Here is a 72,089-nt window from a genome sequence, read left to right as displayed (position 1 = left end):
AATTTAATAAACAAAACAAATAAACAATAATCTCAGTGATATACAGTGATATATATATCATACAAACGTTTATCTCTCGTAGATCCTAAATGTAGTAACCTGTAAAATTAGCTGCTGTTGTTTTTTCAATGATCTTTGAGAGTTTATACTTTTTAAAGTTCTTATTAATTTGTTTTTGAAAATAAACTATATAAAAAAGGATTTACCGATATTTTTGCCTTTTTAAGGGGAGGGGGGATTATTTGAGAGACTTATTACAATACTCAAGAAACTGTTTTGGTAGAGCCAACTTTGTCGTCAATAAAATATTTTAAAAAAGCTTTCATAAGTAAGATTTTTAAAAATATGAATACATATATATATTGACCTCATTTTTGAGGATGGAAAAATTGTCTAAAAAATATAAATAAATTTTATTTATTTTTCAGTAGAAAAATTCAAGAGAAGATGGTTTAATATACACAGTATCTGCAGGAATACCTGACAATATTAAAGGCAATGGAGCAGCAACGATAAACCCAGATAACAAGACAAATCGAGAATAGGGCAAAACACGAATCCCCTGACCTCAAGACCATAAAACTACAACATTAAAAATTTCCATCTTCTATGTTTGAATTGAATACTATACATATATGCACATGTGAAATAAAACTCAAGATATTCAGAATAAAAATTGTGACTCTAGTCTTTTTTCGGTTTATTTACTGGAAAGACCAAAGGGAGAATCAGGTAACAATTAAGTGTGTGTGTGTGTGTGGGGGGGGGGGGGGGGGGGGGGGGGGGAGGGGGGCAAATATCCCCTGCTGACTGTGACATTCTGGTAATAATATGCAGGAATATTAGCATATTGTCGCATAAAAAATTGAAAATATAACGATTGAAAACCTGATTTAAAAGCTATCCTGTTTGTCATACAATTTAGTTATTAGTTTGTCATTATCGTCTATAACAAATTAAATAAATGAATAAAAAAAGGTGACAGACTCTTTATTGCAATTTTTTTTTAATGCAAATATTATTTGATATTTTTTTGCAATTCACAATACAAAGATAATAGCTTAGGGAGCAATTTACGTGAAATTTAAATGAAAGCATACTAATTATGTAACATCTGTTTCATACATATTTGGATATTTTAATTAAAAAAAAGACGTCGGTAGTAACCTAACAACCACGTTTTATGATAAACGTGATGACTTTTTTTCAATCTTCAGCTTCGTTTGATATGCAGCAATATACCCTAATCACTTGCAAATGAGGTTTAAAAAAGAATAATTTAATTTCAGTTGTAACACGTCATTTGATTGGTTAAACGGTTTTATCCATTTTGTATAACATAACTTGCCTACGTCACAATGAGTTACGTCAAAAACGTATTACTCCGCTTGACGTTAACTTTTAAAATATGCGATATTTGAAGCCTTTTTTCGAAGGAAAAAACGGAAAAATTGTCTCATTGTGTACATTGAAATTATATTATAAGGAATGAAGCTTATTTCAACTTATGTTATACGATATAACATAACTTGGGGCAGTTTACGCTTTTTTATAAACCGCTTCGCGTTGAAATAAGCTTCATTCCTATATATAAAAAAGAAATATATATCCGCGGGCTACGCAGCCAACTTTAACTCGCGAATATTAATCGTCGCGAAGCATTTATATTTCACAATTCCCTTTTGAAAATGGTACAGCATGACAGTTGTTCAAAACAAAAAGATGCAAAAATGTTGACAAACGACGACGGATAAAAGATGACACCTTAAAATACAATAAAAGGTGCAACTGTGATTTAATTTAATTTTATTTTGAAATTCATACAAAATCACGGTATAGCACAGTCGGTATAGTGCTCGTTGCGGGATGGGAAGGTCATGAATTCGAACCTCGGCAGCGACTCACCTAAGTCGTAACCGTTTCTTCTCCATGCGCTTGGCACTTTGAATGTTGCAGGTCATTCGAATGAGACCTTAAAAACCTAGGTCCTGTGTCTTAGTGGCAGGCGTTGGCACGATAATGAGCCCTTCATTGCTCAATGGCCCTGTGTGTCGGGTAAGGGTAAAAAAAATTGAAGCCTTTTATGGGTTATAAAAACATATGCAAAAATGTGAACATATAATATATATCATAACACTATGAAACGCTATTATCTACCCTATGTAACTTTTTAAAATAAATTTTAATACAGAATGATCTCCGCACAGTATCTATACACTGTGAATTGTGAATAATACTGTTGGGCCCTCACCTAATAAGCAGCTGGAAGGACCTTTCAAATTATGAATGAGGCTAAGCATCTATATGGGGACACGCCCCAGTCACGTAGCATCGTTTTTGAAAGTGGGGGGCTAGCCAGAGAAAAAAAAAATTTGACTTACCTGAAAAAAGATGACAAGCAAAAAGAAAAAAAAAGGGAAATTGAATTTCCGTAACTCCAAAATCCTATTTCGTGGAGGGGTGTGTGTTTCAGAACTATTTTTTGCATTCAATACTACATTTCACTGATATCAATTACATGTAGTATATAGTGGGTGGGGGGGGGGGGGCAACCAGCCTTTCAATAAACATTTTACATAGTTAAAGTAATATTGGGGAAAAAAGTGCCCCCCCCCGTTGCTACGTGCCTGCGTCCTTCCTTTCCAGAAAAAGGTTACCTATTACATGTATTAACTGATGGATCTCTAGATTCCTAGAATGGAAACGCCTAATTATTGTACATCTGATAATTGCTCTATTTGTTTAACACCTAGGACAGGAAATGTAGTATTTACTTGATGACATCATTGGACTTTGTGTGCGTGTTATATACATAATAACTTTATCACATACCAATTATGTGCTCCTGGGGGATGGGATATCCGACCCTTGAGTGTTATATCACCGACGCGTGGTCGATGGCTGCGCTCGCCATAAAATACTCTCTTGATATTTAGCAGTGATATATAACATTGGGGGTAAAGGTTGTGTTAGTTTTGGGCATTGATATACTTTCAATTGAATTTAATTAGAAGTTAAAAATGTTGGTTTGAATTAATACGGTTACTATTTACCACAGAAGTTGCCAGTTCGATACAGTATTTTGATTATCTCCAGCGGATCCTTATGTCGTTGATTTGAATCCTACATCGGGACGTGGAGCAGTATGTGTTGGCAGGAAAAAGCTCAATGAGCATTTTTGACTTTCATAAAATCACATTTAAAAAAAAAATCTTAAAGGTTGTCTATTATTTTGTATTTTGTAGATCAGTATTTAGGTTGAAATTCCCCACCCCAACCCATCCTCAAAATAGCTTGATATCAAAAGATAACTTCACTTTCACAGATTAACGTGATGACTTTAAAAGTTTTCAATCATCAACTCCCCCTACTTATGTAGCAATACATCCCTATCGCATGCATACGGGTTTTCATTCTCTGAGTTCATTCGATAGGCAAGATCATGTTGTTCGTATGAACATTTTTTTTAAAACGAGTCAATTCATTAACAAATAAGTTGATAAAACGAAAACATCAATAGTTTTCTTTAAAGTCATTATTTCGTAAGTTCTATGGTCAATACGATAACCTCATAAGCAAATGCATTCTATCAAATATAGTCAAATGCTGACAGATGTTTTTCATACTAATTGTTAGGCCATTATTTACACATTTCAAATAGTAAAAGTAATATTGGGGGAAAAGTGGGGGACCAGCCCTCCCCCCCCCCGTTGCTACATGCCTGCGTCCTTCCTTTCCAGAAAAAGGTTACCTATTAAATGATGGATCCCTAGATTCCTAGAAAGGAAATGTCTAATTATTGTACATCTGATAATTGCTCTATTTGTTTAACACCTAGGACAGGAAATGTAGTATTCACTTGATGACACCATTGGAATTTGTGTGGGTGTTATATACATAATAACTTTATCACATACCAATTATGTGCTCCTGCGGGATGGGATATCCGACCCTTGAGTGTTATATCACTGGCGCGTGGCCGATGGCTGCGCTCGCCATAAAATACTCTATTTGATATTTAGCAATGATATATATATGACATTGTAGTTAAAGGTTGTGTTAGTTTTGGGCAATAATATACTTTCAATTGAATTTATTTCAAGTTTTCTGCGCCAAATTTTAAATTCTTTCTTCTTAGAAGTTAAAAATGTTGGTTTGAATTACTAGTAACGGTTACTATTTACCACAGAAGTTGCCAGCTCGGTACAGTATTTTGATTATCTCCAGTGGATCCTTAAGTCGTTGATTTGAATCCTACATCGGGACGTGGAACAGTACATGTATATGTTGGCCAGGAAAAAAGCTCAATGAGCATTTTTTACTTTCATCAAATCACATCTAAAAAAAAGAATAAATCTTAAAGGTTGTCTATTATTTTGTATTTTCTAGATCAGTATTTAGGTTGAAATTCCCCACCCCAACCCATCCTCAAAATAGCTTAATATCAAAAGATAACTTCACTTTCAAAGATTTACGTGATGATTTTAACTTTTCAATCGTCAACTCCCCCTTCTTATGCAGCAATACATCCCTATCGCCTGCATACGGGTTTTAATCATTCTCTGTAACCACTTAAACTTCGTTGCCATGCATGGTCACCGATTTTGATGAAACTTCACCCATTCTATAGTGCTTGACACCAGAAACATATATGAAATAAAATTTTTTTGCTATGTGACTTGGTTGCCATGGTAACGGCCGTAAAAGTTTTTTAAAAATTGAGATTTTCAGCTTCTTTAAATCTTTACTGAGCCTTAATAAAAACAAGGAAAAGCAAAAAAACCATTTTCACGAAAACATGACACCTTGTTGCCACTTGTACTGTAAAGAAACTGTTTGGAATATATCTCTAAGTAAGTGGTAACCAAGGGTACATTTGGAATACATTTAAAATGCCGAATTGTGCTGAAAGACGCTCAAGTTGATGAAACGAAAACATCAATAGTTTCCTTTTAAAGTCAATATTTCGTAAGTTCTATGGTCGATACGATAACCTCATAAACAAATGCATTCTATCAAATATAGTCAAATGCTGACAGATGTTTTTCATACTAATAGTTAGGCCATTATTGACACAATGAATCGTCGACGGATTTTTCTGTTATTTCCCCGATCATGAAAAGGAGCACGCAGTTGGTATGACAGGTCGGCAGAGGATGCTCACTCCTCCAAGGCACCTGATCCCACTTCTGATGTTTCAGCAGTCCGTATTTGTTCTGTTCCTGATTCATTGTTTAAATGGATTTTTGACCTTGAGTTCTCTTCCTTTGGATTTTGCATGTCATCTAGATCACCTGAACCCTTTTTTGGCCTGAAAGGAGCAAATTTCATTACAACAATTATCAATATATACAATGTATATATATATATGGGTTAAAACTGTTCTTTTTGATTCCATATTTACAATAATAATTATTAACATCGAGTGTAAATGGAGTCAGAACTTCGTAATTAAACATCTTTACTAATTGCTGCTAATACTCTAAAAATAATTCAATATGCCGTTTCACTTTTGTGATTTGAAGAAACAATTCTGTCGCATTTAGTTACAAAGTAGACAAGATAGTCTTCTGGTAATGTCCTCTCGTGATATTGATTCGTGTACACTAATTTGTGTAATTGTTAGCCGTTCATGAGTGTTTAATTTAATTTATTTGCACATGTATAAAATACACATGGACTTTGTCACAATAATGAGCTCAAGCTTTCCCCCATGTTCCTGTTCATGACAAGGAGCACACTGTGGTGGTTGCCGATAGAGAGGGGACGATTGGATTGTACTCCTCTATGGCACCTGATCCCATCTCTGAAGCCATTAGAGTTCCGTGTTTGCTCTGCTTCACATTTGTCTTGTTTCAATTTGACTTTAGTTCATTGACTGTTTGTTATCACCATATTATCAATGTAATAAGAACGACTAAATTAAATTATTTCTCAAATTAAAAACAAAATAATAAGGTAAAAGTAATGTTTTTTCCTTCAAGATATTTCAATCATCTATGTTTTTAAAGGTTTTCACAATTTTTTTTTTTTTGACTATTAATATTAATTTAAATTATAACCAATGATGTTTTAGAAGACTGCTTTTTAATTGGTGTAATGAAAAATACTGTTACATGTATGTAAAAATTCAATCTATTGCAAGTAAGCCATTCAGTAAATTCCACAGTAAAATTAAACTTCTTTAAAAAAAAAATAGTGTATTCGGATAAGAATTATAAATTCTGAATAAAGCCTCCGTTTAATAATAATAATATAATTTTTACAGTTTAATTTTGAAAAAAAGTATTTGAAATTACTGTATTTAGCAAAAATATGCAGATAAAAATTGCAATTGAATTGAATTTAGTCTCATCACGATATAATATTAATAATGATTATATAACAGATTAAAAAAATTGAATTAAAGTCCTTTAAATATAAACATTTTACATTGAATTGCTCTCTCTCTATATAAAAAGACTTTGACATTATGATGATAATTGAATACACGAGTTTCTCTTTACCTTGTGAACTTTTTTTGGGTGTGATGTATGTGTATCTCTTGATCTTTGTCGTGTAATAATGACAGGTACGTCTTAAGTTTGTTTATTACCTGAACATATTATTTAATACCTTAAATTAAAGTGACGCATTTAGAAAGAGAGTGTAAAAACATTCCTGATTTGCATGAAAAGCTCGTCATTCGAAATGATCTCATTATTGTTAGGAATATCAATTAACAAAAACATAAACAGCAACGTGCTCGCAATCCTTTAGATTTGCCTAACATGCATCTGTTAAAGTATTGTTTCTGTTCTGGAACTTTCTTCAGTTGCTTTTAATTACATTGTTTAACAAGTTTGAATTTAATCAATTAACTTTGTTTTTTACTCATCCTCAAAACAGAACACGCAAATGCAAATTACTGTAGATTCCTTATTTTTCGCGAGTACTTATTATCACGAAATGGCTCTTTAACGTCAAATCGCGAGAATAATAATTCGCGAATGGGGCGGTTGATCAACAGAATTTACATGGATTTAAACACCATTAAAAAAGCAAATAATATTAATTCGCGACTTATGTTTCTCGCGAAATTACACGGAAATTAATTCCTTGCGTATATTTAGGAATCTACAGTAAGCATATGAATTGCAAAAATGATCGGAAACCCAAATGAAAATATGTGGAGATAACAAAGAGTAGGTATGCTCAAACATTACAAATTAGGAGCAGAGCAAACACTGACCTTTAAAACATCAGAGCTGGGATCAGGTGTCATGGGGAAGTGAGCATACCTTGCCAATCGGTCACACTGGCCGTGTGCTCCTTGTCATGATCAGGAAATAACGGGAAAATCCTTCAACAATGCGGTGTGTAATGGCCTAAAATTAGAATGGAAAACGTCAGGTAGCATTTAACTTAAGGTATACCTTTACTCAGATGACTAAAACTTCCACTGATAAGAACAAAAAACCACCTATTGCACATTGTACACATATAATTCTTGTGTTAAATTTCAAATTCAAAAAACTAGGTCAACGACCTACTTTTCATGCTAGTGACCCCTGAGTATTTCTCGGGAAATACCTCAATTTTTCACTCTATGACCAATTTTTTCTTCACTCATAAAATATTACAAGCAACAAAACTCTTTGAATAATGAAATATTATAGCAATGGAACAGTGTTGCTTCATATAAAGAAATGATTAACGTTTTGGCCATAAACTTGATAATTATTAAAGTTCGAATTTCCTCTGTCATATTTATATTTTCCCCCATTTTTAATTGAATATTTAAAAGATCTGACTGATAAGAACTCTAAATTATTTATAGCCTCATATTACCTTTGTTGCCGTAATTCTCATGGTATTAACATTATATGGGGTCAATGATCAAATTATTGAGATATGTTGCCTTGAATGGTTTTTGTTCACATTTTTGAATTTCTTTATTAAAAAGCATTCAAATTATTTGAATAACTTATGAGCTTTAAGACATATAAAATTTGCAAAATGATGTCTAAAAATACAGGTAACCTTTAAATGGTGATAAATATTGCAAGAAATAAAAGATTTTGACAAAAATGAAAAATTAAAAATTTAGTTCGAATTTCCTCTGCATTACCATACACTGACTTTTGTTCCTGTATATTTTCTTCAAATAATAAAATATGAAATTTTAAATTGATATTGAGTTTAAACTTTGTAATTTTATCCATTTAGAACAATTTTTGATTTTAACATATTATACTTTATAAAATTTCCTTTATGTTTTCTGAAATCTGAGTAAACGTCATCCTTAATTGTATTTGCTGACAAGGTCATTGTATCGACCATATAACTAACGAAAATGAAGACTTTAAACGAGACTGCTGATATTCTTGTTTCATCAACTTGTTTGTCAATATTTTTTTCATATGTAGAGCATGTCCTAGTGCATTGAATCGGCTGAAAGATAGACTCCCCCGTATGCAGGTGATAAGGGTATATTGCTGCATAAGTTGAAAAGTTAATCACATTTATTATCATAAAGCTTTGTTGTTAGATTACCATTAACGTCTTTTTAAAGTAAAAGATCCAATAAAAGACTGACGTATCAGACTTTGTAGTGTCTTTTATTTCAAGCTCACCAGGATATATCGTGTCGACGAAAGAATGGAAATAACAATTGTTAAATAATATTTGGATTTTATTTGTACATGTAATGAAATAAAAAATGCAATTAACTTTATTTTTTTTTTCAAAATGCATATAATTTCTAACAATGCTAAATTGATGTTACCAGGGGGAATTTTATAATAATGCTTTTGGGGTAAAAAAAAAAACCTCACACATAATTCTTTTACAAATTAATACCTTATTTGCAAAAAATATCCAACGTGAAAAAAAAACCCAGAAAGCTTGATTTTTTTTAAAATTGATGCATAGATCTACAATGATTAAGAATACGCGAGGTGACATTTTAGAATATTTGTAATTGATGGATAAGCACTAAATATTCATATTTCATAATTAATTATTAAAAAAAAACACTTCAGAAAGTTTACTGCTCAGTATTCCATAATGAAAATAAAAAGTTAACCTGTTGCGATATGTTTTACGATCAATCACTTCACATCTGATTCTTTTGGCATTCCATCAAGGAACTAAAAAATGTTTCAGCGCCTTTGTTAATCAAAACTAAACAGGAATCTGCAAAAATGGTTCATAGACAAGGAAGTTAAAAGTCAAAGATTCAAGCTGATTTTATTCGTCGATTTCTTAATTTATTATTCATGATGTCAAATCTTGCTCTTATGAAACCTGCCTTTTAGAAATAAATAGACCTTCTTAAAGGCATAATTATTTTCTAGGGTTATGTAATTAGTGGTGATGATTTTAAACAAGTCATATATTGGATTGCAAAGTCCTAATGTGTATATATACAGCTCGAAACCTTTAATCTATCGTGCCTCTGTGAACTAATTAAGTTCATTAATAATATTAATGAAATACACATAATAAATTACAGCTAAACAAAGGCTTGACCATATATTAGTCAAATTTTGCAAACTTCGTCAATATATTTTTTTATCAATATTAATTTTTTTTTGGTGGGGGGGGGGGGGGGTGGGTTTGAGCCCCATGCCCACTTGTGTCAACTTTTAAGCATTTTCTTTTATCCCAGTCTCTTCATTTCACCAGAAATCTTAACTTAAATATTTCAGGTTGAGATTAGATTGGGATTATATTCTGATCGAGTGTGTTAGTGTAAAAATGTATTGCGTTTTATTTTGTTTGCTTGATTGTGTGATTCACCGCGAGAATATTCCTTCAAATAGCAACGCCACGAAAATTTTGTTCTGGAGAGCTGCATATTTAGACTCGGTACTCAAAGCCATGAGCAGTGGGGATCGTTTTCGTGCCTACATATAATGCGACCGAGACCTCGATTAATATGGTCTCTCATCCGAGGGACCAGTCTCCAAGTCCCACAGTGGGATTCGAACCCGCAACGTAAGGACCAACTCCTTATTCCTTATTCCGCAACTTTAGAGCAAACGTAAAACTGCGCAGCACTGCATTTAATTGAAAAAAAATCCTGACTTTTAAGTGATACTAAAAATTTTCAGTACGTTCCATGTTTACTGGCTGTGCTAGTATATTTGCAGAAATTAGTCGTATTTTATTTACCAGTATGCCATTTTTCAAAAGCATCGATCGCGAGATTTCCTCAAACGAAATGTATAGCTAACACACTTCTGTTATCCTGCAACAGTCCTGATTAAAACCCAAAAAAGAAACATTTTGGGTCAAATAAAAAAGACCAGATTATACTAAAGCATGTCAACAACTTAAATATTAAAAGAAATTGGAAGTACTATATCTTGTTGTAAAGTTTTAATTTACTAGGGGGAGGTAAATGCAAAATTTACAACATTAAATTTTACCTCCCCTAGTTAATTCAAAATTTACATGATAGTAAAAGCTTTTGTGAGAACGGTGTTTATTGAAAAATTAATCTTACCACTGTATAGTTTATTACATGCCAAAATGCATTTATGCTTCTATTCATTCATAAAGGAAAAAATAAGAATTATTAGGCATGCGTAAAATAAAATCGAAAAATTCAACACATATTTTTGCATGCGCCTTTGTTTAGCATATAGTCTTTTTTTCAAAAATGCATCTGTCTTGTTTAAAAATAAAAATATGTTATGAAGTTTTGGAGCTTGAATACTTCCTCTGTTTCAGCGTCAGCCCCTTCATCAGCTGAATACTAGTTTACTACTTTAAAACCAACTTTTATTCGCGTGTGAGAAATTTTCGCGATATAACTTCGCGAGAGTCTCGTCATCCCGAAAATTTCTTGCCACGAACCAGTCCTTAAAGTCTATGTGTATATTAACAACAGAACAAAAAACGCTAACTGATCGCGAAAATTAATCGTTTCCAACTAGTTTACCCCCGTTAGGTCGCGAAATAAAGTCGTCGCGAATGAAAGTTGGTTTACAGAATTTTATAAATTGTTTGTAATGAAAAATTTACTGCTGTTTATCTGCAACTTTATACAAATAATATCTTAATTTTAGTAAGATTCGGTGTTTAAAGACATTTGTATAGAAAAATAATTTCAATTTTTTAAAAAAATTTTGTTTTTACTTTCATCATGCGGGTTACGTATAGTGCTTAAATATGTTTCCATAGGTGATAGACCTGAAACTTAGTCTCTCCATATAATGATATTTTGCTTTGATATTAACTTTAGAGAAAATGGTCTCTAGCTTGAAAACGCTCTTTTCTGCTGATATTCGTTCTACCTTACACGTTTAAGAAATCAGAATGATATCTTTTTCTCTAATACCTCCATCGGTGTAGAACCTAGCTTTGACATTTATCAGTACATGTATATCCTGGATTTCTAGATTAAAAAAAATTGTAGGTATAGTCTGTTACATCGCGAAGTGTGATAAAAACGCAAAATGTAATAAACTGGAAATATTAAATTTTGATTTTTTTTAACACATGATGTGTTTTTATCATGTTGTAAATTTTTACTTTACACGGGGGAGGGGGGGGATGCAAAATTTACAACATTTTCAAATTTTTACATTTCGGGTTCTACATTATGTGGTCTCTTCTGAGCATCAAATGCTGGCCTCATACATGCATGTAAGAAAATAAAAATGAGAGATGCCATCTTCAAAACATGCGGTCTTTTTCTGCGATCTGTTTATCAGTAAAGAAAAAAAAAACGCAATGACATTCAAATTTTTAGGTCACCTGAGTAACTCAGGTGACCTATTGCTATCTGTTTTCGTCCGTCGTCGTCCGTCGTTCCGTCGTGTGTTATGCCCCAGTCACACATTCACGGATTAAATGCCGGATTAGCTACGGAAGCGATCCGGTATCATTCGTGGCGATATGTATTGACCCGTGGCTTTTCCCTCTGTTATCGTATCCAAACGTAGCAATACTTGTATAGCTGCGACAATTTTTGAACATGTTCAAAATTCCACTACGGATGAAACCACCGTAGTACTTCCTTAGTAAAACTTACTAAACCGTTTTAGAACGTAGAAGTCCGTTTTAACTCCGTATAAATCCGTAGTAATTCGTATGTATCAATTTGTCAAGGATTGTTTCGATTTGATACGGAGAGCTACTTGATTATACGGTTCTAGTACGTATTTACTACGGATAAGAAGAGTTTGCTAAGATATTTTTACGGTGCGACACGGACCAATTACGTTTTATTACGAATAACAAAGGAATCTAAAGATTTATTACGTTTTTATACGTTTTATAGCGACACTGTACGGAGTACGAAGGCACAAGGCAAAATTCTAGGATATGAGGCGTTGCCATGCTTATCATTTTAATGTCAGTCATTCAGCTGAATTTATAAACCCCATAAAAACTGTGTGTCTGACCATCAGAAGCAAAATTTTTATCAAACATGAATAATCAACAACTGATGCTTGCTTTGGAAATGCTAGAACTAGACATTGACATTTCACAAAATTCCAGGGCAATGATTCAGGCCATCCAAGACTAGAGACGTGATCGAAGGCAGCGGATATGGTGGACGAGAGATTGGCTCCTCCGAAGACCTATCCATTGCCAGTATGAAGCCTTAATGTCCGAGATGTATGCAGAAGATCTATCTGCATTTAGGAATTTTGTACGAGTGGACCCTCTTATGTTTCAAGAAGTGTTACACATGGTTTCTCCAAAGATTAACAAGCGCAACACTTGGTACAGGAAATCTATTGACCCTGGTTTGAGACTAGCAATTACTCTGAGCTAGGTACCTAGCTACGGGGGACAGCTACCACACACTGATGTATGGTTTCATAGTTGCCCACAATACAATCTGTGGTATTGTAAGAGAGGTATGCGATGCCATAGTGTCTGTTTATTCAGAAGACGTTCTCTTGACACCCACGGAACCTGAACAGTGGAAAGCTATACATGTAGCAAAACAGTTTGAGGCTAAGTGGAAGTTCCCCCACACGCTAGGTGCTCTCGACGGAAAACATGTACCCATTAGGTGTCCAAAAAATGGAGGATCGTTGTATTATAACTATAAAGGTTACCACTCTATTGTATTGATGGCTCTAGTTGACGCTGACTACAAGTTCCGATGGGTTAATATTGGCGCTCAAGGTGGATTTTCGGACGCCCAGATTTGGAACCGGAGTGATCTTAAACAAGCGATTGAAAGAGGATTAATGGGACTGCCAACAGCGACCCCTTTTCCCGGTGATGATAAACCCATTGACTACTATATTATCGCAGACGATGCTTTTGGTATGAAGACCTGGCTAATGAAACCTTTCTCTAGACGAGGTCTTGTTTATGACGAGAGGATTTTCAACTATCGGTTATCTAGAAGTAGAAGAGTTGTTGAAAATGCGTTTGGTATTCTTGCAAATCGATTCAGATGCTTACTATCAGTCATGAATCAGGAGCCCGAAACTGTGCACGTCATAGCTTCAGCCTGCGTGTGCTTTCATAACATCATGAGAATGAGATACCCTGGGGACCAGAACCTTCTACTTGACAAGGAAGACGAAAGGCACCAGGTAATTCCTGGGGCATGGAGAGATGGTGTTAACTAGGATGATTTACAGATTACCAGGGGTGGAAATATGGACACATTTGACGCTAAACAGAAGAGGCTTTATATAAAACATTACCTTAATTCCCCAGTCGGGTTTGTTCCATGGCAGGACAAGATGATAAAATGACTGTTCTAAAGTATTGTTAAAAAGTCAGAAATAATCAATGGATTATTACAATTTTCTTATCATTAAAACATAATTTGGTCATTGCTTGCTTATTAATTTGAGTGTAGAAATAGTAAATATTTGTCAATAGCACGCTTTGCATTCTCAAAGTTGAAGTTATTAAAACAAATTAAAAATGGACTTTGAGATTTGAATGCCCCTTTTACTCTTTCGTTCTTACAACAATGTACCGGATAAAAAATATTTTAGACACATCAATGACGCTCTAGCTAAAAATTGATAGGTGAAAGTAAATAAGAACATGAAGTGTATAGGAAACTACAAAACCAAGACCAATCTACATGTATTTACTCATATGCCAAATCTCAAATCTTTTACAAATTAACATGTACGGACAATTTTACTAGAACGACCCAGGTTTCATATTTTTGATTATTACATCATGTATTTGTGTATACAGCCTCATACAATTTGGAGTAATTTTCTGAAAAATTTAGCGGAAACAGGCAAATAACTAAACTAAAAGACATAACAAACAATAAAAAAAGAAAACCCCCCCCAAAAAAAGAGAAAAACGTTTAGCCGCATCTAATAAAAAAAATCCCTTCGCTTAATCAATCATAAAGGCACATCTACTTTATATGAGAAAGGTTGTGTGAACATTTCATGAAAATTCATCGAGTGGTTTAGGGGGAGTTGCGGGTGAAAGATACGGACAAGACAGATCCAGGTGTTAAACAGGGGTATAAAGGGGCTGAAGCCGGGTCTTTTTACTGGCTACTCCAGTATCAGAAGATGTGTTGTTTTCCGGAGCAACGCTTGCTTGCGTTATACAAGTTTCATCCACTGCCTGGTTTTTACTTTTTGCAAATACTCATTTACAAGATCTTTTTTTGGGTGGCATCTTTATTCGATAGAGTTTGGAAAAGAACTAAACTGGTGCACGGATTCCACGGACTGTGTAATAATCGTGATTGTCCGAGAAGCCCCGTAGTGAAGCGTGGCGTCGCGTAAAAGACCGATTTTATCCGTATTAATCCTGACCTACACCGTAGCAAACTGTATTCATCCGTAGCGCAGTCGACTTGACACTTGTCACTCCGTATTAAAGCTGAACACGACTCGTAAATAGGCATACGCCATTTTCGATAGCATTATCTACGATACATCAATACTAGGGTATACTCGTCGCATTCGTTACACCTGACTGCTTTATTGTCACGGGTATCGGCGTGGAATGGCGACCCGTGTTCGTGCTGGTTATCTTGCATTGCCTTTGTTTATATTTTATTGCAGTTACGTTTATCTATTTTGTTTGTATACTACATTGACTTATACTACTATAATTGTAAACTTATTTGGCATCTTATTTTCCTGCATTAGACGAAGTATTACGTTATTATTGTCATACCGAGTTCTGTATAGCATACGCCCGTCTTCGCCGGTGTCTACTGATTACACTGAACAGTGACTAAGTTCTGCCCTATTTATAGGGGTCTGCAGAGTAGCGAGACTCGGGAACTAAAATGGCCGACAGATTCCTTTTACGAATCGTGTTCAGCTTTAAGGTCAGACGATACGTTCCTCAAATATATGTTTTGTATCTATTGGTGTTATATAAAAATTATTCATATTTGTCATTCTCTTCTGATTTCTACATTGTTTTTAAAATGTTTTTAAATATAAGTACACCAAAAATTGTGTTATAGGCCATTTAGGATATTACTCATAAGGGTTATATAAGAAATATGACCCTATGGTATCTTGGCCAAATGCCTGGTAAGGTACCCTAATTTTTTGTGAGGAAACTTGTTTAAGTACCTATACTTGGCAAGCGGTATATCTAGTCTTCCCGACTCCCGACGCCCGACTCCCGACGGTCCCGGATTTGGGATTTTTAGCGATTTCTTTTTTACCTGTGCTCAGATTTTATTCAAACTTTTCAGGCACATTTTCTGGGTTTATATGAATTCATTAGTGCATAAAAACTTTAGGTAACCTGTCTTTTTATTACTGAACCAGATGTTTCACCTGCCAAAAAGCGGTAAATCTAGTACTCTGTTATAAATGTTAAAACCAAAAACGGACACCGATGTTTTCGTAGAATCGCGATTAAAAACAACAAAATGAATAATAATTTTTTCAACAAATAAGCGGAAAACCTCATTTACATACCAGATAATTTGTACGCCTAAAAACACCTATATAATTTCTTTTTTTCCGTGTATAAATCGTTCATTGCCACATTATGTTCACAGGTACGACATTGACATATACATGCGTCGGGGCCCCCCCCCTTTATTAATTAATTTATTTTTATTTGACTTTACTTTTTGTTAACTGATTTTAAGTTAACTCTAAATTCTACTTATCGTATGAAAACCTACACAATGACAAAAACGTTATCAGATTACCAGTAATATTTTAAGGACCATGGTTTGTCCCCGGTTACATGTTATGTTAACAAGTCATGGTTAATACTAATAGCTTTGATTTAGAAGCAGTTAACAATACATAATTACTTTTTTTTTAATTTGACAGAATATCTCTCCACTTTCATTGTATCAGCCAGGTGATTAGAAAATTAATTATTTTACCCAAGCTAACACTGCTTTAATAAAGCTTTTATAATAAGTGATTATCTTCTTCATTAACAGGTTTAAAGGGAATTAACAGGTTTAAGAGTCATTTTGATGTTGGAATCTATAAAATTAAATTGTTCATACTTTTCTAACACCTTCAATTTCACTGAAACACTTACTCTATCTTTTTAAAAGAAGAAATATCTTCCCAAATAATATCAATAGTATGATCTACGAAACCTCACGTCTCCGCTCATCGCTATGTATCGATAATTAATAAGCATAAGTCTTAATTAAAAAAAATAAAATATGTGAGTTTCAGTGCGCACAAAAATAAAATATGTGAGTTTCAGTGCGTACAAATTATCTGGTATGTAAATGAGGTTTTCCAGTTACTTGTTAAAAAAATATATTCTTCATTTTGTTGTTTTAATCGCGATTCTACGAAAACATCAGTGTCCGTTTTTGGTTTTAACATTTATAACAGAGTACTAGATTTACCGCTTTTTGGCAGGTGATACTGCTGATTCAGTAATAAAAAGACAAATTTCCTAAAGTTTTTATGCACTAATGAATTCATATAAACCCAGAAAATGTGCCTGAAAAGTTTGAATAAAATCTGTGCACAGGTAAAAAAGAAATCGCTTAAAATCCCAAAGCCGGGACCGTCGGGAGTCGGGCGTCGGGAGTCGGGAAGACTAGATATACCGCTTGCCCCTATACTTCAATGACTAATTCTTAGGAAAAATTATATATTTTTGAGGAACGTGTCGTCTGACCTTAAGTCGTATTGTTTCCGTATTAAAACCGTACTTTACCGAAGCAAACCGTTTCAAACAGGCACTAAATTTATCTTTTTTCTACCCTATTCATGTAAGTACGTAACAATCCGTATTCATTCCGTAGTGCATCCGTACTAACTCCGTATCAATTAACGATAATAAGATTTTCCGGTGTCAACCGTGGACAATATTCCGTAGTAGAACCGTGGAGTTGATCCGTGAATGTGTGACTGGGGCATTAACATTTGAACATTTTAAGCTTCTTCTCTGAAATCACTGAACCAATTTCAACCAAATTTGGTATACAGCATCTATTGGTAAGGGGAACACAAATTGTGAATTTCATGGTCCCTGCCCCCCTGGGGCCTGGGGGGTGGGGCCAAAACCACCAAAATTATTGCAATCTTTAAAAATGTTCTCCTTTACTCCTGGACATCAAGCAGGCAAACTGTTGGCATGAATGTATTGAGCATTGAGTCCTCTACCAAAATTGTGAAATTCATGGCCCCAGGGTCAGGGGTTCTAGTGCTAGGGCGGGGCTATATAGATTATTTAGTGAAAATGCATTATTTCTTTAAAAATCTTCTTCTCTGTTCCTGGGTATTAAATAAACTAAGTTAGTACATAGTTATGATGAGCAAGAGTAGCTCTACTAAAATTGTGAATTTTATGGTCCCAGGGTCAGGGGTTCTGGTGTTTGGGCGGGGCTCTATTGATTATATAGTGAAAATGCATTTATTCTTTGAAAATCTTCTTCTCCGCTTCTGGGTATTAAATCAACTAACTAAGTACATAGTTATGATGAGCAAGACTACCTCTTCCAAAATTTTGAATTTTATGGTCCCAGGATCAGGGGTTCCAGTGCTAGGGAGAGGCTATATAGATTATATAGTGAAAATACATTAATTTGAAAATCTTTTCCTTTGCTCCTGGGTTTTATGCCAATGATCGTATATATATATTTATGATGAAGAAAGGTGCATCTAGCAAAATGATTATTTTTTATGCCCCCCCCCCCCATCCCTGGGGCGGGGGGGGGGGGGTTACATAGTCTGAAAATAAATTAATGCTTTGAAATCTGCTCTTTGGTATTGTAACGTGCAACGCGACCGAGCTTGATGTGTGATATGTCTTGTATCACCGAGGCGTTACAATCAGGTTCGTTAACCTGTTAACTCAGATTTTTGTTGACCAAATTTAAGATATATACAAATACAATACAATAGTACAATGGGTTTCTTCTTGATTGGACAACCACTAACTGTGGTCAACGGGTGTCTCCCGCAAATGAATCACTACGGTCCTGCCACTTCACAAGTACTGCTGCATCTTGGCACTTCCCCCACTTCTATTCGTGGGATGCCACCTCTCTCTACAACCAAGTGTCTGCCTTATTCAGGTCTTACGTGCTTTGGTGTACTGTGAAACACTTAGCCGTATATCCCCTGCATCCGTCTGCCTTATTCAAGTCTTGTGACACGATAGCGGTGTTTTTCTTTGAAGTTTACTGTTCTGTATTAGCAATACAGAACGGGACTGTGGTGGGCGGAGCTACTTTCCCTTCTGTATTAGCTTTGTATACAGTATTGTATTTGCCAACTATTCTGTATCTAAAATACAGCACGGTCTAAAAATAAATCTGATTCAATTTAGCAAAAGCACGTACAAATAGTAAATGCCGATGTTTTCCTATTATAAATTTTGGGAAAATAGCCGGTATTTTCCTGAGAATATATAATGTCAAAATTTCTCAACCATTTTTTAAAAAACATTCCACACAGAATCTACACGTAATTTCGATCAAAACTAAACGGAAAATTCTCAATAACGGAAAACATCCTCTGTACGTAATTTAGATCCAAACAAAACGGAAAATTCACGGAAAACATCCACTCTCCCCGTGCAAAATCATTCAGGTCCATTTTTCCCCGTTTTTAATTTTTTTAAATCCTTCTCGCTGACGACAGCCACACGTCTCTTTCACTTCGTTTTCAATGTCGCAATTCAATTTGAAAATAAAAATCCGTGACATCAAAGTCGAAAAATTTTCTGTAAATCCTGTTTTCGTAAATCCAGTTAAACCGGAATTTTGATATCCCTGAAATATATTATGATAAATCTCCATCTACAATAGATCACAACAATGACAATGACGGTTAAATCCTCCAATTTATCCATTAAGACTGACTATCACTCGATTACGTCTACCCCGTTAAACTGTCAAAACAAATCTGACCGAATTTTACGTTTTCCGTGGAAATATATATACTGCGGATGCGTACTCCCCGTCGGGGCCTCATCTACAGAACTCCAGCGGAAGTTTGGATGCTGCAAAGTAATAAAGTGGGCGGAGCTATTTTTGATTGATCGTGTCACAAATCATTTAGAGAACTCGACAGGTTCTGTATCGTAGATACAAATTTGGGGGTGGAGACTCGTGCTAAAGCACTCGTCCACCCCCAAATTTGTATCTACGATACAGAACCAGTCGAGTTCTCTAAATAATACTTACGACCGTATGCAAGAGAAGAAACAAACTAATGTTTATCCACTCCGTCACCAGAGAGGTCCCCTGAGTTCCTGTAACACAGCATGTATTACCTCAGTGTGTCCCCAATACAAAGGCAGTTACAAACTACTTAAATGATTGTAAAATTAATATTTTTTAGTGTTTAATTCTTTATGTAAAAACGTAGGTCTAACGTTTATACGAAACTAACCAAAAACCATTTCCGTTTCACTACCCTCCCCTCAAGATTATATGCGTCCCGAATATGATTAACTATTCACAAATTATTTACAAATGTACAAAATTTGCAATGCCTGAGAATTTGTGACATCTCCCTAGGCATCGATGAATGCATCTTTGCTGAGAGTTTCTAGCACCTCACCAGGTGCTGATGCCTAGGCCAAATTGGTTAGTCGTCTAATGGCCTGGCCTAACTCTGGTATTGACTCAGATGCTCTTTGCCTTCGCTCTTTTAGCTGAACACGGTACAGATCTGTTTGGTTAGGAGGCAGAACCTCCTCAAGGGATCTGACCAGTGTCTTATTGTGCTGACCAGTATCGCTTGGCAAGTCACCTAACACTGACTGTGCTTGGCCACGTAGGGATACACTTAAATAAAGACCTTTCTTTTCTTCTGCCCAGCCATTTACAACAGCACAGGCCTCAAAATGTGATTTGTAGTCAAGCCAGGAACTTGTTCCGTCATACGTGGCTGGCTTAATTATATGGCCTGTCTTCGCATTGTCTGTCCCTATTGACAGCCTATGTGGTTTTGGTGTGTCGAACAGATGGCCCGTCACTACGTCGTCAACCCCAGCAATTGGTGTGTAGCTTGGTTTGCCTTCGTCTGAAAATCTAACTTTAGGCCGTGCGCCGTACTCGTCGAATGACACATCTCCTGACATACCGGTATTATCAGTACTGTGTGTTGCATATCCAGACTCTCGGCTTGCCGCATTTGTCTGACCACCGTCACTGGTTGGCGTTCTCATCCTTTGTATGAGCTTCTCCATTCGCTCTATAGTTTCTGACACTTTCTTAGACGAATCCATGGTCAACAAAATCCCGACGCTTGCCACCAAATAATGTAACGTGCAACGCGGCCGAGCTTGTTGTTGGTGGCGATATGTCTTGTATCACCGAGGCGTTACACTAGGTTCGTTAACCTGTTAACTCAGGTTTTTGTTGACCAAATACGATTATAATCAAATATATACAAATACAATGGGTTTCTTCTTGATTGGACAACCACTAACTGTGGTCAACGGGTGTCTCCCGCAAATGAATCACTACGGTCCTGCCACTTCACAAGTACTGCTGCTTCTTGGCACTTCCCCCACTTCTATTCGTGGTATGCCACCTCTCTCTACAACCAAGTGCCTGCCTTATCCAGGTCTTACGTGCTTTGGTGTACTGTGAAACACTTAGCCGTATATCCCCTGCATCCGTCTGTCTTATTCAGGTCTTACGACCATATTCAAACAAATGTTTATCCACTCAGTCACCAAAGACGTCCCCTGAGTTCCTGTAACATAGCATGTATTATCTCAGTGTGTCCCCTATACAAAGGCAGTTTCAAACTACTTAAATGATTGTAAAATTAATATTTTTTAGTGTTTAAGACTTTATGTAAAAACGTAGGTCTAACGTTTATACGAAACTAACCAAAAACCATTTCCGTTTCAGTATATGATAAAATTTGCAAAATTTTGAAATATATGGCCCCAGGGTCCGTGGTTCCTTTGGGGTGAGGTGCAAAACTGGTTATAAAGTGGAAGTGCATTTTCTCTTTGTTACTCTGATCAACCTCTGGGTATTAATTAATAGAGTAAGCATGCTAAATTTATAATTATGATAAGCAATGGTGCCTCTTTCAAAATTATGAATTGTAAATGTCATGGCCTCTTGTTTTAAACACGAACCAAAGTTATTTGTTTGAAAGTTGTTACACGATACTCAGGTGACCTATAAGGCCCGTGGGCCTCTTGTTTTAATTAATATTTATCTTTCATCACATAATATATATTTGTATACATGTATCTGGGTGAGACATTAAATAATACAAATATAGGGTTTACCTTGGTGTATTCCTTAAGAGGATTTTGATCTATCCTACATGTACTTTTTCTTCGTTTAGTATTAACATTTCATAACTCTGCAAATTCCAGAGGGGGGGCTCAGGACCCCCATCCCCACCCTTACCCCTCTAGATCCGCGCATGCATTTTGAAAACTCTACACAAAGTTGTCTTCCGCACCAACGTAGCAGGAAGGACAACTCTAGACAGCACTATTTTTGCCAATATTGAATTGTCTATTCTTTCTCTTCGCCGTGAAATTAATGGTATTTTAGTTATTGATTTTTTTTCTACTGATACCCTTTTCATACCCGAAAATACACACATACACTCCTTTGTTACAGTTTGTAGATATTACTACAACAGCAAACACAAATAATTGTTTACTCATCGGGCTCGATATTTCCAATATTCCAAATTTAGATTTTACCCGGGAAGGCAGTCTCTATCATCATGATATGAAATTTGAGAAAAAACAGGATGAAAATGGGAAGCAGAAGAAATCTAAGCGCTGCAGCACTAGTTGGCCGTGTTCAAAAACCCAAACTAGTCATAAATTCCGAAAGAGAAGAGGGTTCAATCGTGAGAATCAAGCTCGATAACTTTTTGTAAGTGTTATGGTAGCGCCATTCCTAGGAAGCTTTGCAGACGTTCTATTTTGGTTCGGATTTTGTGTATATAGTGTTTATGAGAACAGAAAAGTTATACAAAATTGTGTCAATATTTTTCCAGCAATGTGCACATTGAACTTTTTGTCAATTCGTTAGTGCAATGTAGAACAGTAAAATGTTTTTGTGAAATCGAAAATGGTGCATACACAGAGATTTATCAGTGTTGTGGGACTCATGTGGGACTTATTTTCTCTGTGGGACTTGTTCTAGTATCATCACTATGTAGAACTATTATAATTTTTTAAAAGGGTGTACATGTCAGTCGGATTAAATTGATCAGGTCCATGTTCAAATACTATTTAATATAATATGTTGATTCTACCTACGTAGCTATTAATAGCTACGTAGGTGACATTCGGTGCGTATGACTCTACCCAAAGTAGCTATTTTTACCTACTCTGTGCTTTACTTGCATTTTGTGGCCAAAAACGCATAAATTCATTAAATCAAGGCAAGTTTATTTTTCTTTTAACATGGTGAGCTCCAGATTTCATGATACAATCACACTAATGATGGATATGACAAAAATTTGGCCAAAAAATGATTACTTCGTATATTATCATTTTTGCATAGAAACTAATGTAAAATTGCCAATTCTCTTTAGATATAGTAATCATTTTTTGACCAAAATTTTGTTATATTCATCATCACACTGTATAAAAAAATATGGTATTCACCATGTTGCGCAGTTCCTGCGTTTGGCCACAAAATGCAAGTAAAGAAGAAAGTAGGTAAAAATATCTACTTTGGGTAGGTTTAAATACCTACTTAGCTATTAATAGCTACATAGGTAAAAATAGTCTTTAGACTGGACCTGTTGATTGCACAATGTTCATGTTTAATATATTATTGTATTTAATGATTTATTAATTTAGTAAATGACTGATTTTGGACGTTTAATGGCTGCAAACATGGTATGAGATTGATAAAAGGTTTTTTTTTCAAGTTGATCAAGTGTTGAAGAAACTGCATCTTGGATTGAAATCTTGTCATATCTTTAATTGGTGGTTTCAGTCAGTCTTTTAATGTTTTATTTTTAGCAGATTTTTGAACATGTTAACCAGGGATCAACATTTATGTATAACTGTTAACTTTAGAGGGAACAAGAACAGTAGACTATATTGTCTGAAAGTTGACTAGAGCTACCTCCACTAGAATTGATCTGTGGATCATTGAATGAGCTAATTGATTTGTACACAAATCACAAAAAACGAAAACAGTCAAATAATGAAATTATTTAAATTGCAAATAATTAAAACTGTAGTGAAACAAGTAGGCTAGAGTTTCTCTTGGACTCCAAAAAATTATATTTAAAAGGGGCCAAAATTATTGTTGGTTTTTCAAAGTTGGCTTAATTAAAGTTCTAAAACACTGGAATGTCAGTGGAATTGTCTTTGAGTTAACCATATAAAATTCATGCTTTAAAATATTTAGACTCAATTTTTAACATGTTTAAAAACTGAATAAAATTTCTTTTATAATATCTTTCTATATATAATTCATGCAGTTATCATTGTTTTGCAGGACTTATGATTCTGTAGAATTTCTGACAGGCCCTTCTTTAAATGTAATTATTGGACCGAATGGTACAGGAAAGAGCTCCATTGTCTGTGCCATATGCCTGGGATTGGGGGGTAAGACTGGACTACTGGGACGAGCTCAGCAGTATGGAGACTACATCAAGTATGGATGTCAGAAAGCAAAGATTGAATTAGAACTGTAAGTTACATTCGTAGATCAGTAAGTGAACATATCAATAATATTATGATCACAGCAGGGATGTATCGTGTAGATAATGCTCCTCCACCTAATGATATAAAATTGTGTACATTTAAAAAATAAAACCCCAAGTGTAAAAACAAAAATCAAAGTACATGTAGAATCATCAAGGTACAAAAACATTCATGAAAAAAAAAATGTTCGTTTGTTTGTAAAATTGTTCCCTATCCCAAAGATATTTGCTTTTACTTAGTGATCAAGCAATCTCTCTACCAAAATAAAAAAAATAATCTCTTCAAATCCCTGGTAAAAATTGCATTGATTGCAAGAGTAAATGTGCAATAAACACATGATAAGAATGCAAGTTGTGCCTAAAAAGTTTGTTATTTGTTTAATTATCATGTTTATGTTACAGGTATAACAGCAATGGAGAAAATTGGATCATCTTGAGAGAAATCCAGAAAAACAACACCTCTTCCTGGTCTGTCAATGGTCGCACGGCAACTATGAAATCGGTACATTCTGATTCATTATATTCAATATCCAGAATTTTATTTATCTTTTTTGCTTAAAGTAACTTCCTCATAGGCATGAGTGGGTCCTCAATACTAAATTAGTTTTTGTATTGAAATTTGGAAAACTTCTTTTAAGAGCAGCAGGACCAAATTTAGACAAATTAGTATGGAAACTTCCCTGTTTGTTGAAGTCTTGTGTATATGTATCCAAGTCATACTCTAGAGGGCTTAGAAGATGGTATCGAAAAGGTCAATGTTTTACATGGAAGTCTATAGAAAAAAGGTTTATCATAGCAGCAAAAGCAGTATTTCATTCTGTGGAAGTCCCTCCCCCCCAATGAAATTTATGTGAGTTCGTGATTGAATCATGTTAGGGATTGTGGAAGTCCCCAACATGATATACTGAAACGCAAAAGAAACGCAACAAGCAGTAATCTACTAATGTTTAAATTTTTTATCTAATGATTTTCAAAAAAGAATACAGTAAGGCTAAATTCACTTCTCAGAATATCAGAGATTTGTTAAAAGTGTTAAATGTTTATCTTTTAACTTTACCAAGTAACATATGACTGTTAAAACACCCCCCTCCCAGCAATTCAATTACAACATGCAAGACTGCCGTAAACAGCAATTGCAGCTTAATTTCTACGATACAATAGGTTCATCAATAGCGAGATCTAAGGGAAGGAATTATTCTTTGCCATTTTTAAATGCCTGTTTTTCAGATGATTAGGTCGAATTTTCTCTAACTTAGCGCATTGCAGTAACCCTTGGACTTCCGGTCCAAGGACTTTCATTTATGCATACGATATGTAAGATCGCGTTGAGGAGTAATGTAGTGTATTTTTGCATCATCAACTCTCCATCACCTTTACCTTTACTTTGAGATTTTCCAGCTAGAGCAATGGAAATGCATACTTAAGCCATTTTCAAGAAGCCTTAGCATCGTTACGGGAAACGAGAAGAGATTTTATTTTTTGAAATATTGCTGCATTACTTAAGATGAACAGTACAAACCCTTAAAACTCCATAATATTGCCAAATGTTTTGTTAAACATGCAATTTTTGATTTCTGTTAAGCAGACTCAAACTTGACTTCCGGTTATGGTATGAAAATCGTTCAACCGTTAAATTACCAATATTTACCAAATTGAAGATATCCATAATTTTGAGATACAAAATTCTTTACTTTACATAATCATTTCCCACTAATGTAGGGTGTTGCCTTTATTTTGTGTTTCAGTATATATAGGAAACCATCTGTTAAATCTTTCTCTCAAGATAAGGCGGGCCAATTTGACTAGAGTGAGTAAGTCTGTCCATGGGCCAGGCCAGGCTCTGGTTTGTTTTATGTATGAATATTTGTTTTATAAATTTTATTTCTTTGTTTATAAATGTAAGTGTGATGTGTTTTAAAGGTGGATGAACTAGTGGCCAGACTGAATATTCAGGTGGGAAATCTCTGCCAGTTCCTGCCTCAAGAAAAGGTGGCAGACTTTGCCAAAATGACACCAGAAGATCTCCTAGAAAACACAGAAAAAGCTGTAAGTTAAATTGATTGCTTCATCACTAAATGACTAAAAAGTCAGACATGATGAAGAGTCATAGACACAGTTTTGATGTTTATAGCCATGAAAAGTTTGGGCAGCACCCATTATTTTTACATGTTGTGAGAGTGTCTTGGACTGATTAAGTGTGAAATCACTGCCGTAAAATCCCATGTATAGAGCACAATGTTTTAAAAGACGCACCCCCAACTTTGGGGGTAAAAATCCTGAAAAAAACGCTGGTCCTATGTAAAAAGCACATCCCAAAAATGCAGAATTTGGATGTGACATTACTTTTTCTAGTACAGTAACTTAAAATAAAATAATGAAAAATTTACGAATCTCAAACGAAAGTAGAACGTCAGTTTTTTCACTTTACGTATTCAAGTGTGCATGTGTGAACATTTTAATTTAATCTTTGTAATAGTTATCTAAGAAGAGGTAATAATACTTCATTATTTTCTTTTTAATTAATTCCAAGCCAAGCGTGTTATCAATTTATGCTTACCAGTAGAATGCATATATACCAAGCGTGTGTCAGTATGTACGTAAACAAAACTGGGTCATACCCAAGCGATATTAATGTGGAAAATTTGGCTTTTAGTAATTTAACAGTTCTTGGTATCCATTGATATTTTTCTTGAATGTAATTGACTGTTTTTACAAATACATTTATATGTGCTTACACTGGCTAGTGTTTTAATAACGCAGGTGTTGAAGTGATAATTGTTATATAAACAATGGTCCTGGCCTACGTGACAACATAGACTGAAGTTAAATATTGCAATGACGCGGCAATAGGCAATAGAATCCCTAACAATTTGTAACTGGAATTACATATCTAAAATTAAAAAAAATAAAATAAGTTATAGAATTGAGAATAATTCAGAAAACATGAAAAAGATTATAGCTGTTGACTCATTTATAGGTATTAATTAAATACATCTATGTCTTAAGCGACATGCATTTCGTTGATGATATAAGCGACGGTAGTTCAAAATGGCGGAATATGCAATGGAAATAAAATATAAACAAAGATCGTTTTTCATCAGAATTTTATTTTTGAAACGGTATTCTTTCTTTCAACACTAAGGGTATATGTTTATTTCTACAACAGGTAGGGCTTACGTATATAACTCTCTGAAATTAGATTAACTTTGACGTAATTGGTTACAAAGGATAATCAGTTTAAATGGATCAGGAAAATGGTTCTCGGCACTGCGAATGTGACCTGAAAAAAGGGGGTTGAATTTTGTTCCTATGTATTGAGCATTTTTTTTGTTGAGCGCATCCCTACTTTTGAACAATTTTCTGAACGAAAAAAGTGCGTCCAATACAAGGGATTTTACGGTGATTTTCTTGTTGGAATAATTTTTGTTGTTTTCATGCAAAAAGAGACAAGGTTATCTTCTCCACGTAATGTTTAAATTTCAAATATGTGAACACTTAACAATTCTTCAAATCTAAGATGGATTCCACTGAATGGTTCCATTCGGGTTGATCAAAATACATGTATTTTATTGCTTAGTAATTTTCTATAGGTTGGGATACCAGAGATGTATGAAAATCATCAGCGCCTAAAACAGTCGAGGATAGAAGCTCGCTCACACACACAAAACTTCAACAGTCTGAAAGAAAGATTGGCAGACCTGCAGCAAAGGAATGCACGCTTAGAGCAGGATGTCAAAAACTTTGAAGAACGCGAAAAACATCTGGAAAAAATAAGAATTATGAAAATGAAGAGGCCTTGGCTTGTAAGATACACATACCCTTTTGTTGTACAAATACAAAATATGAAATGGTATTTTTCGGTTAATGCAAGTAGATGAATATTTGTTGTGGCCGGAAAATATTTTCATAACCATTAAAGGAAAATTGATCAATGAATTTACTTCCCAATGCAAGAAAGAAATATGCACTAACAATGAACTTCTTTGAGAAGCCAATATAGGAAATGAATTTGCCTAAAATGGGATGTCAATGTATTTCAGGAATATGAGATGCACAGACAAGAGCATGATAGGCTGAAGATGCACCGAGATAAAAAAGTCGAGGAGTTAAAGGCGGCCAAATCCAAGCTCCACCCGCTGGACAGGAAGATAGACGCCCTGAGGAAAAAGAAGGAAGAAATGGATGCCCAGATGAAATCCAAGGTGCATAAAATGATCTTATGAATGTTACTATGTATGAGAGGTTGTATCAAAAGTCTTAAAAAAAAAAAAAATAGGGTTGTGACTATTCAGGGTTCAATTGATTTAGTTCGGTTTCTGTTCAGAATGATGCGGTTCATTTGTATATTTCATAGAAATTAACATATATATTTCCTAATGTCTGATATATTTTATTTTGCATACAGGTAAACTTCGGTATCTAGACATCAGATATGTCGACAACCTGGGATATGTCGACGTCCGTCCGCGGTCCAGGTGTCATATAATATATTGAACCCTGCGATATTTTGAACCCGGGTTCAAAATATCGCTGCAAAATATTGAACCCCCCTATAGAATATTGAACCTGGGGTTCAAATTATTATGGCCATAAAACACTGAGTCCCCCTGCCCTTTTAATTTAAGAGGTAGGGGGGTTCAAAATATTATGGCCATAAAATATTGATTCCCTGCCCTTTTAATTTTACAGGTAGGGGGGTTCAAAATATTATGGCCATAAAATATTGAGTCCTTCTGCCCATTTAATTTTACAGGGAGGGGGTTCAAAATATGGCTATAAAATATCGAGTCCCCAACTCCTTTAAATTTTAGAGGGAGGGGGGTTTAAAATATTTGGCCATAAAATATTGAACCCCCCTGTCCTTTTAATTTATAAGGGAGGGGATTCAAAATATTATGGCCATAAAATATTGAGTCCCCTGTCCTTTAAATTTAAGAGGGAGGGGGTTCAAAATATTATGGCCATAAAATATTGAACCCCCCTGTCCTTTAATTTAAGAGGGAGGGGGGTTCAAAATATTATGGCCATAAAATATCAAGTCCCCTTTCTATTTGATTTTACAGGGAGGGGAGTTCATAATATTATGGACATAAAATATTGAGTCCCCCTGCCCTTTTTAATTTTAGAGGGAGGGGGGTTCAAAATATTATGGCCATAATATTTTGAAACCCCCTCCCCGTAAATTATATAAGCAGGGGGGCTCAATATTTTATGGCCATAATATTTTTGAACCCCCCTCCCTGTAAAATTGAATAAGCAGGGGGACTCAATATTTTATGGCCATATATTTTGAACCCCTCTCCCTGTAAAATTAAATGGACAGGGGGCTCAATATTTTATGGCCATAATATTTTGAACCCCCCTCCCTGTAAAATTAGATGGGCGGGGGACTCAATATTTTATGGCCATAATATTTTGAACCCCCCCCCCCCCCCCCCCCGTAATATGAAATGGGCAGGGGTCTCAATATTTTATGGCCATAATATTTTGAACCCCCTCCCTCATAAATTAAATGGACAGGGGGACTCGATATTTTATGGCCATAATATTTTGAACCCCCCTCCCTGTAAAATTAAATGGGCAGGGGGACTCAATATTTTATGGCCATAATATTTTGAACCCCCCTCCCTTTAAAATTAAATGGGCAGGGGGACTCAATATTTTATGGCCATAATATTTTGAACCCCTCTCCTTGTAAATAATAATCGACAGGGGATTCGATATTTTATGGCCATAATATTTTGAACCCCCTCCCTAATAAATTAAATGGACAGGGGGACTCGATATTTTATGGCCATAATATTTTGAACCCCCCTCCCTGTAAAATTAAATGGGCAGGGGGACTCAATATTTTATGGCCATAATATTTTGAACCCCTCTCCCTGTAAAATTAAATGGTCAGGGGGACTCGGTATATTATGGCCATAATATTTTGAACCCCTACCTCTTAGATGAAAAAGGTAGGGGTTCAATATTTTATAAGGGGGTTCAATATATCGCAGCGAAAAAGTGAACCTGGGTTCAAAATATTATGCGATATTTTGAACCCGGGTTCAATATATCGCGGTATCAAAATATTACAGCATTATTTGCTATATAAATGATTTGCAAAAACTCTGATATGTCGACCTCGGTAATGTTGACTACCCTGCTTATCTCAACGTTTTTCACAGTCCCAAGAGCGAAATTTACCTGGTATATGTCGACATCGGGGCAATTTTTTGCTCTACTTAACCTAATTGTTTGTCAGCTGGTCGCTTGTCACGCAGGGACGACTCCGTGTATCTCGACGTGGTCAGAAATTCACACCTTTCACACCCATGTTTTGACTACATACTGCTCTGTAGAAATGTGTTTGTAGAGGAATTCCAAGCCCCCTCGGCGTCTCTAATACGTTAATTGTTTAATGTTTAGCTTGGGTAATATCATTGATAAATCTTTTCGATTCTGCGTAAATGTAAAACCGTTCATTTACATGTATGTCGAAATCTATAGCTAACAAAACTTAAAGATTTTATTTAAAAAATGTAACTGAATAACAATGAACAATATGCACTTTGAATTCAATTTAACTCGTCGATGTCTAGATAATGAAGTTTACCTGTAGTTGGTTAATGATTTTCCAAATCTGTTAAACGTGCATGCAAAATGCAATATTTCTGATTTTTTTTTTCAGACAGATGTGTTGAGAAAGTATGCAAATGATGCCCATGGCAATAGCAAGGAAATCGAAAAGTACACTGATCAGGTAACCAATATATCAATTTATAGTCCCGATTTTTTTTCATATACATGTTTACATAACTATTAGCAGATTTAAGCTTGATTTCATGAACTTTCAGTCTCGTAAAATCCTTGATCTTGTCGTCAGAATGCAATCCTGTATCCCATTTTTAGCTCACCTGAGCCAAAGGCTCAAGTGAGCTTTTCTCATCAAAATTTGTCCGTTGTCTGTCGTTGTCGTCGTAGTCGTTGTCGTTGTTGTTGTTGTAAACTTTTCACATTTTCATCTTCTTCTCAAGAACCATTGGGCCAATTTCAACCAAACTTACTACAAAGTATTCTTGGGTAAAGGGGATTCAAGTTTGTTCAAATAGGGCCATGCCCTTTTCCAAGGGGAGATAATTATGAATTAGAGAAAAATTAATGGCATTTTAAACAAATCTTCTTCTCAAGAACCACTGGGCCAGGAAAGATGAAACTCATGTGGATTCATCCTCAGGCAGGTAGATTCAAATTTGTACAAATCATGACCCCCTGGGGTAGGGTGGGGCCAAAATGGCCGATCAAAGTTTTACATAGGAATATATAGGAAAAATCTTTAAAAATCTTCTTCTCAAGAACCACTTGGCCAGGAAAGATGAAACTCATGTGGAATCATCCTCAGGTAGTGTAAATTCAAGTTTGTTCAAATCATGACCCCTGGGGGTAGGGTGGGGCCAAAATGGCCGATCAAAGTTTTACATAGGAATATATAGGAAAAATCTTTTGAAAATCTTCTTCTCAAGAACCACTGGGCCAGGAAAGATGAAACTCATGTGGAATCATCCTCAGGTAGTGTAGATTCAAGTTTGTTCAAATCATGACCCCCGGGGGTAGGGTGGGGCCAAAATGGCCAAAGTTTTACAAAGGAATATATAGAAAAAATCTTCTTGTCAAGAACCATTGAGACAAGAAAGATGAAACTCATGTGGAATCATCTTCAGGTAGTTTAGATTCAAGTTTGTTCAAATCATGACCCCAGGGGGTAGGGTGGGGCCAAATAGCCGTTAAAAGTTTTAAATAGGAATATATAGGGAAACCTTTTAAAATCTTCTTTTCAAGTACTTCAAAGCTTAGTGATATTTTTAGGGAATCATCCTCAGGTATTGTAGATTCTAGTTTGTTCAAATCATGACCCTCTGGGGGGTTAAAATTCAAGCCTCCCCCCTCCCCACCCTCAGTTATCTTTCAGTTCTGATCTGATATGTGCTTTTTTCTAGCCAATTGCTCAGGTGAGCGATGTGGCCCCTTGGCCTCTTGTCTATTGTAATTTACCCATGATGCTGTAAAAGCAGGCATATTTGTGTGGGATTAAATTTTGTTTATTTCATTTGAAACCATTTTCAACGAAATTAAATCCCACACAAAATATCTATATGACTATGAACTGAATAGGGTTATTTTCAAAACAACGAAATTGAATGCCTACGAAACTGATTTTGATGAAAAATCAACAAAATTTCATGCCCACAAAAATTTGTGCTTCTACAGTATATCAACATGGCTGTACACAAATCTTGACCCCAATAAGGACCATTTTAATTTCCTTCTGATAGAGACCAACAACACTTGGACTGACTGTTATGTTTGTACTAGTGTAGCTGCATGAGGACTGCAAGGTGATAATTAACGTGAATCAACTAATTATCACCAGCGCTTAAAATAAAAAGTACTAACTAATGGCCCTTCAAGGATAATATAGAGAGTTTATTAAAGTTGATATTAAAAGATGGGACACTGACTTTGGTAGTGATGTAAATGGCTAAGCCTTTAGTGATTGAATATACTTGTAGATAATTGAAATATATATTTGTTTTATATTGTATTCATATTCTTTATATAATCCATACAAATGGCTGCAATGTTATTGTTGACAACTTACAAGAACGATTCCGCATGATTAACGCACGATTAATGCACGATTAAACCTGTTAGACGAACGATCCTTCACGCACACGATTCTACACGTTACAAGATCTTATACGATTGCTAACGGCTAATGCAAACACACAATTCTTCACTCAAAATAGTTGAAAATATCTAGGAATCGATATTTTCAAAACGAAAAATGGTTTAATACTGATTTAAGATTTCAAAGAATTATTAATATTATTTCATAGAATTTGAAATATAAAAAAACAAAAAAAAATGGAAATGAATATTTCTGTAACTACATACATGTAAGACTTACATGTAATATTTTAGATTATAAATAATTATTTAGGCAATTCTCCGATCTAAAAAAAGAAACGGATTTTTTTCGTACTATCAGAAGATAGATATATAGGTTGACCATTAAATTTGATTGAATTGGATTTCATAATATGCAGAAAGGGCAAATGACAGCATGGAATGACTTAGATTACAAGTTATATCCATATGTTTCCATTGATTCATTGTTTGTGAATGTCGAAAATTAATCTTCTCAATTATTTAACATTTTTTTATTTGTAGAAATTTAAAAATTAATTTCAAGTAAGCTCCAGAATTAAACACTGATAAACAAAACATTGAAAATCATGCCATGTGTACGCATATTCGCTGACTAAATACTTATGTAAGCATTGAGAAATGTTTACAGGGGTGTGCAATTAGAAAAATCAATAACTAGCCCACGGGCTAATGGCAGCTATAAAGTTACTAGCCCCAAGTGAAAAGTTACTAGCCAATATAGGAGCAAAAATTAAAATAAAAAACTATACGTTGAAAAGAAATCAATTTTTGAAAAAGTCAGGGTACTGAGGTCATTCTTTTTAAAATCAAAGTTTAATTCTCACTATGAAATTAAATCATGTATAAATTATAATGAAAGAAGATTAAAATGAATTTAGATAAATTATCTTCCCTTTTTTCTGAACATTGCACTAGCTCAACTAGAATGAAATTTAATTCATTTTGTTTTCATCTTAAATCATTAAATACACTATAAATATATTTTAAGTGAGTCATAAAATACTTATCTTTCTGTTGATTGAGTGATCGTAAATAATTTAATGAGATATCTGCATGTATTTAGCATAAACGAAAAAATAGAGGAAATTCGGAATAGGAAAAAACGATCGTTTTGGAAGTAAATAAGTCAGGTAGTGCTGCAAAACAGATAAGATTATGGAGATTTATTGAGAGTAGGAGCATGTTTTCAGAAAAATTTTCACTGGTTGGGAATTTGATAGCAAAAACGAGTGAAAATACAGGTTGTGCTTTTCATGTATTGCGTGCATGTGTATAGTTATAATTTTTACTAGCCCTACGGGCTACCTCCATGCAGAAAATCACTAGTCCGACCCCAAAAAGTGGTAGCCCCGGGCGTTGGGCGATGCTAATTGCACACCCCTGATGTTTATTTATTTGTAAAAATATTTATTTTTGATGTATTGATTTTAAAATAATATCTTGATCACAGCAGTCTGAAAATCATAGAAAAACAAAAAGTAACATCTAAGTACAATTTATCACAATATAGGTCGCGCTGTATTTGACGAGAACATAACATTGTATGACTTACTATATTGCTTGTTTACAAGCAGTAATTAGTTCGTTCCGCAATCAATTATGGAAATTGCGCTTCATTCATTTTATCTGGATTTAAATAAAAAAAAAAACAAGCGAAATGCTTGATTAACAAATAACATTCCGATAAAAACTTACAAAACGAAATTTACACGTTCCTATACGCATGATCCCGCACGATTAAAACCGCAAACGATTGAGTCTGATACACGCACGATCTCGCACGTTACACGGACGATCACGCACAATACATGAATGATTCTACACGATTGGTTTGTCAACAATAACGTTGCAGCCACTGTACATGTATTCCTTATATAATCCATACAAATGAAAAGATTAATAAATCTGCAAATTCACTAGAAATCTTCCATATTAAGTAGATTCTTGTTTATGGCGAGTGACCTGTAATTACAGCCATTGAAAACCACAGTGTTGGAAAAAAAAATTTTGTTTCCCTTGATTCACTTTATCGATAATTAGAAGGAAGATGACTGGATAAGTTTCTGAGCTTAAGAAATATTTTTTCTTCCAGTTTCAAGAGGTTCAAGATCTTCTCAAACAAAAAGAAAGTGAAGAAGAGAGTAGAAAAAGAAGGTAAATTGGATTTGCTTAATGGGAAAAAAAGTTGAAGTCTATCATTTAGGTCATTTATAAGAAGTTTCAGCTAAAACACAAGTGTTTAGTGAAACATAGATGCCCCATATGGCAGCTCATGACTAAAGTTAAAGGTTTTCAAAAGTAGGTCAAACTCAGAATTGTGCACCTACTTCCTGTTCATTTAATTTTGTCTTTATAATTATCATAGAAAATGAACTTTGACCTATTTTCCATGACATTGTAGAATCGTGGACCTTAGGAGACAAGTGGAGGCTTTAGAAGAGGAGCTTCAGACATCTGTAGAAACTGCAAATATTCAGGTGGGTCAAAAAGTAACAGAAGGTGGTCCACAAATTATAGTCAGTGCTTAATTTAAAAAAAAAAAAGAATCTCTTTTTACTTGCTCTTGTTTTAAATTCTTAGCCATTAAAGGTGAATTTCAGATTATTAAGTAAGTTTAATTTCTGCATGTACCTTGTTTCCTGTGGTATGCAATAAAATTAATTATATTTCATGGGATCAAATTTTCATGATTGAGGGAAAAAATATTTGTTTGAGAGGAGTTGAATTCAAATATGGAAATGTGTAACAAAAATTAAGCTCACAAACATAATGATAGACTATGATGCTTTCTGTAATGCAATTATAAAATGAAGCTTCAGAACTAGCTTTTTGGAAAATGATTTGGACAGACACACCACAAAGTCAAAAATCTTGCTTGAAGATGGGAGAACTGTTGTTTTTTTTTTGCATCTTCTTCAGTTTTCTAAACTCCCTTGTCTATTGTAATGCAAATGGGGAAAATTTTATTTGGTACACACATAGTCATTAAGCAAGTTTACGAAAATATGTGTATAAGAACAAACAAAGGGGAAATTAAAGTACAGTTTGGAAGAAACATCGGGGATGAAGTACAGTTTGGAAATGCATGTGAAAAGTGCAGTTCAAATTATTGTGTTTACATGAAGTATTGTATAATGTGGAAATTTTGGCAGAACACAAAGGATGACTGCACTTAAAGAAACTTAGATATTGCGACATAATTAATTTAAAAAACGGGCATATTTCTTTTAATGGTAGAAATGGCCAATGTCTTAACTGAAACTTTGTGTAATTACGTTAATTAAGAGTTCGTATTAACGAAGTTCGAAGTCGTTTTTATTGGGAGGGGTCATCGCATATTCTGGAATCTCCATAGGATAATGAGTACGCCCACCTTTTTACAGGCTTAATACATAGTCAGCGCATGTTTGTCTATTGTTCTCCTTTTTGACCACGTTGTTAACTGTTGAATATTATAATTAACCACGTGATTTCTATATCCAGGTAACTCTGTGAATACTAAAATTCCATCACGTGACGTGTAAGGAAACACGCATTCTGCTGGGCGATTGTGATTGTCCATATCTGTTTCAACTTATCCCTATCGAGCCACGGGTTATTTTTTTTTCTCTTAGATATCTTTAAGATTTTTCTTATATTTATCTCAAAGCGTTTCATTTTACTATATTTACATGTATATATTTTCGAGTGTATTATATGTCTCTACATGTTCGTAGTAGACTACAAGAAAAAAGAGATTTATTTATTATGTTTTGAACCATCGCTTATCATGAACATCCAAAGTAAGATCCAGTAAATAAAAATGAAATCATACCATCCCCATCACGCTAATTCATGGGGAGAAGAAATTAAGAAAAACATAAGTAAATGTGACGTTTTTCTTTCATTTTTTTTTATAAAAAGGGAAAAATAAAGCAAGTCTTAATGTTGTTAAGGGGTCTCGATCCCAGACCTCAATATTATTGATTCTGTGCATTACCGACTGAGCTAGTCGGCACTTATATTCGAACACGCGAATTGTTGACATCAGCCATTGCTATTGATTATCAATGGCTATTTCTACCGGTCGATGTTATTTGTTATTAGTTATATACTTTATTTGAAAACTTACAAAAATAATAGTGACAAACATATGCAGAGAGAGAGTGAGAGAGAGAGAATGCACCAAATATAAATATAGTAACTATTCTAATTTTAGACCACTCTTCACAATATTAGCTCCACCTCTTATGCATATTTATAAATCTTATCTCCAGTCAAGGGCAGATAAGTCTAATTTCCCTATATTTGCAGAGAGGTGGGGTAAGAAAACAACAAATTATTTTATTGCAAAGCAGTTTATAACCTTTATGACATTGCCTTTCATTTGGAAATAGACCAAACTCTATAACAAATGATTTAAGGCAAAAATGAAAACAAAAATAGATGTGACAACAGAGATTAAAAAAGACCCCAAAACCGGCGTTAAGTGCAGTCATCCTTTAATGATTTCTCCAGGTTAAAAATTGGTATTTAAATTTTAGCGAGATGTAATCTAAGCGATTTTAAAATGTTCTTTAATGAAGCTATTACAACTAAAACACAATTAATTTTAAGCGATATTCAATTTTAGTGATCTCAACACCCTCGCTAATAATGCCAAAATTAAATCCTTGCTAAAAATTTTGTTTAAACTACAATGTACTAAAAAAATTCTTCCCTATTAAATTGGATTGTTTTGCAGGTCCAGTTGGAGGAGGTGACCAATGAGATGAGGAGAACAAACCAGAGAATGACCGTGCTTACACAGGACGGAGACAGAGTACGGCGAGAAATCGAGGGCCTCAAAAGACAAGTGGACGGTAATTTTTATCTTTAGGTCACCCCAGTCAATTGGTCAACATAATTGAATGTGTTTCTAGTACTACTTAATGTTTATTTATATTCTGTGTAATTACAAACAAGTAGAGCTACCTCTTATCAGGAATTTCTAGCTTTGCAAAGGTATTTTATTTTGCACTAAAGTTGGATATCCATATTTCTGATTATTTCATCTTTCTATTTTATTTATGACAAACAAGATAATTAACTTTTTAATCGTCAACTTCCCTTACCTATGCAGCAATGTACCTTCATCACCTGCATATGGGGTTTATATCTTTCAGTTGATTCGATACGCAAGAGTATCCTCTATGTATGAACAATTTTTAAAACAAGGTAAGTTATTGACAAACAAGTTGCTGAAACAAGAGTATCAACAGCCTCATTTAAAGTCATCATTTCGTAAGTTATATGGTCGATACAATGACTTGTCGGCAAATATAAGTTATCATGAAGTCAGATGCTGACTGTTGTTTTCATACCAATTGTTAGGCCATTATATTCGTACACACTGAATTGTCGACAGATTTTTCCATTATTATTCATGACAAAGAGCACACGGTGGGTGTGACTAATCGGAAGGGGATGCTCACTCATTTATGGCACTTGATCCCACCTCTGATGTTTTGGAGGTCCTTGTTTGTTCTACTCAGATTTTGTTTTGTTAATGGACTTTTGAGCTTTAAAACTGTTCGTTATCTTCATATATTTCATTAAAAAAGGCAACAAAAGATATTAAGTAATTCTTTAATAATTTTAAAAATTTGTCTTTATTTATATACAGGTTTCCAACAAGAACTCAAGGAAATTCAGAATATTGAAAACCGTAAGCTTGAAATGTTGAGGAACAGGCACAAACCAACTTACGATGCTGTCATGTGGTACAAGGACAATCGGGACAAATTCCAGGGGCAAGTCCATCTGCCTCTGTTACTCTCGGTAAGTACTGTAGGTCAATAGGTAACAGGTACACATCATTAAGAAGTACTCTAGCTGAATGGTACATGTACTGGGTTTATATAAATGGAATTGATCCAGAAGTGTGTGTAACTTTTTGGATGAAAGACCGAAAGATGCTTTCTAAACAGTCTGGTGAAGAACAGCAAAAGTTACTCAGGTTGGCGTTGCGGCCCATGGGCCTCCTGTTGTAAGCAGTTGTGAGAAAAAGGTTAATATATGGCGCTCAGTTGCCTGTCAAGGTTCAGATGGATCAGACTTGACATTTAATAAATTTTAATGAAAAAATCTCTGGCATTTAATGGACAGGTGATAATCATTTCTAGATGAATTTTGAAATGTCATTTGAAAAAGTCAATAATTATCGTTATTAAAGACGTACAACACACTGGGGGAGATAACTCTTGCGATTTCAATTGAACGTTTGACGTGACGTCAAATTTAACGTCCAAAATAAAGCGTCAAAACGACGAGTAAAACGATCCCGATGTATATCAATTATGAAAGAAAATTGGGATATGGGGCTTGGCTGTGATTGTGTGTACCATACTTGTATTTTTTAATTAACCCGATTAAACTCCGTAAAAAGCAAGACATAAAATACCATCCCTTAATGTTTATTTCATTTCATTTCATATACAATAAATTGTATTTTTGATCAAAGCGCAGCATTTTTTTTTATTCTGAAAATTTTATTTTACATTGCCGAAATTCTCATTACGTACAATTGGCTATATAACATTCCGATTAATGGTCTTCATTACAGTTTGTGCATTTACGATATAAATATTGTTTTTCTTCTTTAATTAAATAAAACAACAATAAATAAACAAAATAACTTTTTACAATGTAAAATCGATGTTGTTCTCAGACCCTTACTGATCAAAGAGGAACAACTCTGAAAATGTAGGAGATGTTTATTTTCCTCCCTTTATTCACGGTTTTCCACAGAATCAGATACATTTACAGCAAGACCTGATAAATCCGAGAATTGAATACTATAGACCTCATATACACAATGTAAGTATAGAATTGAAAAAAATTGTTCACTTGTACTGAAATTATCTGCATTTATGAATATCCTATTGCAGCAAATCGCTTGACTTTCTGTCAACAATGTCGGTTCGCATTTCCTCGAATCAAAACAAATCGTAGCCTATAAGATTTTAAAAAATAGAAAGTGCGATTTGATATAAATTGAAATAGAGGAAGAGTTTAATGTTTAATATTTTGAAGTTAATGTGGACGAATACGGAATTTTCATTTTAACTTTAGAAGCGACGACATCGAAAGAAATGCGTACAATAGCATGAGGGGTGTACATCTATGCAAATGTCGTATCCCCACGGCCACATACTGTCTCGTTTGAAATAATGACATGAAAGAAACTACAGTTATTCCATTTATATCACAGGAGAGTTGAACATACACATTTTTTAATGAATAAAATTAAAGAAATAAAATTAAAAATCAACATATTCAAGTTCAACAAAACTTGAATTCGTATTCAGGTTTCATGTGATATGGAATGCATAACGCATACATATATGGACTAAACACTAAAATCCTTCAGTAATTTTTTCCTGATACATATAAAAAGAGTAGTCAATAGCCGCATTCATGAATTTAAAAACTAATGCATACCTCCGGGATTCAAATGATGAAATACCAGTATATATTTGCACTGTAAACGACGTTTCGTCAAACGCTAATGGTCTGCGACGCAAAAAAAGGAAGGGGTGGGGGTGATAGGGGTATTCAAAAATTGCCTAAAAATCTACATTTAAATACGCTTTACATATGAGAACTTTTAAATTTGTAAGTTAATATATTTTTGAAGCAAAAGCAATATTCCAATTTAATTTTTTTAATGCGTATTTGTAGATTCATATAACAAAGTGATCGACCCCCGTCTGAAAGACGCGCGGGAACGTGATATTTTGAGAAAGGGGGAGGGGGTAATTTTCCGCTATTAAATCAAAACTGGTCGTACAAAAATTATATAAAAAATCATGAAGATTATTTTTACTACCAGCTACCTAAAGAAAGTTTTTTGCCAAAATTAAACGACAGGTTTTTTCACAAAAAAAATTTGAATTTGAAAAATACGTAATTTTTAAGGCTTAGATAATTCATAGTTTTTCATTTTAAGGTCTTTAAAAATTATTTTGATGATATGTATATCAAAAAGATGACTATGTTTTTGTGTTAAATTGTTAAAGGAATAAGCCAATGAAATTTGACATTTACATCTAACCTGGCTTTTTTGAAAATCAAGGTTTAAGTAGTTCATTGATTAAAAATTTTCTCTCCTTGTAAACAACTAAAGGGGGGTAACTTTTGGAAGTTCCTGTCCAAAAACCACTCGAACGATTTTGTCCAAAATGTGCATACATGCAGTAGATATAGTCATGTACTAAATATACAAAAATAACGAAAATTAAACGACAGGAATTTTTGGGGGTAGGTGTGTTGTACATCCTTAATCAGGATTTGATGTGTCTTTATTTATATTTCAGGTAAATCCAACGTCTCCCGCAGTAGCCAAGTTCATCGAGATGCACATCAGTGCCAATGACATGAGGGCGTTTATCTTCGAGAACACGGAGGACTACAACGTGTTTATGAGGGAAGTCCGAGACAAGCAGAACCTGAGGGTGAACGCCTTGAAAGTGCCTCCCCAGCAACTGGCAGCCTTCAACGCCAGACACAATATCTCTCGTTATAGGTAAACCCCCCCCCCAAAAAAAAAATTAAAAGGTCCTGCACAGCTTGTTCGTTCTCAATAGAAATTTTTAACACTCAGTAAATCTTTCATAACTTGGACATGGAGAGTCCATTGAAAAAAGTTTGAGATACTGATCAAACATAAAACCCAAGCAAATGAGAAAAATCTGACTCGCCCGCTTGTTTATGGACATCCACACTTTGGAATTCCCAGATACAAAAGTCCAAGTGTACTCTGTTTAGAGAGCATTCAGAGGTTTAAATAATATTATTATGTTCCACTTTCATTCCTCTGTATCGCATTTTGTTCATTTCCCACTTGGCATTTAAAGTAATTTTCATAAATGTTAATCAGAGGTTAAAGTCATTTTAATTCATTAGTTAACATTATTTTTATTTAAAAATATCATGAAACTAGATAAGGTGAATAATGTGTCCTAGAAAGTGATTTAAAAAATTGAAACCCTCAGAAGGTTTTCTGTACGAATTTAACATAAATTATTCCTGTGTTTAAGTCCATATTGTAGAGTTAATCTATTTAACACCCTACCATTATCTCCTCAGAAAATGAAATTTATGACCTCATAATACCAGGAGTCATTAGGATTTTCACTGCAATGACTTCAAATTACAGTGTATCTGTTATCCTAGTATCAATATTTTTTCATTCTAATAAGATGAACATTTTAAAGGTTAAAAGATAGAGATAAGTATCAAGAATATTTTGATATTTAATCAATTTATGCAAGTTACAAAATATAAAATCCTTCTACAAAAACTCAGAAATGTCTTATGATGTGGAAACCATATGATGCTAAGTAATTTGTGACCTGTGTCTTGCAAAAGCATAATTACATGTCTGTACATGTAGAGAGGACAAAAATTATATACCCCTGTGATCTTTTGATCGGGGGGCATAAAAATGATTGACAGACAAACAGCTAGAGTATATACACATTACACAGATTCAAACAAATGTTCCTTACATTTTGAGACAGAAGAAGACCAAAATTTAAAAGTAATACTCAGAATGGAAATTTATAGGAAAAGTTACTAACTCAAAACAAAGCAATCTTTCTTTGACCAAAGCAAGAGAGAAAAAAAGTATGAAGTTAACATTGGGAAAAGGGATCAGGAAGCTGCTTAATTTGTGATTAACAGGAGAAAATTATTCACAACAATGTGGTATTGATGGGAAATATAGGGACTGTTTGAACTTCCTGATACTATCATGTGATAATTAGTACGTTAAAACAGATGATAAATTGATGATTATTAATGATCTTTGTCTGATTTATAATCATTCCCGATTAAATTTTTGTTTATTAATTGAAGCAGTAATTACTCTTTTACATTCTAAGGTATGATCATTCATTCATTGATGGTGAATTACAGCTTAGACTCTATTGGTTTTCAAAGATTGAATATTAGAATAAAAAGTAATTACATACTCTATTAAAAACTTAATCATGAACACATAAAACTGCACAATTACATAACTTTTCCAAGATTTCTTGAGATGGAACTTTTATTTTAGGGATGGTAATGATGTTTTGCTTAAGGTCAAGATCTAGTATTATAACTTTAGACTAATTTTTTGGTGCTAGATCCATTATGACGTCATAATCAATTTCAACTTTCTTTTTCCCGTACTTATGTAGAAAATAGGATATTTTCATGACATTCAATTTGAAATCATATGAAAAGTAAACCGGATACCTATATTAAATTTGATATTGATTTAAAGAAGAGGCCACGAACATACTAATTACCATTTTCTGAGAGACTGTAGGCAGTCTGGATACATTTCCTTTGTCGAATAAGAAAAAAACTCCCATATTCATGATTGTTTTTTTTAATTTTTCATTGAAAATGACAGTTTGAAATACATTTTTTCATCTTGTTTACCAACAAATTATACCCCGAAACACCTTATTTGACCAAGCTAAAGTTGTAAAGCATCAATAAAGGAATTTACATGTATTTCACAAGTTTGATAAATCTGTAGGCACGTTTCATTTACTAGATCTTGACCTTAAGAGTAATACCTCCTCTAAGAAAACTGGAAGAGGGCTATTTTTCTTCAGGATTATTGAAATAAAAAATTATTTACATTTATAGATTTCTGTTATGAAAGATAATAAATTGTTTTCTCCTGACACATGTGACACATGGGTTTTTTTGATGCAAAAATTTGTTCATTGTCATTTGTCTTCATCATTGTCATTCTTGTCGTAGTTCTTTGTAAAGGACAAGATAGGGTAAGACCCCTTTTTGGCCCCTGATTTTGGGTGTCTTTTAGAATGATGCAACAGTTTAAAATCTGTTGTCATCCGTGGCAAAATGAGTACCGTAAATCTGGAAATTTTTACGTCGATTTTATTTTGCGAATTCGGGTCAAAATGATGTTGATTAATTTTTACGTTTCAAAATTTTGCGAATTACCACTGCTTTGTTTACATTTTCTTATTGGTGATTTATTTTTAAGAAAAATATTTTTGCGAATGCAATGAACTCGCAAATTTGCTAAAAATTTATCTACAGCAAAAATTTCCAGATTTACGGTATTGGTTCTAAGTTTTGAAATACACAGAATTCACAGCGAGGTCAGAGAATACATATAAATCAATTTTTTTTTAATGCAAATTTTCATCAGTTTTACAGCACAGTTTGTTTCAGAAAGCATAGAGCACAAGCTTGCTTATCTACCAAATTTATATATTTTATACACTTATCAGATGCAGTTTATGTGTGAAAATCTCAGATAGGCAAGCTTATGCTCTATGTTTTTGAAAGAAACAAGTATCTCAAATATTACGAAATTCCACCAGAATTGAGGAATTCTGGAAAATATCCTTAACTTCTGCACCATCTTGTGACCTCCATGTAAGCTTTGAATCAAAACAAGTGCTGGTTTGAAAGAAAGCATCAGTGTATGACTAAGTTCTTAACTACAAACTATTACACATTCACCAGTGTTCTGATTTTTACATCAAATAAAAGGCCAGTTTTGGCTGTTACCCTATCTTGTCCTTTTTCACCTTTTTGACTTCAAAAACCACTGGGCCAACTTCAACCAAACTTGGCAATTTGATTAAATGAATGGCCATGCCTTCTTCCAAGGGTGAGATAATTATGCTTTCTCAATTCTTTACACTCAGGGGTAGGATTTTCTTTTTCTTGAATGAGTTGATTCTACAAAAATTACATCAGAGTTGTCCATCTTATGACATAAGAATCAAGTGTACATGTTGTAGTTTTGAACTACTGAATTACTGTGACGTGTGTACACTTGAAAAAGTACTGGCAGTTTGATGTTCATGACAAAGTTGTTAAGAGATTATTGTAGTTTGAAACCAAGATCTCATGTGCGTTTAGCAGTTGGACACCTTCTCTTGTTTAATTTACATAGCTTGTAATAATTAGAAAGATTTTGTCATTCCTAATTTCCTTTGACAGTCAGTTTGGCTTTGTGAACTACCTGACGGATTACATCGTGTGTGCAGATGGAGTAAGACGCTATCTCTGTGCTCAGTATCACATCCACAACATCCCGGTCGGAACCCGACGCACCAAAGATCTGGTGCAGGACATCAAAAGAAAATGTCCGGAGCTGAGGACCTTCTACACTGACGAGTACCAGGTCTGTAGGCTGCATTTGTTCATAATACAAGAACATTTGAAGCATGTGTAATTGTTCCCACTGAATAGAATTCCCTTGTTCTGTTTTGAATTCTCCCAAAAATATTTCTATTTATGAAAGGTATACATGTACATGTACTGATATAAATTACCGTATAGCAGGTTTTCTTGGCAGGTGTAAAATTTGGCGTTTTGCCTCCTCATAGGTATGACAATAATTTTGGTGTAATTAAAATGCCAAAATTAGCACCCCGCAAAAATAACCTGCTATATGGTACTTTGTCTCACTGCATGATTTTGGTTGAGTTGAAGAGCTATGTTGATTACTTGTTAAAAATATGTTTATTTTTATGTTCGCAGTACACTTGTCGAGTATCCAAGTATGACAAGTCTGTGTCTTCCAGAAGCACCAAAATCAGGTAGGCCCTTTGTCATTGCTGATCTGTACAGTGTACTCTCATTAGAGGCCTGTTCAACAGACCGAGCACTCGCAAATGTTTTTTATTGGAGGCATAAGGAATTTTGGCGAGCGCTCACAAACGATCGTTCTGTTAAAAGTTTGCTCTGTTAAACAGGCCTCAGGTCTACTCTCATTAGGTCAAGTACACTCATTGCTGTTAAAATAATGACCTGTAAGTACATCACCAGAAATCGTACAGGGAAATAAAGTTAGTTTTTACTCACATGTATATATTTGTCAAATGAATTAAAGAAATCTATATTTGGTTGACAATTTTGATCCTCACATTACAAAATAATTATACCCCCCGCAAACGAAGTTTAGGGGGGGTATATTGGAATCACCATGTCCGTCTGTCCGTCTGTCTAGCTGTCCGTCTGTCTGTCTGTCTGTAGACGAGATTTTGTCCGGACCATTACTCAGAAACTATTGGAAGGATTTGTCTGAAAATTTGTACACATATTATTCACCATATGAAGTTATGCACCTGAAATTTTCATCGTGATTCGATTATTATTTTGAATTTTACAGGTGTTTTTTCATTTTTATTTTGTGGTTTTGTCCGGACCGTTTCTCAGAAACTATTGCAAGGATTAATCTGAAAATTTGTACACTTATTATTCACCAGATGAAGGTGTGCACCTGGAATTTTCAAATCTTTTTGTTAATTTTTTTGCATTTTACAGGTTTTATTTTTTATTTTAATTGACTTGTTCATTTTGGGCTCATGTATAGGGTTTGAGATATAGAATCTAGAATATCTGTTCAAAAATACTACAGATTAAAACTACTCATAAAAACTTTAAAAAAAGAAACATCATCAAGTGTTAAAAACAGTTTTTACATTGCACAGAAGATAATGTAATTTCATTTGTCTCTTGGGAATAATGACTGGACATGCATCCAGTTAAAGATAAATTAATGAGTTTGGTGTTGGAAGTTGTTAAGGCATAGCTCTTATCAAGCGTGTGTGTTATCTAATCTCCAGGGAATAAGGCACAAGAATTAAAGATCTCTCTTCTCTTATTCTCTTAATTGTAATTTATTGTCTGTCAAAGCACTTCATTACTGGATGACCAGCTCTTTATTTTCAAAATGCATTTCAAATTGATATATCAAGATTAATTTGATTTTGTATTATGTTTTTTTTAAACAATCAGTTTGCAGAGTGACATAACACATAATTGCAATATATTTTTTTAATGCAGAAATAAAAAAAAAATGAAATGAAAAAATAAAAAAAATGTTACAGTGGAATTACAATGTATTAGTATTGATGTTTCATTTGGTTGCACCTTTGTTTCATTCATAAAGAAACATGATGAGCAATTATATTTCACTGCAAATTTTTGTAAGTAAATTGTGAACACCTCTAGATCCATAAAGTATTTTTGAATTGGCACCTTCTCTGAAAAACCCAGCGGGGGGTATTTGTCCCTATTGGACAGTTCTAGTTTTTAATGAAGTATGGTGTTTCAAAAGTATGAAAAATATTGTTACTAATTTAACATTTAAACACATTAAAGGCCAAAAAACTTTTATCTTTCTTTAATTAATGACACTGTATGCATAGTAATTGGACTATGATTTGACTTGAACAGGGACCCCCAGTGGATGTCTGCTTCAGTGGACGCCTCCAGAATCCAGGAACTCAACAACGAGATCAGGGTAAGTGTCAAAAAGAACTCAACAATGAGATCAGGGTAAGTGTCAAAAAGAACTCAACAATGAGATCAGGGTAAGTGTCAAAAAGAACTCAAAAATGAGATCAGGGTAAGTGTCATAAAGTAGAAACTCAACAATGAGATCAGGGTAAGTGTCAAAAACTAAAAACTCAACAATGACAGGGCTCTCACACCACTTTTTGGGACTGGGGCCGGGGCCGTTGAAATTGGGAAAATTATCGTCATTTTGGGAAAAGTTGGATAACACAAATTCATTTAAAAAAATCCTCAAATTTTGCTTTTCTAGCATTTTATCATCAATGCTAACTCTGGTTTGAATATACAGTTAAACAGAACAAACATGGGTATGTAGGCTATTTATGAAAGTACATTAGCTTTGTCATTACTATCTTTGAGTGTTGATATTGCGGTTATATGTCTTACTGCGTGACAGACGCTAGTCACATAGTCCCGAATTTCCTCGATCACATGGGCAACTTTGCTTACCAATAAAGCGCGAGACTGAACATGCCAAGCGTGGGTATGTTTCTAGGTGTAGCTTACTAATGTTTAAATGAAATGTCTATTTCTGAAACCAAAATGCTGGTTTTTGTCGAAACTACATAACAAGATACTCTGCACTCATCTATTAGTTGTATACATTTTTGTAAAAACAATAACCTGGTTCCCCGAACCAGTTTACGAATGCATTTGGCGCGAACTAATAAGATAATAGTACAGTGCAAATGTGTTTTTTGCGATTAGGTTTGATGGACTTTTATTTTTTAATTAATATTTTACTCTGGATGGAAATTGGGAAATTTACACCTTTCTTTTGGGAAAAAAGGTACCTTTTTTGCATTGGGAACGGGGCCGTTGAACGGCCCCAATTTTAGAGAATCGAGAGCCCTGAATGAGATCAGGGTAAGTGTCATAAAGTAGAAACTCAGCAATGAGATCAGGGTAAGTGTCAAAATGAACTCATCAACGAGATCAGGGTAAGTGTCAAAAACTAAAAACTCAACAATGAGATCAGGGTAAGTGTCATAAAGTAGAAACTCAACAATGAGATCAGGGTAAGTGTCATAAAGTAGAAACTCAACAAAAAAAAATGAGATCAGGGTAAGTTTCAAAAAGAACTCAACAATGAGATCAGGGTAAGTGTCAAAAGAACTCAACAATAAGATCAGGGTAAGTGTCAAAAAGAACTCAACAATGAGATCAGGGTAAGTGTCAAAAGAACTCAACAATAAGATCAGGGTAAGTGTCAAAAAGAACACAACAATAAGATCAGGGTAAGTGTCAAAAAGAACTCAACAATGAGATCATGGTAAGTGTCAAAACAAGATTATAGGTATAGTCAAACTACAAAATCTCGAAGCCGATATGGCTGATAAAAAAACTTTGAGATATCCTTGGATTCCAGATATCAAGAGTAAAATACTACAGGAATATGTAGTTGGGACTTCCTAATCACTTCAACGTATCCATGGTATTCGAGATATTGTAGTTCAAGATATCAAAGTTCAACTGTATATCAAAGTAAGACTTTGGCAGTGAGATTACTGTATTTAAATTCTAACAAAGTAATGAGGCTATTCATATGAGAAATGGATGAGATTCTGTAGATGCCAAAACAACGGGTTTCCTGCTTTTCCAATCCTTTATTAATGCTCTCAACTACAGTTAAAATTTGATACTGTATAGGGGGAAAATAACTCGCGGTGTTAATATTCGCTATATTCACGGTGATAATAAATCCGTGAATTCAAGAAACAGTGAATAATTTTTCAATATCTTCATCCATGTTTTATTTGGAAATTTGAGAAGAAACTACGATAGGTTTAAATACATGTACAACAGAACATGGTCATTTCAGTAATTACGAGTAGTACTTGTCATTCAATTATTTTAATTGGCACGCTTTACATTAATTCAAGTCAACAGATAATAACCTGTATTTGTTAAAAGACTTTTTTAAATAACTAACGCTAATTTTTCATCAATCAATACACGCAAGACATGAGTTTTGATTATCCGTGCGTAACTTATGTTACCACGCACGGTGTGTGCATTACCTGCATTATCATGCATATTATAGTTTTTATCGACATTTTGATTTGAAAAAGTCATTCAAATAACTATCGAACTTACTGAAGATGTGAAAGGATATTATTTCATCGACCTACATTTACACATTTATTACCGTCCAGTGGTATTTCGCCGCGATATTTTGAAGATCTTGGGGTGTACATGCACTCATCGTAATAGAAAGTTATTTGACGTTTATAGTCAAGGACTTTTGATAATTGCACCTGTTTTAATTAATCGTCAATTATTTATTAAATCTAACTATTTTATATTAACCAACTCTGTTGTTTGTGAAATAAAGACATAACAATGATGAATGTCGTTTATATATAGCTATGGATTAAACGTATATAGACCATGATAGACAAGGGAGGTAACTTCTATAACATAAGAATTCCGCGAATTCAAGAAACCGCGATCATGTCCGATGAGAGAAAACCGTGAAAATTACAACCCGTGAAATTAATCCCCTATACAGTATCTAAAAAATCTGACATCTTGAAAACCATGGATATGTAGAAGTGACTTGTAAGTCCCAAACATATAATTTAAAAAATATTTTACCTCTAATATCTGAAATCCTTGGATATCTCAGAAATTTTTTTCTTAGTCCTTTCTACTTTAATTTGAGATAATGAGATTTGACTGTATTTGGTGCCTTGCACCAGATTTGTGAATTGAGAAGCAGCCGCTATAATGATGAAATAATCATCACCAATCATAAAATAAAACGAGATTTTAATTATGCATATTAATCATTTCTTTAATTAAGATCTTGTATTGCAGAGTTGTCAAGAACAGAGGAGAGAGAAGGAGGCTGCCTACACAAGGTTACAGCAGGAATCACAGGAGCTGGACACCAAGATGAATAAACTCCGAGAACAGAAGGTGGGATATAAAGCAGGGTTAATTAGCAGTGGCTGATTAGGTTTTAGAGCCTTATTTTAAAGAAGTTAATTAGCTTCTTTTTCTGAAATTTTTGTTTTAAACTTACATGTACAGTATACATATAAAAAATATTTCCTTTCCAGAAAAATCTATCCCTGTTAAAGGACAAGAAGAAAAGGCTACAATCTCAGATTGACTCCAAGAAACAAAGGTGAAGAGAATAAAACATTGACTCATATCTAATGAACAGGCTCATATCTAATGTACAGGTATTTCAAAGAATCTTTCAGTTGGAATGTCATATCATTTATAAAGAGTTTTGCTGTAAAAGTTAGGTCACCAGAGTATCAGAAATGTTATTATAAACCAACATTTTGATAAAAAATGAAGACAAATTAAATTTTGGGTCAATCAATCACCCTGACCAGTAGGAAGATATGAATGAACAGGTCATTTTAATTGGAGAACTACTTCACTGGCTATCATTATACCTGTACCAAGCTTATCCAGTCTTCACAATTAGCACAGATTTAGGAATATTTTTTAGATAACAAACACAGCTTCTTTTTCTCTATGGCTCTATTCCAACATACTGTAAACGGCTGTGTATTCTCTTTAGCACCTTTTGTGGAAAGAAGCTTCCGCTAATTCAAGTACAACACTAATTGTCTAGCACATATACTCATAAATAAGAATATATGAAAATCTATGCTAGCTAGACTAAGTGTGAAAATCAATTTCTGCCAAAATTGAACGCACCAAATATAATGCATTTATACATGTAGTAAGTTGCTTTAATGTCTTGTGATTGCGTAGCTTGTCTATCTGCTGCACAGTCTGCTGCAGCTTTCAATGTGTTTGGATCTGGATGATATTTTTGACACTGTGCTTTGAAAATCCAGAGACCAATCATCCATCTTGCTAAAAAAAATTTTTTAGTTGGTACTTTAATGGTTTGGTCTGAATTGAGAAAGGCAAAATTTTTCGCTCTGTAACAACCTTATATTAGTAGTTTTTGAAAGCAAGAATATAGTTTTGGGCATGCCACAAATTAACTCTGATTTCAAATGTATAACATTTGAATGAAATTCAAATAAGATCACATGACTGAATCACCAAGGTTAGTGTGCAAGGTACGAGCCTTCAGAGGAACACCGATTGTCATGTTTTTTTATCTTCTTAAACCTCTTGCAATTTCCTGTTACAGTAGTGAATGATCAGGGTACATTAAGACTACCTCTATGCTCTTAAAGTAATGCATTAAAGCAGAGAACTTACACCCCTCCTCCTCATTTCATGAACAAAAATTATCTTTACATAACTTTATGAATAAATATAATAGTTATTAATTAAAACCACATATTGAATTTCCCATCATTTTGTATTATAATTAACTTTCTGTAGAATACAAAATGAGGAGGCTGAGGCAATAGACTTGGATGCTGAGAAAGAGGCCACAGACAGGAAAAAGAAGGAGTTGAACGTTAAAATGTGTGTCTGTCTGCAGAAAATGAAGGATAACACAAAGGTAGGTTGTGCCTCCATCCCCAGGTGTGGCAGACAGATGCATTAAGGACCACTATAACCATAAAAAATTAAAGAAACACTATTAACTGTAAGTTGTCTGTCCAGTTGAGGCAGACAGGTGCATAGGGATCAATTTGTCTGAAGAAATTGGACATCCTTAATTTGTGTTGTGTCATTGGTTAAGGCAGACTGACACTTAGGGATCACATTGTCTCAAGAAATTGAAGGAATAACTACTCCACTAAGTTGTGTTAAGCTTGTGTCACTGGTTGAGGCAGACAGACTGTTAGGGACCACTTTGTCTCTGCCCCACAGCCTGGCAGGGAAGAGTCCCACATTCACTGTCCCACATGTATAATGTAAATAGAGGCCCAGAAGCTTGTTCTTTGGAGCCCTCTTGTGTTTCGTTCACGAGAGGTGATGCTCTTCCTTTCTTCTATTATATATTGTTAGTAGCTTTTACTTCTCATACAAAGCTTAAATATAAAGATTTAATATACCTATTTCAACTTTTGAAAGATCAAAGTAAATTTTTGTTTGGTTCTACTTTCCATGCATAGTAACAGGTAGCCTTCTCTTAGGCATTATCGCTTGTGTTATATGAAGTGGTTTTAGCATTTGCTCTAGAGTCACAGAGTAAGAATTAGATCTTTATGTTGCGGGCCACAATCCCACTGCTGTACATGGAGATCTTTGAATGAAACCAAGTTCTGGTGAAGTGGTAGATGTTGACACAGCAAAGATCCCTCATTCCTCAAAGGCCCTTAAAGCTACGGACAAGTCTAAATGTACAGCCCTATATAATAAAAAGTTGGTCTCAATATGAATGAAAAATTCTCTATACTGGTACATTCAACAAAGAAACAAAGTAACACAGACTTGTACTGTTTTCCAGACAAACTGCTTATGTAAAGAAGTGTAAATTGAATGTTGTTACCAGTCTTTGTAATCATCAGTAGTTTATTATGAGCTTGAAATAGATATATACAAACTGTATTTTGTTATCATTAGTGACAGTCAGCTGAGTATTTATTATACCCCCCTGCAAACAAAGTTTGCAGAATTTATTGGAATCACTTTGTTTATCTATTTGTTCATGCAGTGAAGTCTTGGATATTACTTTGTATTGTTAAGCGAATGTGTATGAGCTAACACTACTGGACGAAAAAAGTGCTGAGAATCCCAAATTTTACTGATAATGTCTGATAATTACTGATACGGTGCTGTTCTTGCTGATAATTACTGATATTTACTGTTATTATTACTGGTGTTGCTGATAATTTTAGTTGTAGCTGATAAATACTGATAATTACTGTGACTACAGTCGTCTTTTACTGTGGAGTCTGATAAATACTGTTGAGGTACTGTCGCTGCTGAGAATTGCTGATAATTACTGTTGAGGTACTGTCGATGCTGAGATTTACTGATAATTACTGTGGTCATTGTTTTTAACCTGGGAATGGATTAAAATAGCCTGAGAAATGATTATTTGTTTTTTTTTTTAAAAAAGTTATTTTAACAAATTCATTACAGTCAATTACAAAATAAATTATTCTAAATAAAAAAGTCACATTTTATTAATTTGTTTTCAGTTTTCATATATTAATTTCATTTTAATAATTTTTGACCATAATGTTAACATAAGCTTTCATAAATGTTTATGTTTTTTTCTTTAAATTTCTCCTTACACGTAGATGACATTATCTGAGGAAAATTATTCTGTTGTATTTGCAGTGGTTTTTCTTCCCAAGTACTTTTTTAAAAAGTTTAATTTTTGTTCAAAAAAATCTCATCTCATATTTTTTCTCACATGTATGTGTACTGTCATCAAAAGCTTTTTGTGGATTTCTTTAATACTTCAATACAGTCAATGGTTTTAAATATCAATTTATTTTACCATGTGGAGAACTGAAAATGCATGAGCACATTAAGTTGAAAACACCCCCCTTTTCCAATTACTTTTAAATTAAGCTCTCATTTTAACAAGACAGTATTAAATATTTTTCATAAAATCTAGTCTTGAAGCGTACACTTTGTTATTTTATAGAAGAATGTGACAGGGTTAAATAATTAAATTGAAGCATCTTCAATTATTTTTTTTTTATAGATTATGTAGACAGCGCGCTCTAGTTCTCCGATGTCCTCCCTGCGAATTTTATATCATGTCGCTTTCTAGCTTTCTCTCTCTCTCAATCTCTTTTAAATTATTTGTTAAGGCTTAAGGATTGTACACTACATGACATAAATCTTATGCAGAGTGATTTTCAGTCAATGAAATATACGTCTTTCTTTAGGCTAATTCTTTTTTTATTGTATACAGTTTTAAGTCTATGGGCATATGGCTTCTAATATTATGCGCCACTCCTTAAACATGTTATATGCGGTCAGTCAATTAAAAAACTAAATAAAATAAATCATAACTTGAATAAACTTTTTCCATTAATGCAAACTTTGTGCTTGTTGTTATTGAACATACATGTCAACCACGTGTAAAAGTTCTACTTTCGTTTTAGAATCGGGTCAATTATTAGTACATTCTGACATAGGGATATCGTTACGGCTTGCGTTTTTGTAAAATTAGAATTTTGTGCAGTGATTATAATTATTTTTTAATTCCATTTTTCTCCGAGACCTTTGTATAAACGAACAGTACAGACTTGGTGCTTATTTATATGATTTTACTTGATTGTAGCACAAAAAAGGAGGGGGTGAAATACTGTTTACAATTAAGTGATAGCCTATAGGGCAAGGTCTGTTCTTTAGTTGTGTGTTTTAAAAGTCATGCAAGTTATGATAATATACTTATCGATTTTTTTATATGCATGAATAAATTTTTTTTAGAGAATCAATTGCAATGAACCATACACATTTCAGAACTGAAGTAATTATAACATTTATTCATGAGTGCGATACACAACGTCATGCATGTTTCTGACATTCAAAATCCATAAATTTAGAGATTTGTTTTCTCGGATTAAGCGAAGTTGAGTTTCCCTGCATCTCAATTGGGAACAATTCATGCTTATATTAATTTAAAAAAGTGCTTCACTAAACAATCTTTCTCTTTATATCTATATGATTGTATATTTTGCACACTTTTTTTTTTATTAAAAAGTGAAGTCAATTTCTCGTCTACGTATTTACCGGTCCAAAACAATCGTTAGCAGAGATTCAGAATTGAAAATACTCCCCGGCCTAAATTCCCTTACTTCGCATTTATAGCAACCAACGAAATTTTTTTTATCTAGTTTCTTATTCACGCATGCCTTTTAGACCTACTGTTATGTATAAAATCACATACATTTTATATGTTTTTGTGGTCTATGTATACTTAAGTAAAATGGTAAAAAGATTCAAATTTAAATGATTGATTGATTGAAGAAATATGCGTAAAACTAAAAAATGAAATTAAATACTGAAGAAGATAGATCTTTGAGAATTGAAATAATAATGAAAATAAGTCTGTACAACGTACATGATGTACATGTATATATCTTCTTTTTTTTCATTAAAGTACCAAAGTGTTCTATTCTAAATATTTTTTCTATCAATTTTATTCGTCATCAAATTCAATATTACGGATTTTTTTTTTCGCGCGACCATAAACTTTAAGATTGTTCCAAAGTAGCGAGTACATGTAAAGTGTAGGTAGTTTGTTTATTGATAACACCGGTAGCCGCAGACGAAGAACAATAGGTAATTAGTGCCCATTGTTACGCTGACCACTACAATTTGCATGGAATATACAAGTTGTACCCCGTTCTACCCCGGGGCTGAAGACATGTACACAATACAGCCAAATCACAGGTCGATCACCGATTTCTGATCAATTGAAATCAATATAATGGTGTTTTCCTTTCAACTTTTTACCATGCAAAATTAAAATCGATTAATTTGATCATATACTAATAGTAGCATATTACATTAAGTCTCATTTCATTTCTTATTTCCCATTCCATAAAATCAAATAAAAAAAATCAATGAGATTTCAAAACTGATTAAATAAAAAATGATTTTATATTTAAATTTTAAGACAAACTAAATACATGTTCCTTTGTACTAGGGATTCTTAACCTCTAATTTTTAATCAGCTCGCCCCATTTGCCGGTTGCACATGCATACAGCGTGTACTTGTACATATGTACATGTGGAGTAGTTTAATTCTTGGACGATCTACAAACGTCTACATAACATTAAAATAAATGAATAAATAAATAAATTATTAATTAAAATCAGTGCCCACAGATTGAACATAATTTATTCAAAACTGTTTTCACCTCTTAGTTACTTTTTAAAGGGATAAAATTTCTAATTTCCAAGCAAATTTTTCAAATATTTCGACAAAAAGAGACCAGAAAACTGAACATTTAACAAGATAAATATAATTGTTTTCGAGAAAAAAAGGCCTTCAAAAACAAAATGTTGTCCAAACTCGACCAGTTGACCAATTGAAAACGGAACAAATCCAACTTTTCTAACCTGCAGGAAACTTTTTTTATCCCGATTTTTTTCCCATCCATTACGAACTTTTTTCTTATTATTGAAAAAAAAAGATCACCGATCTCTCTACATAATTTTTTGGCGTCGGGAAAGGCGGCGATGTATCTTTTTTAAGATAGCATAATTTTCTTTTATTTACAGTTTATTTTTCAATAAGATCTTATGCAAAAGTAAAATTCCATTTTTTTCTGCCGTTAATTTTTTTTATTAATTCTATTTCTATATATTCATTCTATTAATAATTCATTTGATTATTGTCAAAATTTTCACAAAGTTAACGTAATGTAGAAATTGAGATCAGCATACATACATACAGTCATGTAATTTTGCCATAAGCAGAACATTTAAAAAAAATATGAAAATTTTGCCATGATAATTCAAGTAAAAGAAAGTAATAATTGAAGGTTTTTATAGCCCGTTGTTTTATTTTAAACCAATTACCAGGTTAAAAACAATGACCACAGTAATTATCAGTAAATCTCAGCATCGACAGTACCTCAACAGTAATTATCAGCAATTCTCAGCAACGACAGAACCTCAACAGTATTTATCAGTATTTATCAGACTCAACAGTAAAAGGCAACAGTAATTATCAGTATTTATCAGAAACAACAAAAAATATCAGCAACAACAGTAATAATAACAGTAAATATCAGTAATTATCAGCAACAACAGCACATTATCAGTAATTATCAAACTTTATCAGTAAAATTTGGGATTCTCAGCACTTTTTTCGTCCAGTAGTGTAAGGGGATTTCATGACCTTGACTCAAGGTTATTGATGCAAGTTCAAGGTCACTAAGCTAAAACATTTCAAATTCTTGTTTAGGCTCTAAGTCTGTAATCAAGAATCTTTGGAGATTCATACTAGGTACAAGTTTTGTTTACAAGGTCATTCTGGCAAGTTCAAGGTCACTGGCAGAAAAAAAATTCTTGTCAGGGCTATAATTTTGTATAAATGAGAATCATTAGAATCTCATGCATGGTACAAACATTGATTATACCTGATGGTGTGTCATAACTTTGACTGAAGTTTAATATTTATCCACACAAAGTTATTAATGAATAGTATGAGAAAATAGATAGCCAGAAAAGATTGATATATACAGTTCATCAGAAATTAAACTTGCAGAATGTGTGCCTCATTATTGAAGATCTTACATTAGGTTTTTAATTTATACTAGATAAAGGTTATCTCTGAAATCTACAAATATTGAAGCCCTAAAAAAATATGAAAAATTTAACAATATTACAGCTTAACAAATATGAAAATTACAGTGAATTTGAAAATATAGTTTAAAATACATTTTAAACATTTGTATACCAGAAAAAGAGCAACATTCATATATATGAAAAAAATTATAATTTAGGTCAACTTTATAAAAGATTTTCGTGTGTTTGTTTTCAGGAATGTTTAAGTCTCAGTATAAATAAAGTTCGGTTAAGTCTGAAGCATGCTTCCATTGTACGAGACCTTCAGAGCTTGGAGGATGCCAAGAGAGAACAGTCCCATTCCTTACAAGACTTGGAGGTAAGATATTTAAAGACAGTTATTAATTCTGAGCATTTATTGTAACCTCTGTCCCTAAACCATTGACAAGTTTGCGGCATGCCTGATGAAATCTGACTATTGGATTCTAAAGAATTTCTTTTCTTATTTTTAAGGGACAAAAGGGGGCAGATATATTCTATCATTCAAAATTGCCCCATAATTATTTAAGAAGCATTTTAAAATTGTGCACACACAATAAATATTTTTTTAAAAAATTGTAAAGGGGTTTGGAGTTTTGTGACTTATCCAATTGCCTGCTGTAATATTTACTAAATGAGACTGATTAAACTGCCTTTTGTGAAGTAATTGGTAAGATTTTAATTCACAGAGGGAGTTTGAGGAAGCTAAAGAGAGAGTGAGAGAAATTAAAGACAAGGCCAAAAGATTGTTATCTATTGCCAAGAAAGCCACAGGGACAGCGGATAATGAGGAGTTATCTCAGGAAATCAGGGCGGTTAGTACATACAGACTTAGGAATGACAAGACCCATTCAGTCATATCATCTACAGCTGTTCATTTTGACCATAATATTAAAAATTGAAATTAATTTTATTTCGGTAAAAGAAAAATATTTTGAATCTGACTGCTATGATCATGATGATCAGAGAATATATGGCATGGTGTTTGTCAAAATCTTTTCATTATATAAAACTTGTTTATGCCTTATTTTGAAGTTATTTGTAATTTATCTACCCTCAGAGTATAATGTAATGTAAACAAACCTTTGTTCTAAAGGTCACTAAATACATCTGTCATTGATTTTGTGAGTGGTAAATTGTTTTCAAAGAGGGACAACTCTGAAATCTCTGTCATGATGATAAGTGAATCTCCAGTACACTTGGTACAGGAGTTACAGATAGAATGTGATAGATTAAAGAATCTTATATTGCAGTAATTAAGCAATTGACTCCCTGAAATTCAAGGGGGAAAAATTAATTAAATTAATGCTATAAGTTGGAATCAAAATGCTGATGATAGCTGGTGATTAACCATTGTGTTTTATGATGTATTTTTTTTTGCAGTTATTTAAGAACGTAATTGGTAATACAGTGGAAGAGATTGATGAGGAGATACACTTACAAGAGGCCAGGGCAGACTCACTGTATCAAACTGATGAAAGAGTAAGTCTGTTATTAAGAAGCTGAAGGTACAGTACATAGGACAACAAGTACAACAAGCAATTGATATTCATAAGATAACATAAGTCGTAAAACTCACTCACAGATATTTTTAGCACATGATTAAAAATTTGTTAACAGTAACTAATGAAAAGTTTCTTTACAGTACAGTAAAACTTGTTTAGTATGAACATTGATATTTTGAATTCACAGACATAGTGAAGTTTTCTTGGATCCCCAACTATGAAACGGATGTAAGGAATTATGGCTATAGCGAAATAATTTCACAGGTCCCAGTGACTTCGTTATAACAGAGTTTACTTTAAGTAATGAAAAGTTTGTTTACAGTTACTAATGACAGTAAGTGTAAAATATTCCTTCTCTGTTGTCCTCTAGGTTGTGCAAGAATACCGCACCCGCAAGACTGAGATCAACCAATTAGAAACAGAGATAGAAAATCGTGAAAGAGAAATTAGCGGCCATCAGGAGAGGATCGAGGAGATCAAGAGACAGTGGCTGGAGCCGCTGCGAGAACTGATGGAAAAAATCAACGAGAACTTCGGATACTTCTTCTCCTGTATGAACTGTGCTGGGGAGGTGGATCTCAGTGTTCCCGCTAATGAGGTGTGTAATTTACGTGTTGTATTGGGAGAAAGCTGAAAGAAGATTTCTATTTATAATTAAGGGGTGAATTTGGCATGTGGCAAGTCTGACCCTTAACAGATGGTTTTATGTAAATTATGCTGTAAACCATGTTAACTACAAGTATTTAAAGTCTCTGTTTTCAATTTACTTCACCCCCCTCCCCACTTCCACTAGCAATATTTGATTCATTTGTTAATGTATGGAAAAAATAACAGGTATTTTGCCTTCTAGGAGGATTATGAGAAGTATGGGGTGAGGATCAAGGTGAAATACCGAGACGCAGAGCAGCTGAGGGAGCTGAACATGCACCACCAGAGTGGTGGCGAGAGGAGCGTGGCTACCGTCCTGTATCTACTGGCCCTACAGGAGCTGGCCAAGTGTCCGTTCAGGTGTGTCGACGAAATCAATCAGGTATGTCCGCAGTATACAGCCCTTTTTATGATTTTTAGTTTCGAATGAAAGAAAATAACTTATTTATTTATCTTTACATTAGAAGGGAATTGATTAGAAATTGAGAATTGCACAGTAGATTATATTTTGTCAAAGATCTAAGGGCAGGTTACTCTAAATGCATAAAAATTCCGCAGAATCAGGGACTATAAAAATGTTGAGAATGATTGAATTGATGAGAAATGGAGAATTGCATATTATGTGCTTTTCATTTAAGATCTAAGGGCAGATTACTCTAACTGCTTAAAAATACCACTGAATCAGGAGTTCATTAACTGTAACTTGCATACTAAGTAGATGTCATAATTTTCTAATGGCATTAGCGAGTAAATGAAACCAAATAAAAAAAGGATCAGTTTTTTCATAGAAGAAAAGTAGCAAACTATACTAGAAGGTTTTGATATTATGAAACTTGAAAGAATACATAAACATGAAGTATGTAATATAACAAATGTTATCTGTTATCTTAAATCTACTTTTCTGTAATAGGGTATGGACCCAGTTAATGAAAGGAAAGTCTTTGAGTTGGTTGTTAAAACAGTCTGCCAGAGGTCCAGGTCCCAGTATTTCCTTCTTAGCCCCAAGGTATGGAAGTATTACTGTATCATTTCTTTTATTCTCCAAAAGTCTTTTTTAAGAGGACATGAAACACAGAGATACTATAAACCAACTTTTATTTGTGTTCGAGAAATAACCGTGAGTGTAGCGACCTACATTAATTCATGAATTTTTATTGCTGTGAACCCTTTCTTTTGCTTTAGTAGAGAATATTTCCGCAGCCGTGAACATGAATTTCAACCTGACGTGGCGAATAAAAGATGACTCTTATAATAGTTGGTTTACAGTACCCTTGTAGACTATTAGAACATACAGTTTTGTTCTTGTCTACTAATTCTGATATAAAACACTCGTTATTCTTTTATCAATGTTGTCATAGCCTCTGCAAAAAGAATATGGGAACTTTTTCCATTATCTACATGTACAACTTCTAAATGAATTCCATTCTAATTGGTTCTATAATATGTTCCAGCTATTACCAGATATGGATTATGCAGACAACATGACGTACCTTTGTGTCTACAATGGCCCTCACATGCTGAGTCATAAAGAGTGGGACCTCAAAAAGTTTATTCAGAGGAGGCGCAAACTAGGGAATGATGATTGAGTGAGAAAAAAAAATCCAACAAAATGAGGGACGTTTTGAAGATGCGAATGCATGGTGATAATGATTGCTCGAGCATTAAAGTGAAAATCAAACCTGAACAGTTTAAAAACTCCTGTTTATTTAAATATGAGGGAGGAAGTCGGTTATGATGTGGTTTTCTTTGGCTGAAATCCAATAATGGCCAAGGGAGACTGTATGTCTTTGTATATCCTCATGAGACGACTTTGTAACATGTTCCTGCGATTGTGTTGTATAGGGGATAGGTGATGTAGAAAGGTACTGGAAAGTGATGTACGTGCAATAGACAGACTATTTATGAACTTGCTTGAAACAGAACTAGTCATTTCTACTGTACAAAGATAAAGGAATTCTGCAACAACTGCTGTTGATATAAATTAACATTATTGGTTAAATCAATGTCACCAGTATAAACACAATACTCTTTTAAGAAAAATACTGTGCAAATATAAAGGGATACTGCCATTAACACTTGATAAATGAGCATGGTTCAAAATGACACCAGTGTATACAGCTCTGCACACTTTTTGAACTCGCATGGTTTTTAGTTCACATTAATGTCACTGTAATGAGGCAGCAAAAATTTATTTTAAAAGTGATTGTTTAACTTAATTTTTTTTTCAATAACTAAAAGGGATCGATTTATCATCTGTTTGATTGCTTTCATGCCAAAATGCTCGATATTTTTCAGAGTTACTTTCAGAAATCTAGTTTCATACGAGATTCATCCCAGTGCAAAATTTCAAAGTCTTCGACAATTAATGTAAAAGAATTTTACTTTTAATAGTAACAATTTACTATTTTGAAAGATAAAAAATATTCGTTCATTTTATATGTTATCCTAGCTTTTGTTTGGCATGTTTTTTTTTCACAGCATTATCTTTTTTGTGCTGCATTCTGACAAACCAAGATGAGTTTGGTAAATAAGCAGAGAAAACTACTTGCTTTGAAGAAATTGATTAGAAAATAACTTAATAGATTCAAAGAAAGCTTGATTAATTCAATTTGTAATTACCTATGGTAGAATCATGCGAATGTTACATCATACAATGTACTGTTTTTTGATGAACTTCCCTTTTCAAACATTGACTTTAAATTTAAAGATATGGTTTTTATGGATATGTACCTTTGAATTGAGGTATGTTATACATCTTGGGTGGTTATGTTGTTGTACTGAAGTTCAATAAAATTTTATTACAAGAAGAATGTGACCATAATTTGTGTGAAAAACTATGTGAGCTTTAAAAGTGTGAGGAACTGTGCACAACATCCTAATAGAGAGCTATATCATCTCGTTTTTATCAGATTTGATTTAAGCATGGAACTCGATCTTTAACTTTTGAATATAAATGAAACAGTATTTGTAATAAATGCAAAATCATTAACTAATGGTACAGTATATCGTCAGTAGATTTTTACATCACTGGTGATAGATAACATGTAATTAAAGTAAAAGACACATTACATTATGCTCTTTAAGGGAATGGTAAATAATGAAGGTCCAGTAGTTGTATTTTTGAATTTATGAATAAATTAAAATGGTTGTCTTAATTTTCATAAAATGTGTCCAACAACAGTGTTTTTTGATGGAAAAGTTAAAATATTTATTTCATGCTGAGCTCTTAATTCCACTCTTTTCATATTGTTTGTCAAATGTTTTGTACTCATTGTAAAAATTAGTTTAGTTTTTTTTTTGATATAGTGTAGTTGTGTTGTTCTGAATACAAATTTAAGTGTACCAAAGATCATCTCCTTTCTCATAAATGTCCCCCTCCCCTTTTGTTATCTTTTTATTTAGGTCAAATTTTACCAGAGATTTTTTTTTAGCATACCTGAGGAATGTTTACCCTTCAGTTTAATGTACTAAACAATGACTTATGATGCAGCTTGACCCTGATCAAGATTACTTGGATGAGGTGAAGGTCATTCCTTTACTCTGTGTATTGAGCTAGCTACAAGATGTAAAGTATATCTGAATAGTGCTATTTTCTTTATCATATATAAGTAAACATGCAAATGCAAATTTTTACCATGTGATTTCTGGACAAATATATCAGGAATCATTTTTTCTGTATTTCTGTAATATTTAAGAATCCAATTGTTTTTTAGATAATGGTTGTATTCTAAATCCTGAAATCTGAATCATGAAAACATGTTGAGTTCCATACTGTTGAAAAATTTTACCAAGGTTGATTTTAAATTTGGATGCATGAACATTTATCTCAGAAAAAATATTAGGATTTTTGATGTAATGATTGTAGTCCGAAAATGAAAGATCAACATTCTTGAAAAATGGACAGTTTCTTCCTATAATAAATGTTTATGTTGATGAATACTTTTTTATTTTGTTTGTCTCGTATTGTAAAGTATAAATGTCTCAAGTTTAAAATGAAACTGCCCCAAAGCTAGGTAACTGCGTAGTTCTAATGATGCACATTTAATCTATTACAGGAAAGAGCCATTTATGAAGGGGGCGATGCTATATCATAAATTTATGGCTCTGTCCAAAATTAAGATTAATATACTCTTCACTACAGAAGTGAATGAAAGTTTTTCTTCTTTATTTACATATAAATTACATGAAAATAATATATACATTGTAGCAATTAAAGAACGCACTAATAAAATGTAAATTTTATGTGCGGATGAAAAAAAGTTTGTTTTTACGTTCCATGGTCCAGAAAATGGCATATACGTAAACGAATGAAAATTACAAATTTTTTTGAAGATAGTATTTAATCAATTTTCACATTTATCAATTCATCATCAAAATTAAACCCCCCCCCCCCAATCAAAGATTTAATGCGGCATTCATTTTGACCTAATTATAACTTAAAAACAACAACATTTTTTTTAAAGAATAAAGCTACCAAATATATTCAATCAGTTTTTCTTTGGCGTCTTCCAATAGTTCCATCAATGTCCGATACAGTTTTCCCGAGACTGTCCTGTATGTTGGAAATGGCCACTTGAGCGTTATTCCCGATGCGAGCGCCCCCTCTCTCAATTCCGCGGAATTTTCCCATCAACCGTTGGAGATGTGGGCGTATGTGTGACGTGAAATCGGTAGCAGCGTGGTCTTGGGAACTATTGATGTTAATTCTGGCGCGCCTCTTGTTAAGTGTTGCAGCAGGTCTGGCACGACTAATGAACTTCATGAAATTTTGGACGTAATTTAGTACATTTGTAACGCCCCGTTTCCTTCTTGAGGGTATTTGCAAACCTTTTAAATGAAAGAGTAGGATATTGGTTCCAATTGTCAAAACTTGCAATGTTCAGTTCTCAAATTTTCTCTTTAAGAGCCAAAAGTGTAATGTAATTAAAACATGCTAAAAAATCAGAGAATTCAATTATCTTGCTATCAGCAGCTAGTTTTCGTCCCTGCATACATGCAAAATTAAATGAATCAGGATTGTAAGTGAAGTTGTAGTTAGATTCTTTTTGCCTTTGCTCCTTACCTCGCAAGCATTCTGGACTTTGCAAAATTCTGGTGAAAATACAATTATCCCTCAGTGGTGCCTTTTGGAATAAATTGTCTTTGAAGGCTTTCAAAATTTCGAAACAGGTGCTCTTCAGTAGAAACTGAAAATGAGGGAAGACAATCATTATTAACTTTGATAATAATAATTTTAATTTTAATAATTTCTTGTATAATTATATACCTAGCTGTAAACTTTTGAGCTGTTAATTAAATTGTTATATTCCATGAAAGCAGTTTTAAAATATTTGTTTATGAAATGTTCCTGAAGTAAATGCTCCCTTCTCTATGAGTGCGAATTCATCATCAGCTTGTTTATACATGCATATTTGGTCGGTACCTTTGAATCAGCAACGTTGACAAACGGACATATCTTCAGTGGAATCTGGAAAATGATTAAAAAAAAGACACCCATCAATACAAACTTTAACATAATAAGCCACTTCGTAAAAATGAGCATATTTCACTCATTGCACGAAAAATCCGTGTTTATACATGTAAGGAGTCGATCTTCGAAATTTGAAATACCCGCGATTGATCACCTATATTATGTGATAAACGTGATGGCTTCAACTTACATGTATCTAGCGCCACCTTCCCTTTAGTATTATGTAGCAACATACGGTATCCTTATCACCCACATGTAGGGTTTCTGTTTATCACTTCATTAGACACGCAAGAGCATGTTCTACTATATGTGCGAACAATTTCTAAATTGGGACAAGCTATTGTCAAACAAAAATAACAACAGTCTCGTTAAAAGTAATTTTGCCAGTTCCTTGGTCGATTGAATGACATTGTCAGCAAAGACAATCTATCATTAAGTCTAATGCTGATTTCTGTTTTTCATACTTCTTTCTGGACCATTTTGTGTACAGATATTTTTTCTTTTCCCCCATCATGACCTTGAGCACACGATATTTGCGTCCGCTCGACATGGGATGCCAATACTTCTCAATGGTACCCGATCCAACCTCCAGTGTTTTTAGAGGACTGTGTTTGCTTTGCTCCCATATTGTACATATTTCCTCTAGCATAAATAGGATAGATAGTGCATCTCCAGGAAGCGAATGATATTGTATATCCCTTAATGGTTGATGCATCCTTATACTGCAAGAGTGGTCAAGGTATGGTGATCTCTTAAATTTGCCATATGCATGCACATGGTCGTATAACAAATTGAAATGCCGAGGTTAAGCACAAAATTACCTCGACTTTGTGGAATGAGCTAATGATTTTATTATTGGTTCCAGCATAAGACTTGTTTTCAAATCATTTCCTTCTGACAATCTAGGAGTGCTCTCTTTATTAACACTCTGGGACTATGTTGTAATCTTTACCTTGTCCACCTGTGTACTTTGCTACAGGAAATGGTAACTAAATGTTCTTTTCCCGTGCGGATGTTTGTCATTAACCCAATTAAAGTGTAAATAAGACACACAAGGTAATCCTAGAAATTCATGTTATGTTCTTCCCACGGATTCTGGTAATAAAAATAGTTAACAATAGCTAATATGATAACCGATATCAAAACTCGTACATGTACATATCACTCTTGAAGAAGGGGGCATTCCCTGTCTGTGTTTCATATCTGCTGTTAGCCCGCTTTATGGCACGCCAAATTCACAAAAATGAGCTAATCAAAGTTTCACAGTTGATAAACTATGTTTATCGACTTTAATCTATAGTTTACGGTCCGTAAACTACAGTTAAACATGATAATCGATATTTCACATCTGTAAACTATAGTTTACTCGATAATCGATGTTTTACAAGCATTATAACTATAACATGTATAATTAACACTGAAAACAACCATTTGCGACTGTAAACTATTATGCTTCCTGTCAGCTTGTCTCTATATAACCCATACCCTACTATTCTCGCATAGTGGTCTAAGGATTTATATAGCGTAAGCATACTATGCCGAAATAGTGCACGGCTTTATTTACTGAATAAAATTCTTCCGTGCACATGCCGGGGATCGAACTCACGACCATGAGATTGTCAGTCCGATGCCTTATCGATTACGCCATAGAGACGATCACTGATTGGGGCAATTTTATTAAATATATAAACTTAATTTATACAATTGACACAAGAAGGAGAAAATAGACAAATATTATTTGAAAACAGTTATATTATTCTAAGGAACTTTAGATTAATGTGTACAACAAACTTTCAAACTAATTACATACAGATCGTTAGATGAACTGATTTTATAGGGTCTTTAAAACGCTTTTTTATATGACGCTTGATTGAAGGATGTAAAAGAAAATTATCAATGAGAATCGACGTCTGCAAACAAATAAGGCTTACGAACAAAACAGAAAATAAAGATGTGTTGCTTTGGGACAGAAAATCCCGACTTATTTAGAGAAAGTACTAGTAACCAAAATAAGAAAGCATGCAAACAATTTTAGCATAAATATTTTGAATTAGTTCTTGCAGGTGCGCTGTTTAAGCACCGATATTTTCAGGAAAAAGTCAAATAGATTGCCGCATAAATAATTACAACAGTCAGCATAATAATAACAATAGTGTTGCATTATGCATGTACTATGTATTATTTAGAGTACGAGTTTCCTACTGTATCAGAGATACAGGGCGGGGCTTGAGGCGAGAGCGATAGCTCGAGCCGGGCCCCGCCCTGTATCTCTGATACAGTAAAACGAGTATTCTAAATGACTTGTGACATGACCTTTCCAAGGACCTCACTAATTTACATGCGTATTTGGGTACATACCTCCCAACCAATCAGATGATTTTGCAGAAAGTTGATTTAGTGTCCCATTTTAAGCATTCGCAGCTGAAATGCCGAGTGAGATGGACGTGCAGGTATCTATCATTTTAAAATAATTATTTAAGGGATGCATAAATTAATTTGTTCTCCAAAAATTTTATTTAGATTTGATTGCGCAGGGTGTTTTTTTTTCTCTATGCAGCTCTTGCTGACATTTTTTTTTCAGTTTAAGCTACGATTTAATGCAAAACATTTTGATATATAAGAATCATGTGGGAATATTTTTGAAACAAAAATGCTTCGGGAGATCGTAGATTCTGAGAGAAATGTCCTCCACCGATCGTCATATACAAATTGAAATAAGCAGATGAAAGGAAGGGGGGGGGGGTATTTTACGATCATGTTTTCATTAAAATGTAGAGTAACTAAAAAGGGGAATACAGCACTCACTGGTGCCCCCATCCCACCTCCTTTGAGTTTTTTTTCTTTTTCGCTTTCGTAAATAATTTTTTTTTCCTAATCTTGTATACATACGCTACGCTTTTTAATTCGTCAACAAGTAACGAAATGACGCACATAGGTGTTGGTTGATTATAAATATAACCCCACGGAATACGATTTTCCTTTTTTTTGGGGGGGGGGGTCAAAGTAATAATTTGTGAACTTCCCCACGTTCTCCTTTCTAAAATTTTTGAATCCGACAATAATACCTTTACGTTGTAAAATTTTATTCTTAATTCACTTCAATTTTTGAGTAAATACTAACAGTTCTATGGCGAATTGAACGATTGGTATGTCTGTATATGGATACAGCTTTCCGTCACCGCTAAATATAAACCGTACTGTATCGTTGATATTTTGCAGATACAGTACAGTTTCTGCTCATTTGCATAAGAAACGCCCACAAAAAGTGTTCTGTATCGCAGTTACAGTATGCTTGACTTCAAAGGAAAACTCACCGGGTCATGTCACAAGCCTAAATAGTAGGCAGGGTTTGACACATAGTGCACTCGCCTCCGGCTCGTGCACCATGTGTCAAACCCTGCCTACTATTTAGGCATAGTACATGCATAATGCAACACTATTATATAAATTTAGTTGATCTGATAAATATAGTTTCACGATTTGTGAAACTATATATAATATCTCTTAAGTATAGTTCACGAATGTAAATGATAGTTTACAGGTGTGAATCTGTTTATCAACAAAATCTATCGTTAACGTTTAATTAGAGACAGGGAAACTTAGATAAGCAGTCGTAAACTATAGTTTTATACAACCGTTAAATATAGTTTTACGGATGAAAACTTTAGTTAACGAATCGTTAACTATACTTAAGGGTTCGTAAACTATAGTTTACAGTTTATTAACCTAGTTTATCAACTGTAAAACTATATTTTGCTCATTCTTTAATGAAACTAGCTTGCCATACCTCTCTGTATTGGTAAAACAAAAACGAAGTCAGTGGTCAAATTTGGTATTTTTAAAAAGAAATGGCCTAACAATAGGTGTGTCATCTTTAAAAAATTTGGCGATCTTTTTCATACTTTTTAATGACATTCATGTGGCGTGTTTGCTCACTGCCACAAATCTGAAATAAACATGCCATACACACACCCCGGCCTTACCTTCGCGTCGGTGTTAGTATCTAAGGCCGTATTTTGACAATACCAAACAGAACATACAGAGTAAGCAAATGTGACCGATCGATAGGGAATGCTTACTCTTCCCAGGTATCTGGTCCTCCTAGATCTGTTTTTAAGAGTCTGTTTTATTTTGACCTGTTTACAATTTGTGAAGTTATGAAATATTTGTTATCGTCATTCAGTATCGCAAGTAAACTTTTTCTCGAATCCAATGTTTTCCGTGCATTATAAGGATAAGACAAAAGATATTTCTTTTCCAGGAATGATTTCTGCATTTAGGAAGAGTATATATAGAAATATTATAATCGAACTGTTCATCGATCGAAAAGATGTAAAATGATGTGGAAAATAAAAACATATCGCATGTAGATGTATGAGGTCTAAGATAATTCAAAATGTTACCATTTCCTGCAGCAAAGTTCACGACTTGATAAGGTAAAGATAACTACATGTACATAACACCAGAGTGTTAAGAACGAGAACACTGTTTGATTGTAAGAAGGAAATGATTTGAAAACACATCTTATGTACAGGAGTTGAATGATAGTTGAACTTGACTTTATAAAAAGCAGGGACATAACATCGTTTTTGAAAGTCAGAAAAGAAAAGTGTTATCCAGAAACTTGAGACTTACAGATGAAAGCTATCCATAGTAAAACATGTACTACTTATTTTTCAAACCTTATAGTACGTTTGCTATAGAAGTTCTGGCGGGGTGGATGAAAATTATTTTTCTTAAATTACTAGTAAGAAAAGTTTACACGGCAGTCTGTCTTCGTATGTGTGTCCTCCTGAAATGTTTCTTGGATAATTTAAGAAAAAATAATTCTTTTTACATGTAATTTACCTAAGCGAAAACTGTCGACTATAGTGCCATAACTGTATCAACAAATCGGAATTATGCATTTTTCATTAAATTACATTAATTGTACATGCTGATTTTTTGTTATTCTAATTCGTTTTTTTTAAATATTTCTTTATTAAAAACAAATTTTTATTCGCTATTAGCACTTTACAAATACCGTTAATATAATCGGGGAAAACATTTTGGTGAAATAATTTTTTATGCACTTTTTCACTCTTAATGATCACTAGCACTTGCTATATACCTTTATACAATAAAATACTTTTAAGATGATAAATGGAAGCAGCATTGACGAAAAATACATAAACTTTATAAACGACAATAATATGTGAAGGTAATGGATAAAAATCAAGCTCAAAAGTTCAAATAAACAATACAAATTTTAAGAAAAGCCAACGAAAAATTTGACCTTGTTTCAGACAGGAAGAATTATTCATTTTTCAATAAAAATGAAATGTACACCTTCAAACTTCTTTGAAACTCAAGAGTAAGCTCCGAGTACATCATTTAACCGAGGCAGGCTATTGAAAGATAAATTGATATAACAGGGTTTAAAAAAATCTCGTCTATAGTCACATTTAGTAAATTCTACTCGTAATGCTCGTTACAATGTTTGGTGACCTAACAACAGTGGATGCTTACTCCACTTTGACACCAAATCCCACATCTGGAGTTTTCGGGGTCAGTGTTTATGCCTTCTTTATACAGATTTGTATTGTTTCAAGTCTTTTTGACATCTATCACTTCTACAAATTCTTATCATTTTCCCGTATATTTATTTTAGACAGGTATATATATCGTTATTTTTGTAGAACTATATGTTGCACTAACGAGGATTGATATTATGGTTGAAATATACTTTATATGCACTTAAACAAAGTACATGTACAACTTTTTTTTTTATAATGAGGTGATTGAGTTCCTAGAACAAAATGAGAAAAGAACATTATTAATTTTGCAAGAAATACTTTGATTTACTTTAGCTTGATCAATGTATATCTCTTCTTCAAGAAAAGTTGAGAAGATATTTTCTTCTTTCATATACGCATATTTCAAGGGAATCCTGACTTTCCTGTTCTTAGCAATATGTAATCATGCGTTTAACTAAGTCGCCCTTTTCTGCACTCTAATCATCTCTCACACAAAAAACAGGTGACAAAAATACAAACATTATTGTGTTACGTTCCGTTTGTATACCTTGTAATATTATCTTATTAACTTGGTTGGTGAATACATTTTTTCCTTGACCACGAACATAAAAAGACAATTAACAAACCTTTGTTATGACATTGCTAAGTAGAAATTCATTATACGTACCTCATCTTCTTTCTTGGTCCTTAATATCTGTTTAATCACTCCACTAAGTTTTGAAAATTTTCGGCCATCATTCAGATAATATAAATTCGAAGGATCTGGTGTTCCAATGTCGACTTTATCTATCTGAATTATTATTTTTATTAAATAATCATAAAGTTTTTTAATGAAATGTTCAGAACGTTGATCTTTGCAAATATACTTTATATTATTAGACACAAAAAATAGGAGGTGACTACATTTTTACTATTTTTGAAGAAAAATAGTTTTAAAAATGTTCAATAAAAATTAATTGTCATTTTGTTTACTTTTATTACTTCAGGGATCTTAATTTACCTTCTCGATTAGTAACATGTTCACTGCATCGATATGTAGGAAGAGGAAAACCAAAAATAGAACTTGTCGCATCTTTGAAACTAAATCGAAAATTTTAAAAGTTTTAGAAATTCAAAACGGACTGAATTCAAATGTTTCCTTGCTATTGTTTAATAATGTTAAAATTAAAATCACTCAGAGTATATGGGTTATGCAGAGTAAAATAGTTAACTTACCTGTGAATATGACTTATTAGAATCGGCTTTGATTGATAATTACTAATCTATCTGGACTGTCCACTTTGACATATAAAAAGTGTGTCGCCAAGCATATTAATGGTCTTCCTTTGAGGAATGTTCCCTTGTGGTCAGACTTAGTATTGATTTCCCCCAAAAAACAGATCACAGTTACCTTTGTCCAAAAAAGCAATAATTACACACGATGGTAGTTTACCATACCTATACTATATTCCATAACTTCATAAAATCCTTACAACCAAAGATACATTCCAGGTTCCAGTAAGTATTCCAGCAAATCTCTTAGATTTACACCGCAAAAATTTGAAGAGCTGTGAATATATTCTTAAAGAGGCGCAGATAAAATGTTCTTTAAGTTATATATAAACTTTTAGAACAATACAAATCACAATATTCTTACAAAATTAACACTATCAAAAGT

General features: G+C 33.8%; 2 protein-coding genes across 2 annotated transcripts; both read left to right on the top strand.

Moving 5' to 3' along the window:
* Positions 1-12,381: 12,381 nt before the first annotated feature.
* Positions 12,382-14,045, top strand: LOC134255661 (putative nuclease HARBI1). The gene has a single exon (XM_062738184.1). The coding sequence runs from the start codon at positions 12,810-12,812 to the stop codon at positions 13,587-13,589; it is 780 nt and encodes a 259-aa protein (XP_062594168.1). The 5' UTR covers positions 12,382-12,809; the 3' UTR covers positions 13,590-14,045.
* Positions 14,046-22,087: 8,042 nt separating this feature from the next.
* On the top strand, positions 22,088-63,383 carry LOC134255660 (structural maintenance of chromosomes protein 5-like). Its single transcript, XM_062738183.1, has 25 exons — positions 22,088-22,276; positions 23,864-24,058; positions 24,474-24,573; positions 25,992-26,117; positions 27,662-27,874; positions 28,112-28,273; positions 30,748-30,819; positions 34,879-34,940; positions 35,188-35,263; positions 37,510-37,627; positions 38,431-38,585; positions 41,123-41,331; positions 44,790-44,973; positions 45,333-45,391; positions 47,034-47,100; positions 49,974-50,075; positions 50,219-50,286; positions 51,480-51,603; positions 57,511-57,633; positions 57,983-58,108; positions 58,677-58,775; positions 59,169-59,396; positions 59,649-59,828; positions 60,357-60,452; positions 60,898-63,383. The coding sequence occupies exons 1-25, from the start codon at positions 22,149-22,151 to the stop codon at positions 61,030-61,032; spliced, it is 3,207 nt and encodes a 1,068-aa protein (XP_062594167.1). The 5' UTR covers positions 22,088-22,148; the 3' UTR covers positions 61,033-63,383.
* The last annotated feature ends 8,706 nt before the right edge of the window (positions 63,384-72,089 follow it).

This window comes from Saccostrea cucullata, unplaced genomic scaffold (assembly GCF_032062105.1).
Source record: "Saccostrea cucullata isolate Sc308-1 unplaced genomic scaffold, CSIRO_AGI_Scuc_v1 ctg5290, whole genome shotgun sequence".
Taxonomy (NCBI): Eukaryota; Metazoa; Mollusca; class Bivalvia; order Ostreida; family Ostreidae; genus Saccostrea; species Saccostrea cuccullata.
The sequence above is the reverse complement of the archived record's forward strand: the minus strand, read 5'-3'. Positions and strand labels throughout refer to the sequence as shown.

Bases quoted from the DNA above. Each gene is read 5' to 3' on its own strand.
- LOC134255661 (XM_062738184.1), top strand. From the start codon at position 12,810: ATGTATGGTTTCATAGTTGCCCACAATACAATCTGTGGTATTGTAAGA.
- LOC134255660 (XM_062738183.1), top strand. From the start codon at position 22,149: ATGAAAATGGGAAGCAGAAGAAATCTAAGCGCTGCAGCACTAGTTGGC. The intron at 34,941-35,187 runs GTAAATTGGATT...ATGACATTGTAG, and splicing joins GAAGAGAGTAGAAAAAGAAG to AATCGTGGACCTTAGGAGAC. The intron at 44,974-45,332 runs GTCTGTAGGCTG...TTATGTTCGCAG, and splicing joins TCTACACTGACGAGTACCAG to TACACTTGTCGAGTATCCAA.